Below are 60,948 nucleotides of genomic sequence, written 5' to 3'. Positions count from 1 at the left end.
AACGGTAATTATATGAGGAAATAATTATTGCCAATTTCCCATGCATTTACTTTTACTCTAAAAAATCAACCATGTCCTTGTGTCATGTGAGCTCTTTGACTGGAAAGCAGATTGGCCGGTGACGTCACTAAGTTTTGTGGGTCCCATCATGAGGTATGTGCTATATCCAAAATATCCGTCTATTTGGCAAGCTCTTTGTATTGTTGCTCTAGAGATTAAGTAGACCAAGGCAAAAAGAAATAAGGGATTAAACATTTATTATTGAAACCCTTTTTGGTTCACAAAAGTTTTGGATCAATATGATATTTGTTTTTCTTATTAATCCACATTTATGGGGCCATATGAATAGATTGGATGAAAAATAAGCGTTACGGTGGACCCTACAAATATTTTAATGATAAGAATCATTGTCCCACTTCTATTTGTAGTGTGGTCCACTTAAGTGTTGGGTATGACTCATTTTTGGACTCATGCTCTAAAATGATTTTGCCAAATGGATGAACCGTGTGGATATGATAAATACATTATTGTAAGTGCATGTAACTTTGTTTTCTTTGTTGGAATAGTGACAATACTCACCTTGGCACTACATGGTACATACATCAGGTAAGTAGTGTGTGATACACCAGCTAGTCTGCATCCCTTAAAAAGAGATCAAAGCTAAATAGGCTTCACAATCATGTATTTATTATATCTATGCTGCTTATCTCTTGCAATATCATTTTAAAGCATTAACCAAAAAATGAATCATAACAAAGCTCAATTAAACCTAACCACAAATAGCAATATCACAAATATTCTCATTATTATAATATTTATATGGTCTACCATAAATTTTATTTTCCATCCAACATTTTTTTAAGCTCACACAAATTTGGATAAAGAGGAAAAACAAATATCATATTGATCCAAAACTTTTATTACCCAAAAGAATTTCCCCGGTGGACAGTCAATCTCCCACTTCTTTTTATAGTATGGTACACTTGACCTTTGGATCTGTCTTATTTTTCGGATCAAGCCTCGTGACAAATGGACATATGGCTTTGATATAACACACATCTCATGACAGGACCCACAAAATTTGGTGACGTCAACACACTGGCTAGGTCAGTGGTGTGTGGTACACCAGCCAATCCGCTTCCCCGGCGAGGCTGATTCCCGTGCTCACGTCACACGGGTGTGAGATCTTATCGATGGCACACGTGTCATATCTGTAAACAGTGTGACCCGCATGATAGAAAGCTCTAATCCTTCGCACGCGCGCCATATTGGCACGCAAGTTTGTATGTGGATGTGCGGACTCTACGCGCGTGGACTGAGCAGCTCTACCAAAGAAAGAGGACTTTGATACTCTGGTGCAGTGTAATGAATGATTGGATGGCACTTAGAATTGCATACATGGCACGCACGTAATTCAAATTACACCGTTCAGATTATAGGTCCTACTTTAGATGCATCTTGGACAAAAGATCAAGATGACTTGATTATCTAAATATTGGATTGGAGGGCATTTATTGGACGTTTGAAAATGAAAAATATCAAATGGTCCAATTTCAACAAGCAAGTGGCCACTAATCAGAGACAGGATTGTTCGACCAGTATGATTTTGGATCAAGTTTTGATGGCAGTGGGATAAACAGGTTCTGCGGTGGCGAGAGGGCCTGTGCATCAAGCATCATACAGAGTATCAAATAACTCGTCCCCAGGAAAATGACCAGGCTCCGCGGGAAAGAAAGAGAAGGAGCGGAAAAGGGCAGATTAAAAACGGACACAGAAAGAGAAGAAACGGGGAGCGAGAGCTGATCAGATGGACGAGCAGCATGACCATGAATCCTACGGTGGAGATGTTCCGGAAGAAGAAGGCGAGATGGATGGCGATGTCGAAATGTCGAGGGCTGACGACGACGATCCCAATTCCAAGGAGGTCCAACCCTAACCCTAACCCTAACCCTAACCCTAATCTCTCTCTGTGTGCGTTTCATTGGAGGATTGGAATCTCAAGCTTGTCTTTGGCGTATTGGTTAGAATCTCGAGGAGATGAAGAAGAGGCTGAAGGAGATCGAAGATGAAGCTGGCGCCCTTCGTGAGATGCAGGCAAAGGTCGAGAAGGAGATGGGCGCCGTTCAAGGTATGAAATTTTAGGGTTTCTTGTTGGATCTTTGATTTCCCAACCTTTCTCTTGATTGAAATTCCGCGTTATAGTAGATAACTACTTCTAGGGCTTTGCATTGGTAATTGAAGCCGGTGTAATTGGATCCCAAATGTATGGGTTCTTTGTGTATACCACTTAAAAAGGAGAAAAACAAGCTGAAATAGCTGTTAGAAAAAATGCAAATAGATCCAGAAATCTGCTGAGTTTATATGGTATTTTCATCCGGGGAGTTGTGAAACATTGCAATTTGCAAGGGTTTATTGTGTTAATTGTCGAAGAAATGGCATATGAAGTTGCCGAATGTCTTTCAGAAAGCTATTGGCAATGTCTTTCATGAAGCTGTTGTCAATGATAGATCCTAGCTTTGGCGTGAGCCAAGAGTAATTTTAGCTGTAATTTATATGGGCAACATTCTTCCTTGCTTTGTCTGTAAAACTAATATTTTTTGCATGCAGGGATGCTATTTCATATGTTGTATCTTTACTTGGATGTAGTTTCGGTCTTGAAGGCTCACATTCACATTTTTCTTGACACTAGCCTACCTCAATCACCTGAAGCAATGGCCTTGAACTTCTATTTTTTAGACACAGTTCTTGTATAAGCAAATAAATTGTCTCAAATCAGAAGTTGGTTCTTGTTAGTAACAGTTGTCTGAAATCTGAAGTTGGTCCTTTAGCTGCTTGCAGCACATTTTATAACTGTCCCTTAGCTGCTTGCAGCACATTTTATAACTATTGCTGCCTGCTTTTAGTGAGGAATTGCAATCTGCAACCCAAGGGTATGTATGGTAGGCTTAGCCCCTGATTGCCTACAAATGCAGTCAATGGTTAAGTGATTCAGCTCTGTGTTTATCTGATGGGATGATACCCTATACCCCAAAAATGTCCAGATTGGAAGATCCCTGCAATCTAACTTTGGCTTTTTTTTTCCATTGAATTTGGATGCTGCTGCTGCTATTTTCAGGCTACTGATTTGGGCTGTCAATGGGCTGGGCCTTGGGCCGGAATTTGATCTGTTTGGGCTGTGTCTATTCATTTTTTTTGGCATTTGCTAGGCCCAAGCCCGGACCATTGACAGCCCTACCACTGATCGGAGGATGAGGACTGAAACGTTGGCCCTACTAGTTGTAGAAAGTTGGGGCCAGCCTACTGTACATGTCCTCTGGCTGACAATCATATAATCCTTGTCTTTCAAACTATCATGTGATGTTCATCTTTTGTTTGAAAAGTCTTGAATTTAGATGCCAATGTATGCATTTCTTCTGATTTCTCGACCTTCTACTTTTGTATTTATTTGCTGACAAAGATGCTCTTGTTTTTTGGTGTCTGCATCATGTACGGAGATCCTTCTGGTACTGCTGCAACCCAAGCTGAAAAGGAGGAGGTGGATTCCCGCTCAATCTATGTTGGTAATGTGAGGTTCTTCAATCCTTTCATCTTGGGCCAATGCCATTCCTTATGAGGTTTTAATTCCACATATCAATATTTTGTGACAACATTGGTTGCTAGATGATCTTTCATGGGTATGGATTTTATTTTATTTTTCTTGTTTTTTGTCAATATGACAATGAAGAGTCTCCTGTCAGTTCTAGTTGTATTCCATTTTTGCACACGTGGTTCCACAAGGAAGCGAATTTTATCAATAGAGTTTGAATGGATTGATCCAATTCTGTTGGTTGGGGCAATTGCTGCATTTCATGTGCTAGTGGGGATTTTGGATGTGACTTCTTAAAATTTGGTTTTGGATACAAACCATCATGGTTTAAAATTTCGTCTAGTATGACTTGGTTTTTTTTGAGTTGTATTGGTTCTGGTCTGCAACGAAATGTGTCTGCAGATCAAAATGGGATCAGGGTGTATTGACATTTTTTCTTTTCTTTTCCATTTTTGGGCTAAAACATGTGGAAAAGAGAGGAATGTGGAAACACCATGTCACTTTTTCATTCATTGTAGATATTCAATACTAATGTCGGGTAGATTATTTTGTGTGGGATGGCTTTGGTTATGCATAAGTCGGTAGGACTGTTTTATAAGCATGAAATAGTAATGCAGGGGCAGTTTCACACCGAGCTCGAGTGAGGTGGCCCGTGGGATGCAGGGGTACACTCGGGGTGGGTGGCTCGTGAAACCCATAGATTTGGGGCCCATGTGAGGCAAACCCATGGATTTTTGGGCCCACGAGGGGGTGGAACCCATGGATTTGGGGCCCAGGAGGAGGGTTCGACCGATGACCTAACCCATGGATTTGGAGCCTAGGCTATGGGATAAAGTGATTAATTTGCCATGTTCTATTACTTCGAGCTTTTAGAGCAAGTGATTAATTGTCCTGCATCAAATTGGTATCAGAGCAGGAGGTCTCGTGTTCGAAACTTTTCAGTGGGGGTGATTGATGAGGGGGCATTTTCACACCGGGCTCGAGTGAGGTGGCCTGTGGGATGCAGGGGCACACTCGGGGTGGGCAGTCGGGCCTGGGCTATGAGATAAATGGATTAATTTGCCATGCTCTATCAGTTCGAGCTTTTAGATCAAATGGTTAATTGTCCTGCATCAAATAGGGGCCATTAAAGTAAAAGGGGTAAGATGCTAGGGAGACTGCCCTTGCTAGTAGGGCCAAGGTGTCCCATATTAGTTACGTATCGGCTGTAACTGCCGATACGTAATGGTAACGGTGGGGTCCGTTACGCGATATGGGGTCAAAACGGGCACCCCTCTAATTTTGTGACCGTAACGGTAGTTACGGGGCCGTTACGCCTGTTACGGGCCATAATGCCCGTTACGGACCCGTAACGGCTGTTACGGGTCAAAAAAAAAAAAAAGAAAAAAAGAGAAAAAGGAAAAAAAAAGCATACCTTTTTTTTGAAAATTCTTTTCTTCTCCTCTTCCTTCTTCTTCTTCCTCTTCTTCTTCTTCTCGCCCTGCTGCGGCTACGGCTGCGGGCCTCCTCTTCCTTCTTCTTCTTCTTCTTCTCTCTCTCTCTCTCTCTCTCTCTCTCTCTCTTCTTTCCCTCTTTAGATTTTCGGTTTCCCTCTCTCTGCCGTCTTTTTCGTTTGAAATCGGAAGCCCTCTCTCCCGTCTTTTTCGTCTGAAATCGGAAGCCGATTGACTGGTGTACCACACACCAGCTATAGCTATTTAGCTACTGTAGGTATGTGTCATGCTAAAACGAGCACTGACACTCCTCGAGCTCTGAGTTGTACGAACGGTTCAAAGGAGATCAAAGTTACGTGGGCTCTACAGTGATGTATTTGTTATATCTACACTGTTCATCTATTTTTAGATATTATTTTAGAGCATTACCCAAAAAATGAATCATATCCAAAGATCTTCTGGACCACACCAAAAATAGCAGCGGAGATAATGATTTTCACCGTTAAACAATTCGTAGGCCCACCATAACATTTATTTTCCATCCAATCTGTTCATAAGGTCAAATGTTCATAAGGTCAAAAAGACCTAAATGAAGAGGAAAAACAAATTTCATATTGATCCAAAACTTCTGTGATCCCAAAATGGGTTTCAATGGTAGACGTTCAATCCCCACTGCTTTTTGCAGTGTGGTCCACTTGATAATTAGATCTATATTATTTTTAGTGTCAAGCCTTATGACGAGCTCGTCAAATGAATGGACGGTTTAGATATAATACATACGTCATGATCAGACCCACAAGACTTACTGACGTTAATACAGGTATGTCATTGAGGAACACAGCATAATCCGCTTTCAAAGAAATGTGCGTGGTAGGCTTTTGTACACGTGTTGCGTGGCCCCACCATGATGTATATATTTTATCCATGCCGTCCATCCATTTTGCCACATCATTTTAGGTCATGATCCAAAAAATTAGTAAGATCCAAAGCTCAGGTGGACCACAACATAGGAAACAGTGGTTATAGAATGCTCACCATTAAAAATTTCTTAGGGTCTAATGTAATGTTTACTTTTCATCTAACCTGTTAATTGGGTCACATTGACGTGGATGAAGGGAAAACACACATGTCGGCTTGATTTAAAACTTTTGTAGCCCCCAATAAATTTTTAATGGCGGACGTTTAATTATTGTTGTTTCTTATAATGCAGTCCACCTGAGCTTTGGATCTGCCTCATTTTTGGGCTCATGCCCTAAAATTATTTGGCAAAATGGATGGACGGTGTGGATATAACACATTCATCATGGGTGGGGTCCAAAAAACTTTGACACTCGTGTGCTACACTTCACCATTCGGGTCCCGCCTAATTCGGGCCCTTAAAAAATTGTACATGAGACATGTATTAACTTAAAATTTACCAATTAAATTATGGACTGTAATTGCTAATTCACCATGCCAAAATCAAATTGTTTGAATAGTTTTAATTGTTAATTTGTAGACGCTTATTTTTTTAAATAGGGCCTTTTGATTTTTTTCATGATTCACTATCCAATAAATGTCCACCAATTCATAAGTGGGATAATGCCAATAAATTGCATGAATTTGAGACTGATTTGGGGTATGGATTGGTCCTCCAAGTCAGCCACAAATTGGCAACGCCATCTACCTGAATTTAATTTCATTTTTTTAAAGAACTGTTGGGAAAAATGATATCAAATTGTTAAGTATATAAATTAGATATTTATAAATTAAATATATGAATTTTATAGTTAAATTCAAGTTACCTGGTTCATAAATTTATCAGACAGTTCGATTCAACTTCTCACCAAAGAGTGGACCGTTACACCACCATAAACATGTTCCAATTTATAAATGAATGCATATTTGGAATGCTTAGAATATTCCGGATTTAATCCATATTTTTTCATATTCTTTTGGCAAAAAAAAAATTGCACTGTTACGGGCCGTTACGCCCCCGTATCGCCGTTACACCCCCGTATCCGTATCGGTATCGGAGAGCACCGTTACGCCAACCGATACCGATACGGGATACCTTGAGCAGGGCTGGGTGCCATTTGGAAAGGATAAAATAACATAACTTTTAACAACAAGGTATAATCCTTAGTGCTAAAGGAGATTTTCCCCCCCCTGATGAAGTGATAATCTTATTAAAGAGACCAAAAAAGGAAAAGAAAAAAGATAAAAAAAACAAAGCATGCGACTTAAAGTACAAGGGGATGCGACTCTCAATGCCTCGCACAAGCCACCATAATGACCGCCCATCTATATGCAACAATACAACTGGTCTCACAAACCATCTTCATATGATTATGCTAATTGCTTCTCTTCCAACCCACTCTTTAACCAGCCTATCCACAGCTTCATTGGTGGAGTGAGGCACATGCAGTGCACTACAACTAGCTTTGCACAAATCCCTTGCCTCTTCTATCATCTTCGCAACCTCCCATGGACATTCTCCTGATGGAACTGTTATCCAAAAACTTTTGGGGTGTGTTGTCAAGTTGAGATTGAGGAAGGTTGGGGGGAGAGGATCTTAAGACAGAGAAGGATTATTTCTTAACCATCCTTCTCTACCTCCTTTTCTTGTATCATTTGTTTTAGTTGTAAATAATTGTTATCCATAAAAGAACAATAATATTTTTGATTGCTAACTAACAATAGTGTTAAAAGCAAGAGGGAAATGGTGGTAATTTGCATTGCATAGTAATGTAGCCTGTTTCCATGTTTCAAGCCTCTATTGTCTATTCGGTGTTTATAGATGTAAGAAAATGAATTTTCAATTACTCAAAAAATATAAAATAAAAAACCAATGGGTCAATCTCTGCGATCTTCACATTGAATCTTCCATGCCTTGAAAGATTATGCATGTTGTCACCAATCATTATATCCGATGGACATTCAAAATAAACATTTATTGGATTTAGCAAACTTCTTAAAATTATATTTTCTCTCCTTTTTAGAAGCTAGATGACTGAACTTGCTTGTTCTTCCCCATTAGAAAGGAAGAACAAGGTTATTCCTATGTAACATTTGCATAAGAAACTAAGTTTATTTGTTCAAATTCCAAAAAAAAAAAATGTATTCTTTTTCTTGTCAAATTACTTGCAATGAAGACAACTAATCAATTACTCATGGATTTAGACACAACTCTACATTGGTTCTCATTTTATTAAAAAAGGAGTATTTTTGACATATTACACCCCCGGGCCCATTTATATATAAACCTCTCCCTTATTGGTATTCTTAAATATTCCCGTTCCTTTTTTTATCGATCTGAACCATCAGAGGTCATTTCAATGATTCAAACCGTCCCAGACCAATTTTAGCGATTCAAACCTTTCTTTTAGCGATTCAAACCTTTCTTTCTTCTTCTTTTTTCTCTCTCTCCTTTTTTTTTTTTTTTTGCAAGTGGGTGCTGGTTATTGACCCAATCCACACATTTCAACATGTGGACTAATGATTGGTGATTGGATCCATCTATGGTTTTACATGTGGGGCTCAGCTTGATTACTGATCCAATCCATCTAATGTTGGCATGTGATCCCTGCTCTTATTTTAGAGAGCTTAAATATGGCGCAAGGGCCTTAATCATGGAGTCAATCTGTCTAATGCTGGCATGTGGCACTTTGATAGTTACAACATTCACAAAATCGGTCCCATCGTGGATGGGCGGCTGCAACATGGAACTCATCTGATTGCTGGGCAGTTAGGTTGGTCTTTGTTTCCTTCGTCCATTTGTATGCCATTGTAATGCAAGCATGAATAGTTGCAAGAAGATGTGGGCCCCGAAAACCCAATTTGTGTCCCGCAACTCGTCTAGTGGACCTCACACATTTATGTTTAGAGATTTTTAAGAGATGAGTATCCTTAGTGTGGGTCTAGCTTGATTTTCGAGGGCTCTATTTATTAAAATTTTTAAAGGATCTTTAAATGGATAATTTGTTTTCTATTTAAGGAGATTTGAGTCTTAGAAGATTTTTGATAGGATATTTTGATATCTTGCAGGATCGTTGATAACATATATTAATATCTTGGTAGACTTTTGAGAAAAAAAATATCTTGGGAGATCTTAAGAAGATTAGTTAGAGATAGTAAGCATAAGAAAATAAAAGGAAGGGAGAGATGTATGTTCATATATGCATGGTATTTTTAGATTCCTTAATTTAGAATAATTGAGTGAGTGTGTGTGTGTGTGTGTGTGTGTGTGTGTGTGTGTGTGTGTATCCTTGTAGATCTCAGAGAATTGCAATAAAAAATTTTAAGTTTTGGGAGAAAGCATTCTCTTGCAGAGGGAGAAAACTCTATAAAAAGAATCAAACCTTTGAATTGTGTATATTTATCACATATTTCTTCTTTCTCATCCATCTTGCATCACACTAATCAGGATGGTGAGAATCATATGTTCAGTGAGATTCTTGTGCCTTGCTCCATAGTGGGACTAGGTAGATGAGTGATTAGGATGATGGTCCTGCATTGCAAGAGAGAGAGAGAGAGAGAGAGAGAGAGATCTATATCTATTTTGTATTATTTTGGCGCCATGGCTGGTGAGTGGTAAGGTGGGGGACTGCAAATCCCTTTCTCCCCAGTTCAAAGAAGGGTGTCGCTTGATCAACAAAAGACTCAAAATCCCTTATCCTGCTAATAGAACTTGCTAATTATTGCCCAAAAGAAGTAGATGTCAAAGACTCGGGCTATCGATACTTGGTTTTTAAGAATCCAATGGAGGGGTTCTATAAAAGACTTCCAAATTCCAATGGTTTCTTCAAAAATCTGGGTGTGGCCGAGAGTCCAACTAGATGCGGCTTGCTCTAAAGTGCTTGCTACAGTGCTATTGCAATAATAGATGAGGGAGAGATATCAGGCATAGCTGGGTGGAAGAGGTTTTTTTTTTTTTTTTTTTTTGGTCTGGGGGGTTATTTGACCAATGATTGAAAAGGGAGGGATTTACTTGGGAAGTCATTAGGGGGCGGAGTTTCTATGGAAATTGGCTTGGGCCTAGACATAAATGCATTAATGATACAAATTATAGGGATTTGGTGATCCTACTCATCCAATTGCACTCTTTCACAGTTCAATGCTTAAATGGATGAATCAACCCCTAATTGAGAACAATCACACAAGTGGCATTCTTGTGCCTTGTAATTAGTGACCATACACATGATAAAGGCTCACTTTTTTTTTTTGGGAAAGTTGATACTTTTATTGAAAGAAAAGAAGGAAACAAAAACAAGGAAACCGAAACAAAGAAAGAAAAGAAAAGATGTAACAGGGGAGATACAAAGGAAAAGAAAAGAATAGAAAAAAAAATTTGCTCCCGAGCTGCCAAAACCCAAGGAACTAAACCCAGAAAAAAACTATGGTGCCCAATCTCTAAAGAGGACTAGCACTCTTGAAAACACCCCACAGTTGAAACTAAACTATTCCTGAAGCAATGATTGTTGCATTATGCCCAAATAGCCCAAATAATTGCCGGGAGGATAGTCCTCCACTTTCTTTTTCCTAGAGCACCTCCTAATTCTGCATGCCACCCGCTATAATGTAAAGGGCATCTATTGCACTTGTCATAACCCAGGAGACCCCTATAAGCTTGAAGACACTCCTCCAGATATTAGACGAGAAGGGACAATGTAACATGAGATGATCCACCGTCTCTTATGCTTTGAGACACAGGAGGGACATGTTCAGAATCTGCATGCCATGCTTCCCTAGGTTGTTAATAGTCAGAATTCTTTTCCTTCCAACCATATCCAAAGGCAACAACCTTGGGTGGCACTCCGTATAACCAGACTGAACTGATATGACATGGGGAGGAGAATGAAGAGGCAGAGAAAGACTTGTAGAAGGACCGCACCGAAAATAGACCTGAGGGCGACATTGACCAATAGATAGAGTCTTTCGGCATAGAGGGGAGTGGCGGAGAAGCATCTTGCAAGAAGAAGTTAAGTTTAGTAAATTCCTCTAGCTCAAAATTTGAGAGATTCCTACAGAGCTTGGGGATCCAAGTCCCACCACTTCCTTCAGGACAAAAACAGTCCTTAACCAGAGCATTAGGGTCAGCCGAGATAGCGAACAAGGCAGGGGTATGATTCGGCTAGAGAACGATTGCCAAACTGTATATCGAGTCAAAATCTAATCTTGGAACATTTTCCCAAGGGAAAAAGAGATGTTGTCAAATATTGGCGGAGCAGATCTGGCGATTCCTTTCCACAGAAAGGAGGCATGATAAAGGGAGGAATACTTGGTCCACCATCTTGTAATAGACACACCGTATTTTACAACTACGATCTGACGCCACAGACAGTCTTCCTCGCACCCAAATATCCATGCCCATTTACCCAACAGAGCTTCATTAAACAAAATAAGGTCCTCGATGTTTGTCTCCCCATTCTCATTAGAACAACAAACCTCTTTCTAATTCAAGAGTGGGAATTTACCACCGCTTGAACCACCTTGCCATAGAAAGTTTCTTCTGAGCTTATCTACCTTAACAATCGCTGATTTCAGACATTTGAATAACGAAAGGAAGTAGACTGACTGGTTAGATAGGGGAAGCCTTTGCGAGATTTAACCTCCCTCCTAACGACAAAAGATTAAGCTTCATAGAAGAGAGTTTCCACTCTATTCTTTCAATAATCTTGTCCCATAGGGCATGGGGAGGCTTTCCTATATAAGGGGGCAAACTCAAATAGATAGTGAGGAGCAAGCATACATTAAATTTGAAAGATTCAGCCAGGATCAAGGTTGGTGCCAAAGAATTCAGTCTTGGATAGATTGATTTTCATACTTGAAACAACCTGAAACCAGGAATTAGTCATACTCAAGAGAGCCACTTGAGTTTCGTTCGCTTCGCAAAAGAGCAAGGTGTCATTGGCAAATTGCAGATGAGTGATCGGAATATTGAAATTTCCCTACAAAATCCTCTGCAGAGGTCGATCTCTTGCCCGCGGGACATCGTGCCACTGAGAGCCTCCGTGACCAAAACAAAGGGAAATGGGGATAGGGGATCTCCTTGGTGGAGGCCCTTGGAAGCCCTGAAATACCCAAATGGAGAGCCATTAATGAGGACAAAACTTTAGGCGATGTAATGTATGATTTAATCCAGGTTCTCCATTTGAACCCGAAGCCCACAAAATCAAGAATTTTGTCCAAAAAGGCCCAATCAACATGATCATATGCCTTTTCCAAGTCCAGTTTACACATGATATCATGCCTTTTGGACTTGACTTGAGAATGCAGGCATTCATTCGCTATAAGAATAGAATCCAGGATTTGTCTCCCTTCCACAAATGCAAATTGGAAAGGGTAAACAATCTTGGAGATGACAGTCCTCAACCTTTGACTCAAAATTTTAGATAAGATTTTGTAAGGGCTTCCGATGAGGCTAATCGGACGAAAGTCCTTCACTTTTTGAGCTCCTTCCAACTTTGGGATAAGCGCAATGAAAGTGCTTCCCAATTCGGAAGCCAACCTGTTATGATCAAAGGAGTTTGTTATAAAAGTCATCAAGTCAGGATCAATCAATTCCCAAAAGGCCTGATAGAAAGCTAATGGAAATCCATTAGGACTCGGAGCTTTATCCCTCCCAGACCCCACACGGCTTCTTTAACCTCATCGATCAGGAAAGGGTACTCTAGGGAGGCTACATCCTCCTCCGATAAACGCTTGAAAGGGAGATTATCTAATGATGGTCTGTGGTTAGTGTTAGAAGAAAGCAATTTAGAGAGGAAATTAACAAGAGGAGGTAATACAGTTCTTATATGACAAGATCACGTCTTCAATAAGGATGGAAGAAATGGAATTGGAATGCCTTCTGGTGTTGGCCATGGAATGAAAGAATATTGTGTTACGGTCACCTTCTTTGAGCCAAGTGGCCCTGGACCGTTGACACCATTTAATTTCCTCCTCATTCAACCTTGCACAATACTCAGAGGAGAGGAGATTTGGATTCCTTCTCTGCCTTAGACAATTGTTCGACTTCCTCAAGTAGGTCCATATCTTGAATAGATGCCAAAATGGAGGCCATTTCAGACTCCATCTTGTTGAAAATCTCTCGGTGCCAAGATTTGAGTGTCTCTTTTAGCATTTGAAGTTTTTTGTGCAAAGCAAAATCGTAAGTTTCCTCAATTTGGAAAGAAGACCACCATTTAGCCACCAGGTCCCTGAAACCTTCCATTTCCAGCCATGCCAACTCGAACCTAAAAGGTTTATGGGCCCAGTTAATTTCCTCAGTTTTCAGCAGGATTGGGCAATGATCAGAAATAGGTTTTGGCAACCCATTTTTGATAGGCGAAGACAAACTAATGGAGCCAATTTGGCAAAATTAGGAACCAATCGAGGAGAGATATCGACGGGGGCGAGTTGTTGTTTGACCAAGTGAACTTCATTGTCCCCATCGGAAGATCTAGCAATATGTGCGTGGCCACCCAATCAGCAAACACTCTCGTAGAGGATGAAATGCCTGTCCCATTCAATTTCTCGTACGAGAATCGCACAACATTAAAATCGCCACCCACAACCCAAGGGAGACTTCACTTTCCTTGAACATTGGACAATTCCGCCCAGAACAGAGACCAGTTGGTTGGAGTGGAGGGCTCATACATCGCAGAGAACAAACATCGAAAACCAGAATATTCACGGAACACCACATTCATAGAGAACTGCCCAATCCAATTGTCTTCCATAGATCTAAGAGAATGATCCCAAAGAATAATAATTCCTCCTACATAGCCAATGGTATCCAGGGCAATCCATTCAATTCCTTTTCTTCTCCAGATGGAACGGACAATGTTCATAGACTGGAGCTTCGTTTCTTATAGAACAATTACATTAGCTTTTGATCTAGAACACATCTCTTTTACCTTAGACCACTTGTAAGGACAACCTAAACCTTTCACACCCATGAAATGATCTTCATTGGGGAACCAATCTGAATCCCTCGTCCTTTCCTTTTCTCCCGAGGAGGAATCTCTGTCAGTCCCGAGTCTGCTACACCAAGCCCAACCAGTTCCCTATTGGGATGGGAAGACCTAGGGGTTGTAACAAGAGGAACCTCTTCCATCGTAACTTTCAAACCTCTTTCTGCCACCAGCTTGAACAGTGCTATGTAGTCGTTGTCTGAATCTCCGAACACAACCCCCAAGAGTCTTTCGACGCGCCCTATGAAATCCTTGATCCAACGTTTTCTTTTGATTGCCTGCACCAACCCTTTCATAACTTCAACCGAGATGATAGACGGAGACAACTCCCCCAAATGACAGAAGGAGACGGCTTCCTTTGACGTAATCCGGACCTGATGCTCACTTCCTCCACCTTGGATAATAGAATCTAGCTGGAGATTGACCAAGGCAAGAGGCCCGACTGGGGACGAGGTCAAACTTGCATCCACTGAAGAAAGAGACGAGGGAACATGCATAGAAGAAGGAGAGGAGGGAGGGGTAACAAAAACATCTACCAATAATGTAGGCACAATCCAGCAACCATGATCAGGGGCCTTCAATACTTCAAACGAGATCAAGGCAGAGGGATTAGGGGAAACTTCTTTCATACTCTCATTATCTGAAGTAGTGGCCGAAACACTTTCATCGACATCTTCGTCCCTATAGTCGGATTCATCTTCTGGCATCGATTTGAGGATAAGAGCCTCTTCTTTTGGGAAATCTGGAGGAGGAGCTTCGATTAGAGGCACGTGAGATAACTCCCCCGTGTCATTCATCTGGCATACATGGCCAACTAATAACGTCTCGTCGTATGGTTGGGGACACGTTTGTTTAGATGGCAACCAAAATTGAAACGCGTATGACTTTGGGGGCGATATCATGATCGTAGCTATCTTCTGAGGTCGTGTATGTAACACAAGGCTCGAGGCGTTCTCAGGAAGGAAGGAAATATCTTTTGAGATTTTGGGAGGTGATGTTGTATTGACAAGATGATATTGATCATCCGATATTTTGGGAAAAGGGCACTCAATAGGTCCCGCTTTGTGAGCAATACTGATGTGGAATTCGTTCATGCTGATTTGAATATGCAACTATAAACTATAATCATGACCCATGAAAACTAACATTAATTAGCATTACATAAAAAACAACATTTAATTTTCAACGTCCCATGAAACAACAATAGTTACGTCGGGAACAATAGATCACCACCATCATCTAGGCGGCTAGGCCTTTTCCCAACTAATTGGGGTCGGCTACGTGAATTCTTTCTTGCCATTCCAACCTGTTTATGCTTTAAAAAAAAAAAGAAGATACTCAAGTTCAATAAAATTGAATATGATTAACACATTATATAGGAACTTACCTAGTTTTGAATGAGCGGTTCCTTGCAAGTATTGCTGTTGTGCTTCAATCCCTTGTAACTGGTGCATCTGGATGACTGGGACGAGCTAGGCCACAATTCATCGAAGCCCCTCATAACTATTCCCAAATAACCTCCTTTTGGCCCATTTCCATAGAAATCCCTCGTGACTATTCCTAGATAACCCCCTTCCTTTTTTACCGTCAATGGGAAACCCTTGCTATCGATTTCCTTTACAAAATGATGAAATTTCCTATACCCTTACTATAACCTAACCATTTACAAAGTCCTTTTACCCACAACCCATTTCCTAACCCTTCACCCATTTACTAACCTAACAATTTACCAACCCCTTTACTCACATAAACTCTTTACTAACCCCTAACTGTCAATTTCATATACAAACTGTAATTGCATTTAAAAATTACGAAATTGCCCGTACCTTTACTCTGACCTAACCATTTACCAACCCCTTTACCTGCATAACTCATTTGCTAGCCCTTAACTTCAGCCATTTACTAACCTAACCATTCTATAGCCCCTTTACTTGCATAACCCATTTAATAACCCTTAAACCCTCCCCCTCATTTGTAGTTTAGTCTCTCTCTCTCTCTCACACACACACACACACACGCACACACACACACACACACCACCCCTGTTCTGCCACCAGTCTCTAGTGCTCTTTTGTTGAGCTCACACAAAAATTAGGACGCAACACAGAGGTCCGTGATTGTAACACTCATCCAGCTAGTGCCAGTGTGGAACAAGCCACAAAAATCTCACTGAACGGATGATCCTCACCATCCTTATCCATGACATACAAATGGATAGAGAAAAAGCAACATAATGGTGCTGCAATCATATGGGTTCTGTGTTATGATTACCTATCCACAATTGGATCTATATGATGAATATCCTGAAGACGGATCAATGTGCCACATGCCAGCATTAGACGAATTGAATCAATGATTAATTGAACTCTAAAATGAGAGCAGTGCTCCACATGCCTACATTAGAAGGATTGGATTAGTGATCGGGACCCCATATGCAGAATTATAGATGGATTGGATTACCATTTGTCCACATGCCAAAACAATGTGTGGACGGTTTGGATGAATACATGGCACCACGTGCAACCCAAGATGGTTTGGTTCACTAAAAATGCCCCTCGTCTGCTGTAAAATTATATGGGCACTTTGGATCAGTGGACAAGGTCTAATGTGCCAACACTTGACGGATTGGATCTATGGTCAGGGCTTCATGTGCAAAACTATAAATGGATTGAATCACTGATCTTGTAACCCCTATGCCAAGACAACGTTTGGACGATTTGGATCAATGCACGGCACCATGTGCAAACAAAATTACAGATGGTTTGGATCACTAAAATACAGTCAGTTTGGATCGTTGAACATGGGTAGCACATTTGGAACAGATGTGTGACCCACCTTGATCATTCCACATGCGCAACTTGACACTGATTCCTACTTAGACAGTCACATGTCACCTGCCCCTTGGTGTATAATCTCTCTCTCTCTCTCTCTCTCTCTCTCTTGCTTGGGATGAATGGGCAAGATTTTATTAGGCAAAAAAAATGTATAAACAAAGGAAAATACAACAGTGCGCAAACTAGGGCTGTCTCAGGCCAGGCAAAATCAAAATTTTGAGTAAGTCCAGCCCAAACAGTTTGAAATCAGGGCCAAAACCAACTCCGGGCCCGGTCTGTTGACAGCCCTAGTGCACATGCACAAAAAACGCAACGAAAACCATACCAATTGGCAATTACAAGCTACAGACCCCTGAACACAGAAACACCAATAAAAAACAATCAGCAACCGCAGCAGCTAAGAAAGCGCATCTGAGATCCACAATGCATTCTACAAGAGCGTTCAACATGAGTGTAAGACACCTCAATTGAGGTGCAACAGTTGTTGACCTCCTTAAGGATATGGGTCAATCTCCAAGGAAAAATGCCCAGCTCAACCACAAAAATTGTGCAGAAGGAAGAAAGTCTTTTCATGGCTCTTTATAAAGACAAGGCGGCATTTTGTATGGCGAAGGTGTGATGCTATGGAACCCCCCCAAGATAGCGGCATTTGGGTGGCTAGTTGGAAGAGGAAGAGTCCTCACCATTGATAATCTTCAAAAAAGGTCGATGGTGTTACCTAATGTATGTGCGATGTGTATGGTAGACGCAGAGACGAGTGATCACCTATGCATCCAATGCTCTTATTCTAGACACGTATGGAATAACTTCTTCAGAGTTTTTGACATGTCTTGCGTCATGCCCATAGTAGTGGGGGACATGTTCTTGATTTGGCATGGTGTGAGGTTAGGAGGGACAGCTCTAGTATTATGGAGACTGACTCTTCTAGCTTCCCTATGGGCTATTTGGGGAGAAAGAAATGAGAGATGCTTCCGAAATGAAGCTTCCAAGGTGGAGGTCTTTTTCAAGGCTTATCTTTTTGTGTTAGAAAGGGTTTCTTTTATTAAATCTGTGGATGATTGTAATATAATTTTTTTTTCCTTCACTTGTAATCTTTGCGCAATCACAGTGCTTTTTGAATAAAATGTTGTGTTATCCTTTAAAAAAAGCAACATTTGGTATGCCCCGATGTCAAAAGTTGACAGTGCCTTTTGCTTTTGGTCATGTTTCACTTTTTTTTTTTTTTTGGGGGGCAACAAAAAAAAGAAGAAAAGTTTCTCACATCTCGTGTATTGGTGGGAAACTTGTACAAAGAATTAGGGCCCGTTTGTTTCCCTGACTTTCGTGGTAAGGTACCATAAATGGGGGGCAACAAAAAAAAGAAGAAAAGTTTCTCACATCTCGTGTATTGGTGGGAAACTTGTACAAAGAATTAGGGCCCGTTTGTTTCCCTGACTTTCGTGGTAAAGTACCATAAATGGGCTATCATTACTGTTTGGAACGTTTATTTAAACATGTATAAAGGCACACATTTCGAGGGTCCAATGTAGATGTACTAGGAGATAGGTAAAGAAATTTGTAATCATTACAAATTTACATTGTATTGCAGTGGAAACTCCAATCCAAACACCAACATCAGTTTATTTTGGTGTTGATTTAACATTGAACTAATGTAAAATTGCCATCATTGCATTTTTACCTTGATAAACCTAACAATGTAATCGGTGCCATTATTGTGGTCAAATGCAACCGATGTTACCCGAAAAGTAATCTGTAGTCGTTGGCCATTTCCTTTACTGTTGTAATTGGTCAGACAAACAGGCCCTTGAGAGAAATGGTTAATGAGTGATATGAACTTGCTTTTTTATCCCATCCGTGGATTGATCCATCATCATGAGTGTGGTCTTCTTTTTTTTCTTTTTTTTTGTTTTCTGATTGCAATGAAGTTCTCTCTGTTCTTGCTGGTTCCTGTGTATGAAGTGAGCTCGAAACAATGTATCAGATTTTCTGTCTTGCCGAAGAGCTCTAATCCAATACAAACTGAACATTGGTTTGTATTAGATGAGGTGCCCATTGTTTGTTTAATACAAACAGATGAAACCATCCCTAAACTTTCTATGCTAATTACCTGAAATATCAATGACAAAATATGGAAAAAAAAAAAAAAAAAACTAATCTATAATCCTCTTGTACAATCAAATTGAGATAATGTTAAGAAAACAACAGCTTCATCAAATATTGAGTAGCTCATCTATGGGTCATTATTCATAATTTGGACAGCAAACATGTGAAGCTCTAAGGACCAGATCATTGTTTGTATGTAGTTGACAAGGAATAAAACAAATGCTGTAATATTGTTCCTCTTGGTTACTGATTGTACACTTTTGAGATTCCATAGTCATAATATCACGCAAAATGGGAGGATTGATCATCTGGAATACTTAACTTGTCAGAGGTGAATGAGTGCAAGCTATAGCTGAAGATCCTCTCAGGAGAGACGGTACGGTGTGGCTAGTCTTAGAGCCTAACAAAAGGGTCCCATGCCTAGGGGCGGTGTAGGAGTGGGGGTTTTCTCGCACTCCTGCCATAGGATTTCTTCTTTTGCAAACTTTCTTAGATGAGATGGTTGGCATGTTTGCATTGCAGAGAAAAGAGTTTGCAAGTTGCAAGTGCCCTAAATACATGCAGATGTGAAACAAATAAACAGTTTCTTAGATAACTTATGGATGTTAAGCGGGCATTGCATGCAAATAATATCTTTCACACCATTATTTGTATTAGAGATGGCATGAAACTCTACTTGGTAGCAACATGTTGTCCGAATCAGCTAATCCTGGGCCCTAATGAGGGAGGAAGGTTGATTTCAGTTGGGCAGGCAGTCGCCAAATGTTTTGGCAATCAACCATGAGAGTTCCTTCCATCCAGTGTATGCCAGATTATTGAAGAAATTGAGTCTGCCTTGGCAAATTACAGGAAAGGGTGCAGATTTGCATCCCGCATCCTGGCCCTAGACATGTCATCAAGTGGCATTGGAAATTTAGATAAAACTGGAGCATTCTCAGTCAAGTCCCTCAGTCGAGCAATCAAAAGAACCTGGAGACAAGGCACTAGTCTGGTGGCACACATTTTGAGCCTACCAATTTGCGATCATCCACACACATAACTAGTCTGCTAAGGAGATAGTTCTCATCATGAATCAGCTTCAGAAAAGAAAAATGACACTTATACATGCATGTATTTTATGTTTGATGGAAAATGATTCGTTAGTCAATAATCATGTACTTATTTAAAACAGTTTCTCCTTAGTAATTTGGAGAATAATGCTAGGAACTCTTCACCATGCAATGGGTAATGCTGGACTCAGTTAGACCCACTGTTTCAAGCTTGGAGGGGGCAATGTCTGGAGAGGGGAGTGGCTTTTGGCATTTCGCCATAATATTAATCATATGATCTCTATGGAGGGAAGACAATAACAAAAATGGTAGGTCAGAATTTTCTGATATGGTGTTTCACATGGTTAGAGGGAGAATTCTTTACTGGGCATCAAGAGTTCCTTTTTTCTTTTTTAAAATTTTTTAAATGGTTGTAAGATGGAAGAATTGCAGTAATGTTTGGAAGGTAGGTTTTCTCTACAAAAGGGGAATGTGGTGGGATGATTTTTGTTTCTACACTCTCCCTTGCTTGTCCATATATATGATGTAATTTTGTGATTAATCTCTTTCTAAAAAATTGCTTCATCGTTAAAAACCAAAAAAACAAAAACTTCATTTTGAGGTTGATGATGATGGTGTGTGGATAGACCTGCCACTCTGCTCGGAGATCATTAGAAGGCTAGGAGGCAAGGTAAACAAAAATGGTTACGTAACGGTAACGGCATGGGTCATTACACAATAGGGGCTGTAACGGTCCATGTCAAAAATTTCAGACTGTAACGGGTTTGTAATGGTCTGTTGGGTCGTTACTCGTATTGAGTCTCCTTTTGGGGCTGTTTTTCAGTGTCTCCAAAATTTCTTCTCTTTTTGACATTTTTATTTCTCGAGACTATTTTTAACCCTTTTCGACTAGATTTGTACTATTGCTAAAGTTTAGAATACAAGATTTAAGCCATTTTTGAAGAATCAAAGATCCGGGGCCAAATTTGGAGAAAATTGAAAAAAAAAATGTGAATCTTTTTTTTTTTTTTTGGTTCTTTTTTAATGCAATTGTATTGATTCACTGTTAGATTACGAAATCGACCAAATCTTGCCAGATTTGCAATCAATTTGGCCATGTTTGTATAAATTTTCAATCTTTTTGTATTTTATGGTTTTTGTATAATTTTCAGCAATTTTCATTTTTTAAAAAATATTTGGAGTGTAGATTGTTCAAAAACATGTATGAAGTTAAAAATACACACGTATCCACTAAATTAGTGTTTTTCTTCTCTTTTTCTATTTTTTGGGTATTGTTGGTACTTTTGGGTTGAATAGTGACAATTAAAAAAAAAAAAAATCCTCAAATTTCTCTAGGGGAATGACATAAAATGCCTAGGGATGTGCATTAGTGGCACGAATCTTACGAATTGCATGAATTTCAGCCCGTTTGGGGCATTATAGTGGTCCCAAATCAGCTTGATATTATTCATCCATGTTTATTTTTCTTCAAATTTCTTGAGGGACATGGTGTCAAATTGTTTGAGATATGCATTAGCTGGATGAGTTCCATAGATTGCATGAATTGTGGGCCATTGTTTTGAGCATTGGGTTACCCGAATCAGCCCGACACTACTCAACCAAATTTATTTTTTAGTTTTTTTCCTCAAATTTCTTGAGGTAAATGGTGTCAAATGGTTATGATAAGCATTAGTGGGATGAATTCCGCGAATTACATGAATTTAGGCTCGTTTTAGAGGCATTCGAGTGGTTCCAAATCAGTCTGACACTATTCATCTTTTTTTTTTTTTTTTTTTTTGATTTTGGTTTTCTCATATTTCTTGAGGAAACTTGTGTTAAATGGTTAGGGATATGCATTAGTGGGATGAATCCCACATATTGCATGAATTTCGGTATGTTTTGGGGCACTCAAGTGGTCCCAAATCAGTCTGACATGGATGATGATGATGCACATTGACCTACTTTTGGTGTCGCTTGCTGGGGGGTTACAATTGTCCACATAGCGAGAGACCAATGAACATTGACGGAACAAAGAAGGCTAGACTTGTGAGTGTATCGATTCACAATACTAGTAGCTAGGTGAGGAGATGGGGAGACCGACATCAATGGCACTAGAGGAGATGGGACAGTAGTAGGACATTAGAGGCACTAGAGGAGATGGGGCATTAGTAGGACGTCAGATAAAGTGTGGATATGGACGACTATGGCCAGTTTAGAGAGGCTCCTGAAGAACTTTCTTGGTGGACTAGTTCTGGATATGTTATACATGGAGTAGGACATGGGGGATATAGATATCCAGATCTAGATATGAATCTTTCGTCACAGCACCAATTGGCTACAACTATCACTATGAGTCTATCTCTGGCACTAGTTATTCTTATTCGAGTCTGACACAACAGATGCTTAGTGGCAATGGTGATAATGATTAGTCATCCTCGACTTTTGTTGACATGGTTTTACTCTCTGGTTATTATGGATATGTGACACCCCCTTTCATAGCTGGATGACAACAACATTGAGGCAGGCAGCATGGTTTTCTTTCTAGTTTTTGTATTCATGTTTGACATCACTTTATCACTTGGGAATTCACTTCTAGTTCATATATGAACATTTTATGGACCGATACTATGATTCTCTACGGTGGTTATATAAATATAAATATCTAATTGTCTCATCATTAGATTAATGCTCATATAATCTTATTTATATTGAATAATTATTAGATATTTAGAATATTAAATATAGGATATTTGAAATCAGTGTAAGCCTCTCATTAGGCAGCCCGAGACAATGCTCTTACCAAAGAATGGCCCATTACACTATCGTAAACATGTTTTGAATTTTCTAGTAAAATTTTCACTTTTTTTTTTTCTTTTTTTTTTTCTTTTTAAAAAAATTGGCTACCACGGGGGTCGTAATGTTATGGTCCAACGGCCAGCTGTCGCTGCTATTGAATACCTTGTTAGGAGGCGCAACTGACAATTTTTTGAGACGTCAACGACGGTTAGAAAATCTACTATCTAAACGTTGCAAAAGCTGATTCAAAGTTTGTTAAAAGTGACTCCATTGAGGTCCAAAAGAGATTCCAGCTAGGCACACTTCCCCGCCCGCGCAAATACAATCTTGGAAGTGAAATTCCTTGAATGGAATTTCTGCAAAATGGGATTGTACGGAGGTTTGAATCTCAAAGAAAAATATGGATTCAGGAGAAGAAAAGGAGCAGTTGTAGGATGCGGGGGATTGCCTGTGCAGTACTTCAACTTTGGCGGTCTTCAATCTCCGTTTGAGGGTCTTGCTTGATGATGGGTACTTCAACTTTGGCGGTCTTTAATCTCCATTGGAGGGTCTTGCTTGATGATGATCTCCTTGAATTGATATAGGAGTAGGATAAAAGAAGAGATCAAGAGATTCCTTCCTCCCAAGGGTTACCAAAGACAATGCTCACAAGTCACAACCCGTAGGCTGAGCCATACTTCTTAGACTCTAGGACTGAGAAATTATTAGGTTTTCTGATTTTAGAGCCATCATCACTGGCCATGTTTTCTAATTTTGGGCATCATAGGGGTGATCCCAACCAAGGTGTCCCGTATCGGTATCGGTTGGCGTAACGGTGACCTCCAAAACCGATACGGATACGGGGTCGTAACGGCGATACGGGGGCGTAACGGCCCGTAACGGCGTAAATTTTTTTTTTTTGCCAAAAAAATATAAAAAAATATGTATTAAATCCGGAATATTCTAAGCATTCCAAAGATGCATTCATTTATAAATTGGAACATGTTTATAGTGGTGTAACGGTCCACTCTTTGGTGAGAAGCTGTATCGGACTGTCTGATTAATTTTTAAACCAAGTAACCTGAATTTTGACTACAAAATGTATATATTTAATTTTCTAAATATCTAATTTATATACTTACCAATTTAATATCTTTCTCCTAGTAGTTCTTTAAAAAAATGAAATTAAATTTAGGTAGATGGCGTTGCCAATTTCGGTCTGACTTGGAGGACCAATCAATGCCCCAAATTAGCCTCAAATTCATGCAATTTATTGTCATTATCCCACTTATGTATTAGTGGACATTTATTGGATAGTGAATCATGAAAAAAACCAAAAGGCCCTATTTTAAAAAATAAGAGTACACCGAATAACAATTAAAAACTATTCAAATAATTTGATTTTGGCATTGTGAGTTAGCAATTGCAGTTTATAATTTAATTAGTAAATTTTAAGTTAATATGTCTTTGGTACAATTTTTTATGGCCTCAAATTAGGTGAGACTTGGATGGTGAAGTGTAGCACACATGTCAAATTTTTTTGGGCCCCATGCATGATGAATGTGTTATATCTAAACCGTCCATTCATTTGACGAGATTGTCTTAAGACTTGACATGAAAAATAATACAGATCTAATTATCAAGTGGACCACACTGCAAAAAGCAATGGGGGATTGAACGACTACCATTGAAAACTTTTTTGGGCTCACATGACTTTTAGATCAATATAAAATTTGTTTTTCCTCTTCACTCGGGTCTTTTTGACCTTATGAGCAGATTGGATGGAAAATAAATGTTACGGTGGGCCTACAAATTGTTTAACGGTGAAAATCATCACCTCCGCTGCTATTTTTGGTGTGGTCCGGACGATCTTTGGATACGATTCATTTTTTAAATAATGCTATAAAATAATATTTAAAAATAGATGAACGGTGTGGATATAATAAATACATTACGGTGGAGCCTATAAAACTTTGATCTCCTTTGGACCGTTCGTACAACTCGGAGCTCGAGGAGTGTCGGCGCTCGTCTTCAGCGTGACACGTAACGACAGCAGCCTTCGCCCAAAAAAAAAAAAAAAAAAAAGAGGGAAGGAGAGGGAAACCGAAAAGAAAAAAGAGGGAAAGAAGAGAAGAAAAAAGAGGGAAAGAGGGAAAGAACAGAGATGGAGAGAGGAAGGAGGAAGAAGAGGAGGAGGAGGCAGCTACGGTGAGCCGAGCAGAAGAGGAAGAAGAAGAAGAAGAAGAAGAAGAAAAGAAAGGAAAAGGTTAGGGTTTATTTATTTATTTATTTATTTATTTTTTCAACCTTGTGATATGTGACCCCGTATCGCGTAACGGGTACCACCGTTACCGTTACGTATCGGCCGTAACGGCCGATACGTAACCGTTTTGGGACACCCTGATCCCAACATTGGTATAAAATGATGTAGAGCAATTTGAGAAGTGTGAAGGAAGATCACAAAGGATATAAATTAAGAATGAGGCTGTTCAAAGCCAGCTTAGGAGTAGCCCTAAAGAGGGATATAATGTTGCAAAACAATTTGGGATGGTTCTGTCTATAGTTGTATAGAGTGTGAAGGAAAGCAACCACTGATTAAGGTGTGGGAGTGGGAGGGAGGTGTGATTCGAAATGCTAGCAAGTATAAACAACCAGGAAGCGAGAGCATGAGCATCAGATTGAAGTTAGAACGGTACCTGGTAGAGGGTTCATGCAAGGAAAAGGTTCAGTTGCATCTATGGGAAATTGCCCTAGGAAGGCGAAGAGCTTTGATTAGCGTCGAGGGGCTTTAAAAAGAGGATGAGTGGAAGAACTAAGGGATTTGGGTAGTGGTGGAGAGAAGGGATATGGAAACTTGCTCGCTTGATTAGGATAGGGCATTGGAAGTGAATGATTGGTGGAGCAAGATTCATAAATGTGATTTTAAATAGTTGGGACAATGCTGTGATGATTTATGGTCATTAATAGAAATGTTTGGGAGTTGGCCAGTGTGTGATTGGTCTAGCAGAGGTAAAGAAATCCAGATAGATACACCAGGCTTTACTTTGGAATTTGACTGTACACTGGGCCTTGTTCCTATTGCGCAGCACGCCAACAACGCACTTAACCGAGATCCAATCTTCGGTCTCACCCACAAACGATAAACAAGAAGAAATATAAATTAGAAACAGATCAAAGCTATCCAGACAAACCACAAGACAAGATATACGTGGAAAAATTCCAAACTAGGGTAAAAAACCACGGATGCAAACTTTCACTATGAAGAAAAACGAAGATTACAAGGCAATATACTAACCTCTCCCTTGGAAGTACAGAGAAAATCCCTTGCTCACACCTTAGAAATATTTTTCAATATTCACCTTAACCTTAGAATAGCCCTAGGGACCCCAATTTATAGTTTTGGCAACTTCCCTTTCGCACCCTTGCGAAAGGCGACTCAAATTTCCGCAGTCCGCATCAAATCCAGAAACAAATCTGCGTAACCTCGTGGCCCACGACCGGTCAAGCACCTCGGACCCAAAAATTTGATGCTCGCTGGACTTTGAGTCGAGCCGGTCCACGACTGGTTGAGTACGGTCCACGACCGGTCGTGCCGCCCCCCAGATGTAGCTCCACATCTCAACAGTTCCTTATCTGCTTTTTCCTCGCCTGGGTAATGATATTTCCTTGGTTTTGGTTTGACAAGTCAAGGGTATTACATTGTTTTGAAAAAAATTTACTGTAGTAGTTTTTGGTTGATGTATATAATAGAAAGTGATGAATTCATCAGATCCATCTTTTGGTTCTCTTATATTTCTTGACACACACCCATCCTAAAACTAAAAGGGTACTTCTCATTTATTGTGGGGATTCAAATTAATAGTGTTTGATGATGTAAAGCAACGAAGAGGATAAAAAGGAATTATTTTGGATGGAGTAGATGGACTGGGTTCGACAGTTAGGATGTACTTGTGATGTGAATGGGGATGGAATTTGGAGAAGGGGGTTTATGTTTGTGCTTAGGTCGAAATGTCTTTAGTACCCTCCTTTGGTTTTTCCAGGTGTCTATCAAAATTCTTATAGGAGCTCCTGTCAAAATCCTACGTGACTGGTGCCATCCACTTGACATTATGGACCTTCTAGTCGGCCCACCACGGAAGCCCACGGAAGCCATAGCCTAAAGTTATTGATTAGATAATCCTAACCATCCAATTGGAAGACTTCCATATGTTGAGCGTGGACCATTTCTCTACTTCTTGAGACGCCTTGGATCAAGGTATTCCATAACGGTAACGGTGGCTATAACTGCTACCACCGTTACCTTTACGATACAGGGTTTAACGGCTGTTACGGTTTCTCTCTCTCTCTCTCTCTCTCTCTCTCTCTCTCTCTCTCTCTCTCTCTCTTAATGGAAAATTAAATCCCGAAAAACCTATATTGGACCTGTAATGGATTGTTTCAGCCTTTACAGGGGGCATAACGGGTCGTTACGGGGGCTGTAACAGCCTTTACTGGTCATTTTTTTCCGTAACGGCCGCTACGACCTTGTAACGTGTAACGGTTGCCACCGTTATCTTTACGTAACGGCCTTTACGGCACACCATGCCTTGGATTGAATCGTGCATAAGCGGATTCAAAAGGCAAAAGAAGCTTTACATTCAAGTGGTGGGTGTGCAATACCAATTTGGACACCTCCTGATGGTAGATGCCTGTGTGCCATTCCCCACTAGGGTAAAAAGGAATCATATGCATATGAAGCCAGAGAATATGCATTACGCAGTGTCATAGGATTTTGATTTGGAACATGCCACAAATCTACATGATTGGGCAAGGATTATCCTTCAATCAATTGCTTGCAAATAGGAAGCTTAAAGAGAAAAGAAATAGGAAAAAAGTAACTGTCCATATCCATTGGGAAAGAAAATCCAACGATTGCTGCATGGCTTAGGATATTTTGCCCTGGGAGAGATTTTTGGAGCATGGCCCATCCATGCATAGACTCATTCATATATGAATTTGAATCCCCATTATATATGGTAAGGACGAGAAAACTATCATTTTAGGGGTAGCTTTGTCATTTCCTCTCAAAATCCCATTTGGCTTCCAATCAAAGGTTACTTGAGTAAAAAACCTTAGAAATGTTGGGACAAATGGCTAGTTATCAGATCTATCGGTTATTTCAGTAAATTGCTCTAAAAATAGCATCATGTCACAATTTTCCCTTTTCTAATCGTATGCGCAAAGAAACTTATCACCAATGCCTTGTCATGCAATGTCAACAATTCAGCTTCTCAGGCCTGACCTCCATTTCACATCTATTTTTGGAAAGATGGCACTGAATATCTATTCAGTTATATTATTCTGCAGATATTCCTTGAAGTTGTGTTTCAAAGGATAAACAAAACCCTAAGGCATGTTTATTTGAACTCTTTGAGCTTGGGTGCTGGCACTGAGTGTACCCTAAGTCCCTAATATAGTCATGCCTGCATGGGTGTGTTTGGTTCATCACCATTACTAAGGGTCAGTCCTGCTTAACACAATACAAATATTTTGTGCATGTACTGCAATCTGTGTTTTAGGTGAGGAATTGGTAGCCATTTCTTTGTTTTTGGACTTTGGAATCTGGTTTCATGCATGTATTGCAGCGTTTCAAGCTGTGATCTTAATGAGGAATTGATAACTGTTTCTTTGCTTTTTGGACTTGGAACGGTTTCTTGCCTTATTGGTGCAGTACTGTTTATGGTAGTGCTATAAAATCAATTTTTCAATTCATTTCAACGTGAATTTGCAAAATGGTGAAAAGTAGAAACCAGCTTTCTTGGATCCTGATCTACTTTTCTCTGAGATGTGGCAAATCGTTTGTCTCGAATAGGTTTTGAGTATTCTGGCTGGTGTTGTTATCCTTCTTTTTGAAGGATGACTGTTGTTATATGTACCTGCTTGATGAATAATTTCTTGGGGTGTTATACTCTAAATATTTGGAGATCTGTTCATTTGCAGTTGCCTACGTACATAGATTTTTTGGACATCATATCCATCTAGTCTCTTCTTCTTCTTCTTCCCCTCTTTTTTTTTTGGTTTCTTTTTCCATCTGTCTAGCTTTTAGGACAGTATATCCTTCTAGTATCTTCTTTTTCCACTGCTGGAGCCAAGCATATTGAGGCTTGGCATATTATGTGGGAAAAAAAAACTATAGCTAAGAATATCATTGCAAGCCATTATTCCAGTTAGTTTGTATGAGAGGATTTCTCTTTATCGAACATCTACAAATATAGCTAGTCATATCATTGCCAAACCTCTCTCAAGAGGTCAAGCTGCAGACATTATCACTGGGCTCCTTTGTCCTTCCAGCATCAATGACTCAATAAGCTCAGTGTTGTCAAAATCCTACGATTTATGATATACAATTTGAGTTGAATCTTAAGCAAAACGATTTGAATCTCACCTTTGAATCCCTTTTTATGTGAATCCTACGATTTTATGATTTGAATCTTATGATTTACGATTCAAATTATACTTGTTTTCTTCTATTTTAAGCCTTGCTTGGCTTTCATTTTATGTTTTTAAATTAGCGGGGGCTTTAAGAATCATTTAGGAAATTCCTTTCAAAAAAAGAAAAAGAAAAAAGACTTGTTTAGAAGAAGGTAAATTATTTTATTTTGTTCTTTATAAAAGATTAAATTATACATATTCTCTTCAACATTAAATTGTAGAGTGTTTTTCTAATGATTACTTCCTAATTGGTCGAAACACGAAATTGTTGTATGACTCATCTGGAATGTTTTATGGATGGTTACAATCATGCTGACTTATGTTTTGTGGAATGATGGTTAGAAATCAAAGTATATTATTTTGTCGGTCTACAGAATCAAATGCCGCTTTTCTATAGCCAATCTCTGCAATAGGAATTTTTGTCTCCCAAGTATTTGTTCACTCTGCTTCCAAAACACAGAATCTGTGGATCATCTATTCATACATTGGTCTTTCACAAGAGCAGTTTTGTACGAGTTCTTTCTACTGTTTGGAGTGGAGTGGGTGCTTCCAGGTTCTATAGAGGTGTTTTTGCTCTCATGGCACGGAGGGAGTGGAACAAGGGGGTAAAAAATCTGGAGATTGGCTACGCTTGCAGGTTTATGGGGCATTTGGAGAGAGGAACGATGGATGTTTTAGAAATCGTCAAGGGAGAGTGTTGGATGTGTTTTGGTGGGCTAAAGGGCAGGTTGAGGAATGGGCTGTGGCTATAAATCTCTGTATTCAATGTCCTATTTCTTGGCAGTTGTAATCTTTTGTTTTGTTTTTTGTTTCCTGGCTTTGGCCCTTTCAATGAGATTATCATTGTTCAAAAAAGAAAAAAAAAAAGCTGGCTGCTTTTCCAAATGTGATTCTGCATTCTAGAAAAGTAATAAGAACATCAATTATTAAAGGATCTTCGTATGTTTTTGAGGAAAATTTCTTGAAAGATTAAAATGAAGGAAAGATAAGAATCCTTTATCACTATCATGACATAGTATTATTACTTGGTGCATCTTGATGGCAAAAGGATGATTGCTAAGTTTTAAATTTTTTTCTGATTTATTTATATTTTTCATATTTTTAAGAAATCATAAAAAAATCTTACGATTTATGATTCGATTCAATCTCTATTACAATTTGTGATATGATATCGATTTTAGCAACATTGAATAAGCTTTGCATTTACAGAGTGCCCTCTCATATTTCTGGAGTGTTGAACACTGCAAGTTCTACATCTCTGATTGTATTACCTTTTCAATAAAAGGTAGTTCACTTACTTTTCCACACAACTCCATCAGCGGACCACTATTCCATCTCAAATTTCAAATCTCTGATGCTGGAAGATGCAAATATTCATATCTTATTCTCTTCTGAACATGTAAACATGACCTTTAGGCCGGAAATAAGCAATCATGTTGAAGAAATAGGTGAGGCACATACCTGTATTGGTGAATGGGGTTCTCTTGTATTTCATTCCACTGCAATGAGCATATCTCAATCAGTGACTAGTATGCTCTCCTTTTGTTGTGATCTGTAGTACATATGCATATTGGCATGCCACTTCACAAAGATGTTGGACCCCACATTTTTTTTCCTCTACATCTCTGCGTTATTTTTATTTTGGCTCATAATCTCAGGTAGACTATGCATGCACTCCTGAGGAAGTCCAGCAGCACTTCCAATCATGTGGGACAGTGAACAGAGTGACGATTTTGACCGACAAGTTTGGTCAACCCAAGGGGTTTGCTTATGTGGAGTTTGTTGAAATAGATGCCGTTCAGAATGCTCTCCTGTTGAATGAGTCTGAGTTGCATGGTCGTCAATTGAAGGTCCTTACATTTTAATTCGATAAAACTCGTGCTTTTACCTTTGTTTCTACTTCTTTTCACAGGTGGGTACTCTTGTTATGCAGGTCTCAGCTAAACGAACCAACATTCCAGGAATGAAGCAGTACCGAGGAAGGCGCCCCAACCCATACCTTGGTTCTCGATTCCGAAGACCATTCATGCCAGCCCCCTTCTATTCTCCTTATGGATATGGGTGAGTTTATAGGTTCTACATTTCATTTTAGGTTTTCCCTGGCCTTCCATTCTGCTTTAAAGCACTGTGGAATTATCTTTGAGAATGATGTCAGTGAACCCCTTGCATTCTCTATAGAGTTCTACTTTCAAGTCCTCCTTAGATTATTATTTTCTTGTTACAATCATGTTGAGCAGCCATTTCCTTTGTATCTCTGTGCAGAAAGGCTCCAAGGTTTCGGCGGCCCATGCGATACAGGCCATACTACTGATGGGGTTCTCGTCAGCGGGCCGCAGAACCAAAATATTGCAAAACATTTGTACGAGTGGCCATTGCATGGTATGTTTAGATGTCAGTTCCTTGTTTGTTGGAGTACTGAAATCCTTCTCCCTAACAGCTTGTATTATCTATAAGTTGAGGGCCAACTTGATTGCCCAAATTTGCAATCCTCTCGTGGGGTTCTCCAATCCCCGTCTTGGTAAATGTTGGGCGCATTTGATTGATGGGAGCTTGAAAAGGATGGAATTGTTCTAGTGTTGTGGAAATATGCAGATTTCTGTCATGTTAATGATTCTTATGAGAAATTTTAGGATAGAGAACTTGGCAACCTATTTGAAGTTACTGGTTCCAATCAATGATTCAAAGAGCGCCCTGAACTCCAGTATGATGTCAGGTTCTCGCACAGGGATCTGAGATGTAGTGACCATGTTGTGTGCTTTTTATCCAGTTTGTTTTAGTGGTTAAAGCCTTGCTTTTTTATTTTCAGGGTTTTCAATAACTTAAGAACTGCATGATTTTTTGGACAAATGAAATATTTTTTTGACTGTTAATCATGATTTGGAACTGTGTTAAACCTTAGAGATTTAAGGTATGCCCATATTTACCCTGTTTTGATTATACAGTTAATTATTAAGTGGCTGGTTGGCTGGTACATAGTGGATCCTATTTTGTTACTACTGTTTGGAAGATTAAGTGCAACAAGTGGTGCTCATCATTTAAAAAAAATGAGGTGGTCAAAAGATACTTCTGATTTTATCGCTTGAAAATATCTGGAAACCTATCCAGACTTGGAATTGCAGAATCACGATATTCAGTTGCTGTGGTGAATTTTAGCATTCGGTATTTTATACCTAAAGTTCCAGCCTCTCATACCGATAGGGCCTGACGTGAGACATCCATTTATTCATCTTTTCTTTATCCAAATGCTTTGGGACTGTGGCCCACGGAATGTTTTGGGGGTTGAGCCTTCGGCTCAGTTGGACAGTGCTGTCTTCTCTTGCCTGAGATTGTAAGCTTGATTCAGCCCTTGCTGGTCTTGATGAAAGGGTCATAACTCACAACGATTGAGATAAACTCCACCTGATAGGATTGTAATTGTAGCTAAACCTCAGGAAATTGAAAACGATTCAAGTGGATTCAAAATCAGAGAGAGAGGGAGACAAGGAAGTTAGGTCAATGCTAAAATAAATAAATTAAAAAAAATAAAAATTAAAGAAAGTTAGGTCTGCTTGCTGAAGCTAAGTGTTGCACGGTGCCCGCCCATGCACAATCTGCTTCATGGGCATGCATGCATCATGTAGATGGTGCAATGCCAATTGCTTATATTATATGATATAAGATGACATGGTTTAACAACTGCCTGTGTGGCATCTCTCTGCCCACAGGATGCGGGTTGTATGAGAAGCCCGAGTGGAAGGAGCACCACCGACTTCCACTCAATTTCACCAATGCATCAATTTTCATTATTTGTTTGGATGCCTCCACAGAGTGACATTGTTCCATTCCATTGAATCAGTCTAGAATGGGAATATTATGATAAGCACTATCCACTTTCCACAAAGCTATCATTAGTGTCATTAAGATGATGGAATTCCCCGGAAAGAGCTCTCCTTTTAAAGGAAATATTCTGCCCACCTATATGATTCTACTTGAGAATATAGTTTTAAGGATGGGATATCTTTTATCACATCTTCAACCACGTGAACAAAACTTTAAGAAATCATTCCATTTGCTTTTTTGCAAGAAATACCCTATCATTCTTCTCCCTCAGTTTATATTTCGATCCCCCACAAACATTCCTAGTATCTGCTAAAACATTTATTACTCATTAATTCTTCCTTCTATTCCTTCTATTCCATCATCAATATAAATTAGTGCATTGTATTTCCATTTATGGATGGTTGAGAAGAAAATAGAGGAATTTGAAGTCCAAGAAGGGGAGGGTAGTTATAACACTTGCAAAGTGTATGCTTACTTCTCCCCACAACGATTTAAAAAAGATCATTTTTTTCAGGGGCGGGAGCCTGTTCCCCACCAATGGTCACGACCCTTGTCTGGTGAAGTGGTTTGATACTAAATTAGCAACTTGAAGAAGATGATAACGATGAACTCTTTTTTTTTTTTTCTTTCTTATTTTTTTGGGTTTATGATAGCCCTTACTAAGATTATTTGGCAACTTGCTTGTAATACAATTTTCTTTTGTCATTGCTTCTAGCATAATAAGTATGTGGAAAATAAGCTATGAAAGAATTCAAATGCTTTGAACATTTTTATTGGCAAAAAATGTGCCCAATCCTTTGTACTTTTATTGCTCTAAAGTAGGAGCTGATAATGAAATTAATAGAAATGTCTCACAGGAACCTGATAAACATTGCTATTGCGCAGTTATTCAATCCACCCCATGATTATGTGACTATTGATCATCATTTAAAGAAAAAAAAAAAAAACACTTGACCAGAATATATTTCATGTTTAAGTAGGCTCGACTATGACTCACCTAAACTGTTCAAACTCAGCAAATGGCCTGAATACAATCCTTGTTGCATATGTTACCCTCTAGGAGAATTAATAATTGCAGAGATTGGCAACAAGAGGAGGATAAATCACCTCATCAGAGCATTAAGTATGCCATGATTTGTGCAGAAAATGGCTTATAGGGCCTGCTAGGTCCGATTCTTTCTAAATGGTTAATAAAATAAAGCTCGATCATGATGGTAAAAATGGAAGTATGGAACATTGAAGAAATCCACTTCTAACCATTAGGTTTTACATGGAATCAAGGGGTGGGATTTAGAGAACATTTATCCAATAGGTAAAGTGAGTTATGTGATAATCGTAATCTCTTCGATAGCCAATAAAGGTAAGGAAATTCCAAAACACCTTTCTCAGTGGGAGAACTTGACTGGTGGACCTCTTAGGTTGCATCTAATCTTTTTCCCTGCTCTAGATTAGAATTCAAGTGACCTACCAACTAGTCCACATCTCTTTGGATGATTACCAGGACAAAATAGGAAGGTCTAAAAAGGTTAACGAGTATTAGGTCTAATTGATGCATGCGCTAATCATCACCCCTAGCTTTTTTATGTTAACAACTATTCGGCTTGCAAAACAAAAAAAATCGATGGCCTGCATTCGTGATGATATGCATGTACCTTTAGTAGTGTGAACCATGGCTCTACTACTTTATCAGTGTGCTTTGGGTTTGTTAGCAGCCATAATTCAATTTCTTTCTATGATGGCAGACCACCTTTAGAATAATAATAATACTTTTTTCAAAATCAGCACCTTTCAGTGAATCAATAAGCAATTCATGAAGAGAAAAGTTTTGAAGCTCTAGTCTATTTGGGAGTGTACTTTTTGTCTTGTGTGATCATTGGGTCTTGAATGTGTCAAGAAACTATTGCATATGTCACTTCTCTTGGATTTCACATGTTAAATGGCATTACCATAGCTTCTAACCCATTGGTCATCTTTTTTCTTATTTGTGGTATATGCACTTTAGTTTGTCATTGGCCAGATTGATTCTACTTTCCTTTTCACTTGGCTAAAATTAGCTTTTGGTCATGTCAATTTCTAAAATGCTTACAAGAAAAGATCATGGCCTTCTCCATCACATGAATCATTCATTTCAACTAACAAAAGGTGAGTCATTGTAAGTATTGTTTGGGTGGCCTTTCACTTTTCATTCATTTCTCTCCCACCCATCGTGGCTTTTTGCTTAAAATATTTGAATATTTGTCATTGAGCTTTTAATCATTCCTGTAAAATGCAATCCTCCTATCATTTTATATTCTGCTTTGGAGTGTCATGTGAGGGGTTTCTTATCATCTCATCCACACCTGATGCTGGCAGCTATGATGGGTTTGATTTGAATGCATGTGGATCCTAGCTAGATTTCCATGTATTGTTGTTGGAAAGGGGGGACTTTTATCCCCCATAAACGGCTAAGGAAAAGGCTTTCTCTATATAAATGCTGTGGTAAAATGATTTTATAGGACAAGGAAATGGTGGAGAAAAGGTTGTGGTGTCGGATAGCTATAATGCATCCATGTCAATCACTTAGTAAGTGGGGTTTTGCATGGATTGTCTACACAATCGGGGCTTTTAATAAACAAGAAAGTTAAGCGGGTTTTTTTTTTTTTTGTCTCTCTCTCTCTCTCTCTCTTCATTTGACAAGTACTATCTACGGATCTAGAGGCAATTTTGTAGTGGAGAGTATTGCAGATTTGCATATACATTCCTCAATGTGGGCATAGTTCAGCTGACCTACGATGACTTCATAATCACCCACAGGCACACTATTGAAATCCTTCTCCTTGCATGAAAAATGGGCTTGATATGGAAAAGTACCAAACGTTAGATGGAAAAGATCACCTAACCAGTCTGATTTTTGCTCCATGGCATATGAAGAGCAGGCAGGACTAGAGGTGTACACGAGTCGAGTTGAGCCGAGCTTTGCCCAACTCGTGCTTGACTTGGACAGCTTGAGTCTCAGCTTGTGCTCGGCTCGGCTTGGCCTTCGAGCTTGGAACAACAGCTTGTGCTCGGCTCGGCCAGCAGCTCAGTCCAGTTCGAGCCGAGTTCGAGTTGAGTTTTTGAGTTGAGTTCCGCTACTCAGACAGACGCTACTCGCTGGGGAAAAATGGAGAGAGGGGAGGGGAGGACTACTTTGGGAGAGGAGATCGTTCGGACAAACGTTGGAAGGAGGAATTTCGCCGGGCGGTGGAGAACGGTGAGAGTATTGGGTGAACGGACGGCCGATTTGGACGAAAGAGAGGGAGAAATAGGTTAGGGTGGGACGATTTGGACGATTTGGGTGAAAGGGAGGGAGAAATGGATTAAGGTTGCTGGGTTGGGCGAAATGGGTAGGGTCGGACGAATGAGGGTTTTTTTTTTTAAAAAACCCTTATATATATGCACTTAAAACTCGAGCCGAGTCGAGCTGCGTCCAGCTTGGACTCGACTCGAAATGTTCCGAGCTCCCAAAAAATGGCTCGACTTGGTTTGAACAAAGTTTTGATCTGAGTCGAGTTGAGCTTTTTTGAGCTGAGTCGAGCGAGTTACCGAGCTAACTCTGCTCGTGTACAGCTCTAGGCAGGACCTACTAGGTGGCCTAGATCGGCCAGTTGGGTTGTTGTGTCTCAAACGACCTGTAACACTAGTATTGTCATGAGGGCACTGTTTCATTTCAAACATACACATGGGACTTTGCACAGAGAGGCCAAATACATGAACAGAGAACATATAAGTACATAAAACAAATGACCGGTTGTACGTCTGTCAGCATTACTCGGAAAACTATCCATTTTGTTCCCCCGTAGCCAATGCTTCCAAGGTATGACATGGACATGCCACCGACTTAAAAGAGGGGTCGAACATGAGCGCCGCCCATTTCTAAGTGCATAGCTAGTGTGGTCTATGTTTGTAGCACTCAACTGCAATTCAAGCTTTTCATCATTGTAACACAGCTTCACCTTCAAGTTGGAAAAAAGAAAAGAAAAAAGATAGTATACATACATTAACATAATGTTACTTTGGCAAATTCAGATAAAAATTAGAACATCTTTCTGTGCTTACATGGAATGTCCTCTTATTGATTCACCAAAAGAAAAGGCTTTTTGTTTCTACATGTATGACTTTCTTCATGTTATTCTTCCTCCTTTACCTTTCTAATAGTAGACTCTCCCTTTCTAGGGAAGAAAAGAAGATTTATTCAGTAACTTGTGACATGACACTAAGAGGGGCCTACAATGGTTTATGGTGCTAGCATTTCTATCTACCACTTTGCCATTAAGAAAAAAAAATAAAAAAATCTGATTTTTGAGACACTCTTAACTATTCTAACTACCCTCAATCTTGAGGAGAGAGAAGGAATAAGGACGGGAATTGAATGGCCCCCACCTATGATAATGAATTCAAAAGAGTCCCAAGTGCCACTTAACTACCAATCATATAAAAAGCATCTAGATTCCACTCTTCCATGCTTTTTCCCATTTTAATTAAGATGGATATGCTCAACAATACTAATATATTTCTTAATCTATCTTAATGGCACGAAAACCGCTCCCTACTCATCGGCTTCATCTGTACCTAATGTGTCGTATATGTGGCTCTTGTGCTTTAGTTTAAAGCCAAGGATCTTCTTTAGAACTTTGGATTTTATTTTTTAAAAAAAAAAGAATTTAGAGGATTACATATGCTTTTTAAGATGGCCTTAGGTTTGAAAACAAGCCACATCAGTGGTGCCCAAGATCCGTCCGTCATTGATAGTTGAAAGTGCATTGTACCAGTAATCAGTTAGCACTAATTACACATTTAGTACCGGTAATCAGTTAGCACTAATTACCGAGGCGTGACTAGGTCACTCGGCTTGAAACTAAATCTGCCCTCCTTGAACCGCGTCCTAAGTGCAACAGGAATTTTAGACAGTTGGCCTCCAAGATATAATGACTCTAACCCAGTCCCAACAATGAACTCGCTATATATGGGCTCAAACCAGCGTGCAATACTTTGCCGAAGTGAGTTGACTTCGTAGCAAACTCAGTTGGCAAAACATTATTGAACTAAAGGCGAATTTTGAAGAAACAAAAAAAGAAATTGGTGGTTTGAATTATTATTATTATTATTATTTTTTCCTGAAAAGGAGTAAGTCTTTATATAGACCATAAGACCATTTCTAATGAATTAGGTCTGGGTTTGAACTCAACTGGTGCAACTGCTCGAGCATAAGCAGCCGTGGTTTGAAATTCGTACAAAATTGACAAGTGCGAGTATACTCGCGGAGTGTGGAACAAAACTGTTAGCGTGACCGTACTCTCAGTCCCGACATAGTCCCAGACAGATCAAGCTTTATACAAATCATATCTCTTTATACACGAGAGATTTCTTTATTTTTTTTCGAGATCGGACAAAAGAGTCCCACTAAAAAAACACTTCAAAAAAAAAAAAAAAAAAAAGAAACACGAAGGGAAAACTTTGAATTTTGAAACAATTGTTTTAAAAAATCTTTTTAAAATGCAGCAGTTTTTACTATAATCCTTGCCCGGGTAAGGGCCTGTTTGGATGTACACCAGAATGCAAACCATGACGGGAGTTTTCAGTGTTGTATCTGCATTTTGTCGACGTGGTTCTGTTTGTCAAATCATCCAGAATGAGGATTGCGTGATGCTCAGAAGTGGTGTTTGGATGTCCAATTGTGCCCATTTGAAATAATTCAATTCGATAAAGAGCAGAGCGGCTTGGGCGACTCCCAATGATTTAGAGAAAACTCAGTTGCAAATACCTTCGATTCAGATCCAAATTGGGATCGAGAGGATTGCAGATAGCAGTTTTGATTATCATATGCTTTAAATGGGGTTATCTCCGCTTTGAATTATTTTATTTTGTGAATTGATTTACATATCCAAACACGGCTTATGAAGATGATTGATTGATTTGTTAAACCTTGGATTGGGGGATGGTGGAAAACTAAATGGGATACGGAAAAGCAACCACTTAGTCCTCAGTAAATGGAAAATCATGAATTCCCATTGCCATTGTTTGTTTTGGATTCAAGTTTTCTGCCGACCCGGGGGAGATGGGAAATCATGGATCTTCCCAAATTTCCATTGTTTACTTGGGTTCTACTTTCACATCAATATCAGGAAGGCTCATCATCTTGATTGGTCATCTTGCATCGCCTTTTTGCCTTGTATTTTTATTTAATGTTTTTTTTTTTTTTTTTAGTGGGGCGTAATGAATTTCTACAATTTTTTAAAGGAAAAGTCGGGAAATGAAAATTGGTTTTTGTTTTCTACTGAAAATGATTTAATTTCAGAGTTTTCGGTGACTCTTATCGTTTTCACCTCAGATCTTTTCTCCTCTTTATTTGGATTTGACAAAAGAGGTCGGCACGCCTTATGATTAGATTCTTGAAACCATGATTAGCATCTAATTACCAACTACTTGCCCATGGCCCGTGCGCTCCCGATAGAGGATTTTGTGAGCCATGGGCCAAGAGAAACGATGCCGGCGGCCGTGCTCCCCAAGCAACATGTGGAGGCCTTAGAGCATGACACGTTGGAGAACATGGACCACCCATATTCCCCTCACACCATACAAATAGAAAACAGATAGAAAATTGATAAGATGGTGACTGTACTAAATAGTAACAAGTTGAGTGCGTGTAATGGTAAGGATGACGCTATGCTTTTGAGAGGATTACACAATCAATCAATACTCTTTCATTCTTCTTCTCCTAAATTAAAATTTTGGATTTGATTCGCACCCAAAGGAGAGAGAGAGAGAGAGAGAGAGAGAGAGCCTTTTGACTTGAATGAAAAGCAGGAGATAAGCTCGCATGGATTCCCCATAATCCCCACTTGCACGTTTGTTTATATAATGCAAGTGGACATACCTCTTCTTCTAACCGCTAACCGTAAAAACCGATTCCCCACCCAAACTAAATGGTACAGCAGCTGTATCATTAGTTACTATACAAGTAGTTTTTTTTTTTCCACACCAACGTGTCAGTCATATGTTTAGAGCATCGCATCTGAACAAACGGTGAACCACACAATGATCTTCACTTTCTAGGAAAATCAAGCTCATCCGCTCATTAGGTGGACCACACCAGTGCACCGTTTCATAACATCCACTGTCCACTGATATTAGAGTTGTTTCAATCTCTCTGTGGATTGGCCTGATTTTCATTCCAAGTGACTGTCTGCACGTGACACGTTGCCAGTGCATCATAGCTTATGATACAGCCCTTGTATCTGATATATAATCTCTTTTTAATGTATAATCATAAGTTTCATTGAAGAAACTAACCCTTTTTTAACTTTTCAAAATGACAAGAATCTCTTTCTATCAAGGATGGACCACTCGCCCGACCCAGATGCGACTCATCTAACTCGACCATGACTCAGCTGAGTTCAATCTGGTTCATCAAACTGCAAGTTGGGATTGAGAATAGAGAACGACTCGGCCTGAGGCTGTCCGAGTCATCGAGTCGAAAAACCATGCATTCGAGACTTGGGTTTCATGGGAGTGTTTGGGTATGCCGCAAATCACAAAGTGCAATGATATTTTGGAAGAATAGATGGTTCATAATCATATCATTTTACGAGTTTGGGGTGCCTAATGGTATGGTCCACGTGAGATTTGAATCTGTTTCATTTTTTGGCTCATGCACTAAACGGATGGACAGACGTGGATATAGAATAAATACAACAAGGTGGGCCCCACAGTAAGGACCACACTGTCTTAGGCGAAGCGGGGCTGCATCTAATCTTTGCAAGCTATTATTAGACCATTTAGAGCCTGATTGAAGGATTTCTACTGTTTGGCAGACCTGAAGTGGTTTCGAAAAATCATGGGAGTGGTGAAGTTGTGGGAAGTAACTCAGATGAGTGTGCTGGTTTATGCTCAGTCATTCCAAATTAATTCTACACGTCCCATACATTCACTTAATGATCAAGCTAGCCAAAGTCATGTGACGCACTTTAGAGAGATCATCATCGAAAATCCAGATCGATTTAACCATCCTAACCTATTGTTAATAAGTATTTGTATGATGAATATTTTGGACCATTTACGGTTTTTTGTTTCGCCCATCCTAATTTACAGTATATTTCTTGTAAATTTCAGTTTGGTAGTCATTTAAAATTGGGCAAACAGTTTGTAGTTTTAGGTCGAATTCATTTTATGCTTTCTTGTCATAAAAAGTGGGAAGGCGTGCAGCATATGGCCAGTTTCTTGAAAATTACACAAATGTCCTCACTATTGAAAGCATTTCCCATTTTCTTTGATAATGCAAAGTTCAAGTAGGCCCACATCCCACTGTCTGCTGATCTTGGACCGTTTGTTGCAAAATTTGGAGTCTAATTGTCAAAAAGAAAGATTGCATTTGTCATTTGTGGAAGATAGGGAGACTATTGAAGATGTGATTGAATTTTTTTAAGACAATCACTAGATTTTTTTTCCCTATTTTAGGCAACTTCATTGGTGGATTTTTTTTTTTTAATTATATATCTTAAATAAATTATAGACTGATTTGAAATCAATTAAGATTGATTTTTAAATCAATTTATTGATTGAAAATTTTCATTAAAGATTCATAAAGATTGTAGTGGGCCCACTGGTGAGCAATCACTAGTGGGTACGTCCCATCCTTTTTCTGGCCTCTTCTTTTCATTTCAATTTCAAATTTAAATATGAATTTGATTTTTGATGGGAAATAGGGATGTGATCGGATGATATGGTCTCATCCAATCTCATCCAAACTCTCATTCCTTTCTATATAAAGGATGAGACTCTCTCTCTTGTAAAAAATCATAAGAAATACCAAGAGTATACAAAGAGAGATATATTGTGCACAGTAGTCTGTCCATTTTAGCTTGTCCTTAGGACGATCTAATCCATAAATCGCAATTCGGGGCCACTTATACTGTAAGATCAGAGGTGTGAATAGATCCATCTGCTCCAGTAGTAGATAGGCGAGCCATTGGAGCATCAATCTTCTGCTTTGTGAGGGTTCCAAAACTCGTGTAGACTGTCAGATCTTGAGGGCTCACCTTCCGCGCTTCCCAACAGTGGTATCAAAGCATTCAACGGTGGATCTCTGACTATTTTCATCTAAAAAGAGATGGCCACCAAAGTGTTAATCGTTGAACAACTGAAAGGACAACATTTCGACGATAACAACTACGAAGACTGGTCCCGCGCGGTGCGATGCCTTCTGGACGAGGACGACATATCGCATACACTCGATGAAGTTCAACAAGAACTCATATTGGTTGAAAACAAAAATTTACAAAAACATAGAGTTGCGATGACTCGCTACAATAAGTGGCGAAAACAGAATCGTCAAGCTCATAATGTCCTTCTTAATACTATGCATAAAGAACTCATACCTACGTATGAAGTGTATGAAACCGCTAAGGGAATCTGCGAAGCACTGACAAATGCCTATGCGCGGAAGTCAGATGCGAGAGTTTGGGCAATGGAATTAGAATTCCAGGAGTATAGGATGCCAGTCGGCTGCCCTATCAAAGATCATATCTGTAAGATGGAGCAAATGATAGGCGCCTTTAAGAATGTTGGGTGTAAATTGACTGAAAATCAAAAGATTATAGTCATGCACCGTTCCTTTTCTGAATCTTAGGCCCAAATCAAAAGAATTCTGAACCATACTGATTCTATCACTACGTTCAGAGACTTTTGTGACCACTTAGTATGTAAGATTGAAATGAATGCAATTCAGTCAGGTTCGGCCAAGGCCTTTGTAGCAAAGACTCATAAGCGAAAAGCTAATAAGAAATGGTTCAAACCTGCGAGAAGGTGAAAAAGAATAACTAAGAACAAAATCACAACACCTCCTCCAAATCTCAAGAAGGGGAATGGAAAGAAAAAGCAGAAAAAGACAAATATAGTGTGCTTTGTCTGTGAAAATTTCGGCTATTATACTCGACAGTGTACCCATAAAAAGACGGTAATTCCTCAGTCACTAGATATTTTATATGTAAGCGTTTGTTATGAATTTCTTTCCATTGATACTATATTTAACGAGTGGATTTTGAATTAAGGCGCTACAAAGCACGTGACATGGAGTCGTCGATGACTCAATGAATTTTGACCTGTAGCCAAGAGAAGTTACAAGGTGTATATGGGAAATAATGCTGTCGAAGACGTATTAGGGATTGACGTTTCCCATCTTTGTACGGGCATAGGGCGATCAATAATCCTCCGTGATACTCTTTATGCACCGGGGATGTGTCAGAATTTAATTTCTATTTCTAGGTTATTATTAAATGGTTTTGATATTCGATTTTTCGGGATGAAAGTTTCTTTGAGACTGAATAACCTTATCTTTACATGAGGAAATTTAATTTCAGATTTATTTATTCTGGACATAAATTATGATAATGCACATCTTGTTTTATCTGTTATGTCGAATGAAACTGTAGTATCTGAATCTCAAAAATGGCACGCGAGGTTAGGTCACATTAGAAAGGATCGTATGATAAGACTAGTACATTATGGTCTGTTAGACTCCTTATCCAAAGTTGATTTGTCATTTTGTGAACATTGTGTGTCCAGGAAGACTTCGAAGAAACTATTTTCCAAAGCGGCTAGGTCCAAGGGCACACTAGAGATAATCCATTCAGATATCTGTGGACCCTTTAATGTACATGCCAGAAACGGATGTAATACTTTGTCATTGTCATTTTCATTAACGATTACTCACACTATGGATACGTGTATCTCATCTCACACAAATCTAAGGCTTTTGATTGTTTTCTTAAATATAAAGCTGAGGTGAAAAATCAGCTTGAGAAAAATATTAAAATCCTTCGATCTGATAGAGGTGGCGAGTATACATCTAAAACATTTAGATCATATTGTGAAAACGTTGGTATTGTTTGGCAGTCCACAATGGCTTACATACCACAACAAAATGGTGTTGCAGAGAGAAGGAATAGGACATTATTAGATATGGTTAGATCGATGATGGCACAAGTCAATCTCTTTACCACATTCTGGGGAGACACTCTTAACAGTCATCTACGTCCTTAATAGAGTCCCCTCCAAATCCATTCCTAAGACCCCATATGAGATGTGGTATAGGAGGATTCCTTCTCTAGCCAACCTATGCTCTTGGGGATCTTTGAGATAATTTTGCTACCTACTCCACATAGAGGTAAACTTGATAGTAAAACTATTGAATGCATGTTCATAAGGTACCCTATGCATTCAAAAGGATACGTTCTAGTTTATGAGGACCATGGACGATGGATTGAAATAGAATTCCGAGACGTGACCTTCGTTGAAGACAGATACCTGAGCTGAATGCAGTAAAATGTTCCAATAGAACTTTTTGAAATATCTGATGTATCTCATGAGAGTGGGAGTTCTGCTTCTCAAGATGATGATGCTCCTATAGTTCGTCAGGACAGTGGGAGGACATCTCAGCAGGCTCTTGAGTTACGTCAAAGCGAAAGAGGATTGATTCTCCGAAAATACTTCGATATTGAGGGGGCAAATATTCTCTTACGTTGCGGTTGATGATGATAAACCCGATTCGTATGAGGATGCATTATTAACTTATAATTCGATGGATTAGGTGAATGCTATGGACGAAGAGATCGCTTCCATAGAGAAGAATAAAGTCTGGGAGCTTACTGATCTGTCTTCCAATCACAAAGCGATAGGTAACAAATGAGTATTAAAGATCAAAAGAAAGGCAAATGGTACAGTGGACAAGTATAAAGCACAATTAGTTGTTAAAGGTTTTACACAACAAGAAGGCATTGATTACAAGGAGACCTTTTCACCTGTTGCAAAGTTCTTCTCAATCCACATGATCTTGTCCATTGTCACAGGTTTAAATTTAGAATTATATCAGATGAATGTAAAGACTGCATTCTTAAATAGTGACTTGGATGAAGAAATATATATGCAACAGCCCATGGGTTATGTGGATAAAAAGCATCCAAAGAAAGTCTGCAAGTTGTTGAAATCTATCTATGGGCTGAAGCAATCTTCAAGATAATGGTACATGAGGTTCCACTTGGTCATCACTACTTTTGGATTCATGATGAGTGAAGAAGATTATTGTGCATACATGAAACGGTCCGGAAGATCTTTTCGATACTATCTCTATATGTAGACGATATCCTGTTAGCCGGTAATGACATGCAATTGTTGATATTGACTAAAGATTGGCTATTCTCGATCTTTGAGATGAAAGACCTCGGTGAAACTAACTTTATTCTTGGGGTAAAAATCATCGGGGATCGCCTAAAAAATTTTTAGGCTTGTCTCAAGCAATCTATATACAAAAGATCTTAAAGCGGTTCAGATGAAAAATTCAAAAGTCGTTGAAATCCCTATGGATAAAGCTACCAAGCTAGATAGGAAATCGTGTCCCTAGATGAAGTCGAGAAATTGGTTATGTCCTCAGTACCTTTGCAAGCGCAGTAAGGAGCTTAATGTATGCTATGCTTTGCAGGACCGGATATTAGTTATGCGGTTGGCATAGTCGGCCTTTATCATAGTAACGGGCAGTCTTATTGGCAAGCTGTCAAATGTATATTTCGTTATCTTAGAGAAACCAAGGACTTGATGTTATGTTATGAAAGCACAAATCTCAAGCTTAAAAGATATTCCGATACCGCCTAGGGTAATAACACCGATGAGATAAAGTCAACTTCAGGATATGTATTCTTACTCAAAAAGGGGAGTTATGTCATGGTCGAGTAAGAAACAACTATCCACAACCCTTTCATCTATGGAAGCCGAGTACATTGCATGTTGTGCTGCAGTTCAGGAGTGTGTATGGGTTCGCAAATTTCTATTGGGTCTGGGTGTTGTACTGAGTGTTCGTCAGCTTATATCGCTGAAGAAAGACAATACTTCTGCCATTGACTTGGCAAAGGACCCTAAATACCACTAGAAGTCTAAGCACATTGAGATCAAGTATCATTACGTTCGTGATCAAGTGAAAGATAAGAAGGTCGCCCTCAGCTACATTCCTACTAAGGAGATGATGGCTGATCCCATGACGAAACCTATAGCTAGAGATCTATTTCAGGTTCACGTCAGGCAGATGGGATTGAGGAAAGCTTGAGTGATGTACTTGTTTTGTAGTACCTTTGATCTTTCATTAATGAATAACACATTCCATTTATTCAGTATTGAACACTAATATAAACTAGGTAAGTAGATCATCAGCATTTACCTTAAGATCATGTAGGATTTCTATCTTTGTTGGCAGGCTGGTCACCCACTCGCATGGGTTGACCAACCTTGAATGTACAAGAAAGGTACATTTGAGGCCATGTTTATACATTGAGGTATGAACTTCTCTTTATTTTGAATAATAATGGATGAGGATATGAGTTAGTCGTATCCCACCTACAATCTTATATAGATTGAAGATGAGACTGATAAAGTCGAATAGCATAATCGCACCATTCCGTTACATGCGATCAATGTTATAGATTGAAGTTATAGCCAAGTTATGAGGTTATGAGTTGAATTATACCTCATGTAGAATAACTTGCGTATGGTAGACTTGACATATACCTAGTATTATCTACTTTACGATGTGGATTGTAGTCACGTGCTAGGACCTTTTACTTTGATTCAATCTAATCATTGCAACGTGCGAGTAGCCAGTTCCGTAGGTGACTCATTGTGTCCTTAGCTACCCTCCTCTTGTATATATAAGGATGAGATTGAGTGTCGCTACTTTAGTGTACTATGATGAAAGGTCCTTGATTGGCTAGACTCAGTCACACTAGGAAAGCGGCTTGATTGATTCCAAATTACATATCTGCGTGGGGAAGACCCCGTGACAGCTATACCAAGTTTCTAGAACTATAAATACGCACTTGAAGACTTATCCGCCGGCAGTATAAAATTGTTTTTATCAGACTTTTGCAAACAATATTTAAAAAAAAAAGCATATATATATATATATATATATACAAGTATTGCTTTAAATTGGTTTTAGTCGAAGTTTGTGAAAAATCAAGTTTTCAGAATAACTCGATAAGTTGGATAAGTGTTGTTGGCCGAGTACTCCAGATCAGGAGTTAACTCCATCCGGTGTGGTCATGCGGACTAGGACAGGCATTGCAAAGCTTGGGTTATTGAGTACTAGTTAGGTGGTCACTTAGTACTTAAGCACCTGTGAAAAGATTATGGTGATCCAGCTAGTCCCACACCTCTGATTCTTTTGATCGCGATGTTTAGTCTTTGATTGTTATTAGGCGAGTTAAATGGACAAATTTTTGTGCCTATCCCACAATGTGATTGAGTGAGAGATGTTGGACTTAGGCCAGTGGGGCCCACTGGTGAGCAATCACTAGTGGGTACGTCCCATGCTTTTTCTGGCCTCTTCTTTTCATTTCAATTTTAAATTCAAATATGAATTTGATTTTTAATGGGAGATAGGGATGCGATCGGATGATATGGTCTCATCCAATCTCATCCAAACTCTCATTCCTTCCTATATAAAGGATGAGACTCTCTCTCTCGTAAAAAATCATAAGAAATACTAAGAGTATACAAAGAGAGATATAGTGTGCACAGTAGTCTGTCCATTTTGGTTTGTCCTTGGGATGATTTAATTCATAAATCACAATCCGAGTCCACTTATACCGTAAGATCAGAGGTGTGAATTGTCATTGTCATTTTCATTGATGATTACTCGCGCTATCTTCTGCTTTGTGAGGGTTCCAAAACTCGGGTATACCGTCAGATCTTGAGGGCTCACCTTCCGCGCTTCCCAACACTTTTAAGTTATGTGGGTGGGGAGAAAGAGATAAGCATCCCACATTTCTTGAGTTGTGGGTTTTCTCAAGTAGTGTAAGAGGAGGGGTTTGAATCAATAAAGCTATTTTGCCTTTTACTCAAATATTTTTGTAAGTATACTCCTATCCATTTCTTTAGATTCAGCTGTCAACATCTTATTGGTAAGAGAAAAGTATTTCACATTTTATGAGTTGTAAGTTTTCTTAAGTATTGTAAGAGGAGGAGTTTGAATTAATAAAACTATATTGCATTTTACTCAAATACTTTTGTGGGTGCAGTCTTATTCATTTTATTTTTTTACAATTTGGTTATCAAGATTTATTGACTCATAATCAGGTTGCACGACTTTGGTATTATAGGTTAGTAATCGTTGTGGGAATTCTGAATTTGCATAATCTCTAAGGGCTTCAAAGGAATAACAGAGGAAGAGTTTATGCAAGTAACCCAATTAATTTTCACACCCACAAAGCGTATAAATCAACTCCCACATATGGTAAGCAATCTCATTAATCAAGTAGAAGAGCTCTGACGTGAAAGGAATTAAGAAACCGAAGTTGGAGCAAGTGGACATATAAGATAGGTCCCCCATTAAAGTCCAATTAACAATGTGCGGCCCTAGCTTGTGAAGATACCTATGGTCAAATCCTATGGTTGTTGGAAGGTGATAGAAAGCGTGGAAATAAGATAGAAATTTTAGAATCATACGGTTATTTGAATGGTGACAACTTCATCAATTGACTATGATAGGTGAAAATACGATCAAGTACAAGAAAATAACGGACAATTGAAAGGTTAAGTTAGTAGTTATAAAGTTTTCCATTCATGTGTTTGTGATGGGACGATCCCCAAACCGAGAGAATTCATGAAGATAGAGAGAATAAATCAATAAATAAATATGTCGATGACTTCCTTACATTGATATATATATATATATATATTAGGGTAATGTCATTAAAAACTAATATTTATGTTGTTCCTTGACTTATTTATATATATGATCATTCATTCATTGGCCTAGTTATTATGTGTAGAACATAGTTTTATAACTATGAGTTTGTTGTCCTTAGGCAATCTGAGATTGGACACGTCGTCCTATAGTCGGGGAGAGTTGTGATTCATGGATCTTGGTGCCTTGGATATGACTATACAAGTTCTTGAATATACATATATTATTATGAACATGGTTTTACAACTATGAGTTTATTGCCCTTAGGCACTTTGAAATTGGACACATCGTCCTATGGTCGGGAAGATTTGTGATCCATGGATATCAGTACCTTGGCTATGACCATACAAGTTCTTGGATACACCTATACTATTATGATTGGTTATCTTGTGAGAGGAGACTAACTTGGTGTCAAGATGGACAGTTTCCACCATTGAGCCTGATTTAATGTCATCAAGCCTTTGTCTTACCCCATATAAGTGTGTGATATATATCATGGATGACACATCAACTTTCGGTCTTCAATCGTTCACATTCATAGGATTACTCATAAGCATTGGTCAATAAAGTTATCATGCCTAAACTGGGAGATACTTGTGGTTGTATTAGCTCTATCAAATCCTTCATCCTGAGGTTGTATGGATGGTGAGATTATGATTGATATTTCTTTAGCTCTCTTTTACGAGGCTTTACCTAAAAACTACCAAAAGTGGGTGTGGCTAGGCGGTTTAATAGGGCTGTCAAAACACACATGATCTAACAAGAGATCCCCATGGTTCCCCCGGGACATTAGTGTGTGGGATGATCTTGGGGTTTAAACCATCCATTAAGCGTTTTAAAGGCTAGTCGACACTTATATGAGTTCTGATTGGTTAATTATAGGTTTTCAACCATTAACATTGAATTTTAATTGTTGAATTATTTCAAATCATGCTTGATGAATATCTAATGGTCAAGATTTATTGAACCAGATTAGGGCAGCATGGGATGACCTTAGATTGATGACCATAGTTAGCAAAAGGATGTGGACAGTTTGGGTGCATGGATTAGGAGGATAGACATGTTTCCTTCATATTAAGGTACATGGAATTTGTAGGGTGACAGAGCACCATACTTGAGTTTCTCCTAACATAATAATCTCTTATTTAAGATCTTATTCAAAAGGGAGAGAGCAAGAGAAGAATCAAACATGGTGAAGAGAGGTAGAGTGTAAATGTCGACCCACCTCTCCATCTCCCATTTGCTTTGACTACACGCTCTTTATCGTGTGCGTAGCTCACTTCTCGAACGGCTCAAGGTCAGATTATGGCCCCTATTAGGGATTCTAATACGATTTTTCCTTGTATTAAACCTTGGATAGAATTAAGAAAGACTCTCTTAGTTGGAGATCGACAATGATACTTTGTTCAGTTCATTATACCTAGATATAGACATGGGTGAATGATTGTTTTTTATTTATGAAATATGTAATAATCAAAATGGTGATATAAAAGTTTAACCAAAAGGAGTATATTTGATACATTGTGTTAGATCATTTTTTAAAAATGGTCAACTTCATTCCATGCAAAAGAATGGATGCTATTCATATCGCTAGCGTATTCATAATAGAGTTAATTCAACATCACAAGATACTAAAAATAATAATTTTGAACCCATGATTCAAAATTTATGGGCCATTTAAGACACATTTTATGAAAGCAGATGGAAAGTAAGCTTCAATCATGTAATGAATATCATCTTCAAATAGACGAAAAAATGTGGCAATAAAAAAGAGTTTTGGTAACATTTTGAAATTATTAACAAACAATAACTAATCTCAATGGGACTTGGCCTTTCCTTACATCACATTTTTCTACAATAGCTTAGTAAATCGTACAATTGGAAAAATCTCTATTTAAAACTGTAAATGAGAAAAGTTCACATCATGTACTTGACTTCGTACTATTATTGGTATGAGTTAATAAAGATGTTGATAGTTTTGTCAAATGTTCACGAATTGCAATATTTAAAGAAAAAAATTGAAAAGAGCAACCCGAGGTATAGAGAAGGTATGAATGAACACTGGCAAGAAAAGACATATTAAGAAAGTAACTTTGATATGATTTATTTTTTATAACATATTGAAATTATTAACTAACAAAACTAATCTCATTGGGACTTGGTCCTTCCCTACGTCATATTTTTCTACAATAGCTTAATAAATCATACCATTGGAAAAATCTCTATTTGAAACAGTAAATGAGAAAATTAGTTCACATTATGTACTTGACTTTATACTATTATTGGTACGAGTTAATGAAGATGTTAATACTTTCGTCAAACGTATCTACGAATTGCAATCTCAGAAGAAAAAGATTGAAGAGAACAACGCGAGGTATAGAGAAGTTATGAATGAACACTAACAAGAAAAGACATGTAAAGGAAGTAGCTGTATTATAATTAATTTCTGTAAAAAAAATTTGAGGGAAGCTTACGACAAGCTCAAGTCAAAGAAAATTGGCCCATGCCGATCGAGTCAAGAATAAATTAGCAGATAATGCTTGTGAGATCGAGTTGCCAAATAACTTACATATCTCATTGATTTTTAAATTAACATATTTAATTATCACAACAAGGTGTCTAACATGTAAGATAAAGTCATTGTCGATATGAATAAATAATCCCTGGAGAAAAAGAAAGAAGAAGTTAAACAAGCATTGCATATGAAGACCAATGATAGCCTATATAGCCTATACAAATAATATTTAGTGAAATAAAAGAACAAGCATATTTAGAATATACATGGATTATGGGTGACAAATTGAAAAGATTAGACCCTGATCTCTAATACTTGTAAGAATTGTTTAACTCATTGGAATTAAAATCTTTCTAACTCAAGGGGAATCATGTAGTCCACGGCCTACCAAGAGGTCAATATATGTAGATTTTGGATAGTTTGTTGTAAATTTTGGGGGTTAAATGTTAGAGATCAAATTTGTCATTTCTGCAATATATGCGGCATAATGTGGAAGATATGATTAAGGATTTTGAGGGTATTTAGAAATTTTATTTTCACTATTTTATGCCAAATAATTTTTGCTAGAATAATTTATTATCTTAAATAAATTATACATCAATTCGAAATTAAGTAAGATTGATTTAAACTCGATCGAATAGTATAAGGTCTTCATCAAAGATTGATAGAATTTGTTTTTAGAATCTATAAAATGGGTGGTGGTGTAGGTGGAGCAGGCATTCCATATTTTCTCAGCTATGAATTTTCTTAAATATTATAATAGAAGAAGTTAGATATCGATAAAACTATTTTTCCCTCTTTATAAAATGGGTGCATTCTTATCAATTTCTTTGTAATTTAGGTATCGAAATCTCATTGACTTGATAACGGGATTATCAAAAGTTTAAGTCAACTTAAGAAGTTGTTTGTGCGGAAAACTCTACCCCTAACTACTTGCATTATATATTATAGAGATCTTTTTTAGAAGAAACAATAAATTTATTCATAAAATGAAGAAAAAGTAATATGCGACCCAAGACAATGGGAGATTATCTTCACCAATAAATCCTTAGGCTACGTTAAACATTTTTAATGTCTCCATTTTAAATTCCAAGTGCAAATCCTAAACTAAGAACCTTACCTCTATTTCTCTAAATTATAACCTCTCTCAACTTGGCCAATTATGAAATGCTAGACCATTATGTTCCTTTTAAATGGGCCAAATGATGACTTGTAAATAAAATTCTATTAAAAGAGATAGGTATGAAAGTTCTCCGAAACGGAAATAAATATTAGCATGAAAGTTCTCTGAAACGGAAATAAATATTATTGGCTAGTTTCTTGCAATGAGATAAAGATTAATTATGAAATAATATTTGAATCCTATAATCTCAAACTCCATGAAATATGGGATATGAAGAGTGAAAGATGCATCTCCAATTTCCTTGCTCTGTTAATGTTTAGGGGTTTGAGACCTTCATCTCTCAATATTCTTCCTATTAACTATAACTTTTTGCATGTTTGCATGCTCATAACTTATTATTTAAATCACACCACAATGGAATCAAAGTTAGTTTATCATTGTTGTTATCATCGTTATCCAAGTCTTATCCTAACATTGGATCTTGTTCTGCCATCTCTAGTAAGACTATATTCTCAGTTAAATCACAAGTCATTTAGCATTTTTTTACTATTTTCCCATGTTCTTTTAGGTTTTTCTTTTATTCTATTATAGCATTCAATTTGAATTAACTAACTCTTGATCAATGCAGTTCTTGTTTTTTATTGCACATGGTTGAACCATTTATCTACTTACCCTCATCTTATTATTCATGGTAGCGTTTTATTTTCATTTCTTTTGAGTTATGCAAATCTTTTTGGAGCACGGAGACGGTAAAACCTTATATTTTGAATTTTGGTTATAACTTTATAATTGATGGTTACTAAGGAGCCATCTGGATGATGGAAAATTCTACTTTTAAGGGACTTATGAATCTTGGGAGTGGTCAATCTTAAATTAGTGATATTAGATCACTATTTTTATAAAGATTGAGAGACAAATTCTAATATTCATAAAAGTAAATAATTTTTAAAAACTAGGAATACTTAAGTACACCTAATTAGGATCGAAATGTATATGATAAAAAAATAATTATACTTATTGTAGTGTGATTGGACGGTATCTAATTGCATTCAAATGACAATAATATGATTGTTAGAGAATTTCAACTAGGGTTGAGAGAAATTATAACACATTTTCAGAAGGATTTTCAATCATGATTTTTGAAGACTAAGAAGTAGTAGTTGAAGTCATAAATTGTAATCCCTTGATGCCTCCAAATAAGTAATTTAAAGTAAACAACTAATTAAGCCAATTCATGATTAATAAAGAAAGAATCCAGATGAGCTCAAAAGATCAATGAACGACTCCACACCAAAATAATAGAAAATGTAGAGAGTAGAGCTGAAGTTCTAAAAATGTCTGGACATTTAATCAAAACAAGGATTGAGTATTGTCCCTACCTAGACCGAGCTCCTTTTGCCGCTGATGTGTAGGATTTGATTGGACAGCGGGTTGTGGTTAGAGATAAAGCCCATACAAAGTATGTTTGAAAGTTGTTTGGTACATTTTCTATATGTGTGTGTGTAGGAAATGTACTAAACAACTTTCAAACATACTTTATAGGCTCTCTCTCTGTGTGTGTGTGTGTGTGTGGCGCGCCGAGGCGATGCTCTGGTTGGGAGTTGTGGGCCAGCGTTCGGTGTGAGGAAACGCCGCGTGCGCGAATCCCGAGAGAATCTCTTCAAGGTGCCACATCAATCAATCAATCCCATCAATCCCATCATGTCAAGTACACATCAACTTTCACCCTTTCCCAAGCAAGCCCCAAAAGTCAAAAAGTTTCTTACAACCCATAACTCCTCTTACACATTTTGCCAAAAAAGTCAAAAAGAGCTCTTACACCCATCCCTCTCTCCCATCCATCACTCCATCACCCATCACTCCCTCTCTCTCTCCCTTTACAACTCTCTCTCTTATTCATTTTTTCAAATCCAATCTAAGCAAGAGAGCACCATACGTATGAACTTCTCCAAGCCTTCCCATGGTGAGAAATTTCATTTGTAAGGCCCACCTTTCCTACCCATTCATCTCTCATCTCAACTATCCATTTTTCATCTTCCTCCATCAAAGAGGAGCATAAGGAGCTAAGGAAGCCAAGGGAGCAAGAAGGTCAAGTGGTGGGTGCCTTGATAGGATAGATTTTGATATTTTAAAGATGGGCCAAGTGAGGCCAACCGATCAATGGTTTGGATCTCACTTTGGACCCTAAGATGTGGCCGATGGCCCACTTGGATCATCATGATTGTTCCATGATGGGGCCATTCTCCATGGACCCCATCATGATGTTTATTTTCTTGCATATTTAGGGTCATCTAGACCGTTCAATTTAGTGGAGAAGGGATCTCCACCGTTGGATTTAATTTTAATGGACCCACATGTAATGGGACCCACTTGATGTATGATTTAGTGCAAGGGAGGGCCCATAGTGCCGGGGTCCCTCCATCACACGGTCTTACTCTCTACCTCTCTCTCTTTTATTTTTATTTTATTTTGTGGTGATATTGAGGTCGTGTGGCCCACTTGAATGGACCCCCACTTGAATGGACCCCACCATGAAGCATGTATTTTGTTTATTTATTAGTGGGGCCCACCTTATATGTGTAGTACCCACACCATTCATCAGTGGTGGCCCACCTGAGCAGGCCCACCTTGTATGGCAGACCGTCCAGCGTCCCTGGACGCTGGACGTTTTTTTTGGGAAAACATAAATGCTAGCTTGGTTCAAGGCTTTGGGTGGCCCACTCATGTAGGCCCCACCTTGATGTATGTATTAAATCCATGCCGTTCATTCCTTTCCCAAGATGGTTTTAGGCGTTGAGCCAAAAGATGAGACCAATCAGATTTTCCGGCGGGCCATAACATGGCAAAAGTGGGCATACCATTGAAACATCCTCTATCACTTCTATACATCGAAACAGGCCCAATATTGGGCTTGTTTTGTGTCGTGAGGCATGGAGAGCCATTGAACGGAGTGGATTCTAGATGTGGACCCCTGCTGCGAAAACCACTGGAAATCATGAAATCAAAAATAAAAATAAAGGGCAACACAGCGCTCTGGTCGAGCAGGCGCACTGCGCGGCGTCGGCGGACGGACGTGCGTCCAGCCACCCACGGCCGTGGTGTGGCCCCACCTTGATGTTTATATACCATCTAAACCGTTCATGGGGTCCCCCCTGACATGGGCCCACCCCAAAATTCACATCCAAGACTCAGTGGCCCACATCAGTAGGGAGCAGTGGGATTGAACCTCTACCTTTGAAACCCATTTGGGGTCCACGAAGTTTTGGATCTGGGTGAACATTGCTCCCACCCTCCACCTCGGCCCACTCGCCTTATCAACCGGTTGGATGGAAAGTAAACATTACGGTGGGCCCCACATGGAGCCCACAAAATGTATGCGTTAATGTCCACCGTCTGCACGGACGGGGAGCCCACTGTGATGATTGTGTGGGGCCACTGTGATGTTCACAGTTGGGGGCCCTTATGCGTGCATGTGTGTGTGCGTGCGTGCGTGTGTGGTGTGTGCGTGTGTGTATATTTATATATATATATATATATATATATAATATTATATTATATATAATATCATATGTATTATATATATATATATAATATTATATTATATTATATCATATTTAACATAATATTTATTGGTGGGAGGCCCACCTCAGTTACTTGTGGCCCATGATTGAGGCCCACTTTGATATGCATGTAAGGCCAATGGGTCGAGGCCCATTTGAGGTATTAAGGGCCCATGGTTTAAGGCCCATTAAGACGTATTGGGGCCTATGGGTTGAGGCCCATTTGATGTGCATTTGGGGCCCCATTGGTGTGGCCCATTTGATACACATAAGGCCCATAAGATTAGGCCCATTTGATGCACTCTTAGGCCCACCGGTTATAGCCCATTGCAATGTACATAAGGCCCATTGGTGCAGCCCATTGATGTGGCCCACTTAATGAATATAGGCCCATATGATACGGCCCATTTGATGTATTGAAGGCCCAATGGGATATACCAAAGGTCCATTGCAATGTGCAATCCCAACATGATTTATGACAGTCGTGCCTTGGGAGCAATGTTGGTTTGACGTCCACATTGCAAGTATAATGTTGGTTAAATGTCTGCATTATGCCTTTTCCTAGGGCCCATTGTTGGGCCCATGCGTGTTATGTGTAGGCCGTCTAGGCCCATCTTCGTTATGATTATCATCCATCATATTTAGCATGTTTAGTTCCATGATTCATGACCATATGCATCATCCGTATGCTTGATATGAGGAATGACTCGATCATCGCATATGCCTTTGGGCAGATTGTTTGGGCCCCGACAGGGGTGTTGCCCTACATGAGCGCACGATACGCGCAGGATTGCCGTATGACGGATAGTGTGATTCATGCATTCGCATTATGTGATATGGTTATACGCCCTAGCGACATCGGGTCGTAGCCTCCAGCACGTATCGTGGTTGGCGGTGATTGGATACGAAAATACTTTCTACATGGGGTGCGATAGATATCCCCTGGGTGAAAGTTCCTAAACCCTTATGGTACCGGAGGTTGCTCCAACGTCTAGACCGAGTGGATGCATGAGCGCCGAGTGCCGATTATCGACGGTTGCGCTTTCCACCGTGTCGTGATCGGTTGGAAGGGGGTGCGGCCTTACCCGCCCGAGAGTAGAGGGCAATGCTAGGCTGAGTCTAGCTCGAGGAATGGGTCCGCTATTGACGAGCCGAGCCCGATATTGGCAGGCGGATAGTGAGGTCTTTTCCACTCACCTTATTGCGCGCGATGGGGCGGCAATCTGGCTTGGAGTGTACTAGACCCCGATGATATCCCAGATTTTTGAGTTGTATTGACATGTGGACTTAGATGAGGATTTGTATGCTTGAGTTGCATTTCGCATTGCATGGCCTTGGTATGACCGACATCATTCCTTGCACCGCATGGCCTTGGTACACTAATGGTATTCTTGGCATTCATCGACTTGTTCCGCATTATTGATATTGCATAACTACATTATCACCTCGAGCATACACTTTCACCATCCTCTAAGCTTTATAAGCTTATGCACGACCGCTATGCGTGCGGTGACGTTGAATCGCAGTCACGAGGCTTGGGCGCGAGATGATCTTTTGGAGCTTTTGGTCTATCATCATTGTATTTCCTTATGCTCATTGTACTTGTAAAGTTTTTTATTATAGTGGAAATGTGATGGAGTTTTTGGTTGTTGTTTGTGGGTTATGCCTTTGGTTATGCTTATTAATAGAATGATGTTGAAAATCCTCCTTGTAGCATCCCAGGATCGGAACCTAGAAAATGTATAGAGTAGAGCTGGAGTTCTGAAAATGTCTGGACATTTAATCAAAACAAGGATTGAGTATTGCCCCTACCTGGACCGAGCTCCTTTTGCCGCTGATGTGGTAGGATTTGATTGGACAGCGGGTTGTGGTTAGAGATAAAGCCCATACAAAGTATGTTTGAAAGTTGTTTGGTACATTTTCTATATGTGTGTGTGTAGGAAATGTACTAAACAACTTTCAAACATACTTAGAGAGAAACTAAAATCCCACAACATGAGAGGAGGAAGCCTTGTCCAGGTAAGGGTAGTAACTAATCCACATTTGTTTAATCACTTAGAAATGAACATAGATTGAGTATTGCCCTTGCTTGGAACAAGCTCCCTTCATGTAATATGATAAAATTTGATTGGATGTTAGGACCCTATTAGAGGTGGGGTTGGTCAAGCACGTACTGATCAGCCAAATAAATTTCAATCTGCGTGGACTCATCTTTAACAGTGACTTGCTACCCAATTAAACTACACGATAGGACGAAAGAATGAGGAACAATACCTAGTCCACGTCCTCAAAAATCTACTTTAAATGCGCATAGATTACAAGTAACAAATTTGGGGCTTAAATGTCATATATTACATTTGTCATTTGTGAAATATTAGAGCTTAATGTGAAATATATGATTAAGGATTTTAAGTGTATGTGGCATACTGTTTTTGTTATTTTAGGCCAAATCTTCGTTGGTAGGATTTTTATTATCTTAAAAAATTATATATTGATTTAAAATTAATTAAAATTGATTTAAACTCAATCTAATATTTGAAGATTTTCTTAAATATTCATAGGGAATTGTCTTTAGGATCTATGAAATAAGTGGTTGTGTTTAAAGTATTCAACATTTTCTGATTTGTAGGTTTTCTTCAGTATTATAAGGAAATAAGTTTGATACCAATAAAATTATTTTTTCTCAATATTTAAAAATTCTTATGAGTATACCCTTATTAATTTCTTTGCAATTCAAAATCCCGTTGACTTGATAATTGAGTTGTTAAAAGTTTAAGCCACCTTAAAAAGCTATTTGTATGAAAAACCTTGCTGCTAGCTACTTGCATCAAAAATTGTAGATATTTTTTTTAGAAGCAATAATAAATTTATTCACAAAACGAAGAAAAAGCAAGATACCACCCAAGACAACGAGAGATCACCTTGACAAATATAACCTTAGGCTCCACCAAACATTTTTAACATCTCCATTTTAAATTCCAAGTGTGGACGCTAAACTAAGAACCTTACCTCTATTTCTCTAAAATACAATGCTTTCTCAACATAGCCAAATTATGAAATTCCAGACCATTAGTTTCTTTTCAAATGGACCAAAGGATAGCTTGCAAATAAAATTTCATTAAAAGAAATGAGCATGAAAATTTCTCTAAAATGGAAATAAATATTATAGTCAATTTCTTTCAACAGGATAAAGATGAATCATGAAATAATATTTGAATGGATAGGCAGAGTGAGGGATTCATCTCCAAGTTCCTTGCTATGTTAATGTTTAGGGGCTTGAGATGTTCATCTCTCAATATTTCTCCTATTAACTATGAGTTTTTGCATGTTTATATGATTACGATTTATTATTTAAATCACACCACAATGGGATCAAAGTTAGTTTATCAATGTCATTATCATTGTTGTCGTTGTCATACAAGTCTTATCCTAATGTTTGGATCTTGATCTGCCATCTCTATCAAGGATATATTCTCAGTTAAATCAAAAGTCATCCAGTTTTCTTTTACTGCCTTCCCGTGTCCTTTTGGACTTTTCATTTACTCTTTTATATAGCCTTCAATTTGATTTAACTCTCTTGGTTGGCATAATTCTTGTTTTTTTATTGCACATGATTGAAACATCTGTCTACATACCCTCATCTTATTACTTATTGTGCCATTTTATTTCCATTTCCCTTGAGTTACACAATGTCATTTTGGACCTCCGAGACAGTAGAACCTCACATGTTGAAGCCTGGTTGTAACATTGTAACTCATGGTTATTGAGGAGCCATCTCGAAGATGGGACATTCTAGTTGTAAGGGACCTATAAATCTTGGTAGCTGTCAATTTTAAATTGGTGACTTTAGATCACCATTTTTTTTTAAGATTGGGAAAGGAATTCTAATATTCATAAATATATTGTTTGCTTGATCATTTCTAAAAAAAATATGAATACACAAGTACACCTAAGTAGGATCCAAATATATATGATGAAAAAACAGTTAATACTTATTGTAAGATGGTTAGTATCCAAATGCATTCAAATGGCAACAAAATGACCGTTGGAGAATTTCATTTGGGGTTGGGAAGAAGTAATAACACATTTTCAGGAGAGTAATGATTTTTTATAGATAAGGATGTAGTAGATGGAGTCATAAATTGTAATCGCTAGATGCCCCCAGATAAATAATTTAAAACAAACATGTAATAAGATCAATCCAAGATTTATAAAGCAAGAATCCATATGGGCCCAAAAGATCAACAATGGCTCCAGGCCAAAATCATAGCAAATGAAGAGGGAGTAGAGTTGGAGTTCAAAAAATGTCTAGAAAAATAGTGGTACCAATAAGTGGATCACTATAATTTCTTTAATATGATGATCAACGCTGTCTGAACATTGTCCATTTAGATCAACAGTTAAAAATAATTGGTTAGTCACTCGGACATGATCTCGTCCTTGTGGCTCATCCAAGACTTGGAATTTCGTCATTTTTAGGCGAAGTATATATTTAAGCGGGCTTATTACAACCATTGTGTCAAACATTACATATGTTCCCTAATTAGAGATATTAAAGTTGATTTAGTAATTAAATTCAACCCCCTATACATACAGCATACATGACTACTTTTGGATTAAAGTTGATTTTCAATCCAGGGTAGAAGGATTTCAAATCCAGGACGCGGATTTCCTGAGAAAACCTTCAGCAGGAAGTTCCTGCGCAAGGTTGTGGGGTGGGACCCACCGTGATGCTTCTGTAAAATCTACCCTGTCAATCTGGATTTTGAGCTTATTTTAGAACATGCGACCAAAAATGAGATGGATCCATAACTCAAGTGGGTCACACTAGAGGAAAATTTGGAAAAAGAAATTCCTACTGTTGAAACCTTCCTGGGCTCAACCTTGAGGCTTATATGCCATCCAAACCGTTTATAAGGTCAATAACACTGGGATGAAGTGAAAAAAAAATTAAAGAAAAATCCTGATACAAAACTTTTATAGCCATAGGATTGTTTCAACGGTGCTCACTGAATCC

At 38.7% G+C, this 60,948-nt stretch overlaps 1 protein-coding gene across 1 annotated transcript; it reads left to right on the top strand.

Annotated features, from left to right (window-relative positions):
* Nucleotides 1–1,711: 1,711 nt before the first annotated feature.
* On the top strand, nucleotides 1,712–31,965 carry LOC131234057 (polyadenylate-binding protein 2-like). Its single transcript, XM_058231036.1, has 6 exons — nucleotides 1,712–1,924; nucleotides 2,026–2,128; nucleotides 3,495–3,565; nucleotides 30,825–31,016; nucleotides 31,100–31,227; nucleotides 31,429–31,965. The coding sequence occupies exons 1-6, from the start codon at nucleotides 1,808–1,810 to the stop codon at nucleotides 31,475–31,477; spliced, it is 660 nt and encodes a 219-aa protein (XP_058087019.1). The 5' UTR covers nucleotides 1,712–1,807; the 3' UTR covers nucleotides 31,478–31,965.
* Nucleotides 31,966–60,948: the final 28,983 nt, after the last annotated feature.

This window comes from Magnolia sinica, chromosome 18, assembly GCF_029962835.1.
Source record: "Magnolia sinica isolate HGM2019 chromosome 18, MsV1, whole genome shotgun sequence".
Taxonomy (NCBI): Eukaryota; Viridiplantae; Streptophyta; class Magnoliopsida; order Magnoliales; family Magnoliaceae; genus Magnolia; species Magnolia sinica.
Note: the sequence above shows the minus strand (reverse complement) of the source record. Positions and strands in the feature narration are given on the sequence as shown.

Excerpts from the sequence above, each read along its gene's own strand:
- LOC131234057 (XM_058231036.1), top strand. The coding sequence starts at position 1,808 with ATGGACGAGCAGCATGACCATGAATCCTACGGTGGAGATGTTCCGGAA. Across the intron at positions 1,925-2,025 it reads ACGATCCCAATTCCAAGGAG|AATCTCGAGGAGATGAAGAA; the intron begins GTCCAACCCTAA and ends CGTATTGGTTAG. Across the intron at positions 3,566-30,824 it reads GCTCAATCTATGTTGGTAAT|GTAGACTATGCATGCACTCC; the intron begins GTGAGGTTCTTC and ends TCATAATCTCAG.